General features: G+C 42.0%; 3 protein-coding genes across 4 annotated transcripts in view; 2 read left to right on the plus strand and 1 right to left on the minus strand.

Moving 5' to 3' along the window:
• Positions 1-2,876, plus strand: part of rheb (Ras homolog, mTORC1 binding) — a 21,718-nt gene extending 18,842 nt beyond the window's left edge. The window contains exons 2-3 of the mRNA XM_061714045.1: positions 2,650-2,717; positions 2,790-2,876. Coding sequence (XP_061570029.1) covers positions 2,650-2,717; positions 2,790-2,876 — 155 coding nt within the window. The remainder of the gene's footprint in view (positions 1-2,649; positions 2,718-2,789) is intronic.
• A 7,998-nt stretch (positions 2,877-10,874) lies between these two features.
• On the plus strand, positions 10,875-19,908 carry crygn2 (crystallin, gamma N2). The gene is made up of 5 exons (XM_061713648.1): positions 10,875-10,940; positions 13,748-13,839; positions 14,888-15,044; positions 18,752-18,897; positions 19,657-19,908. The coding sequence occupies exons 1-5, from the start codon at positions 10,920-10,922 to the stop codon at positions 19,790-19,792; spliced, it is 552 nt and encodes a 183-aa protein (XP_061569632.1). The 5' UTR covers positions 10,875-10,919; the 3' UTR covers positions 19,793-19,908.
• A 9,975-nt stretch (positions 19,909-29,883) lies between these two features.
• On the minus strand, positions 29,884-60,334 carry nub1 (negative regulator of ubiquitin-like proteins 1). Of its 2 annotated transcripts, XM_061713688.1 has the most exons (16): positions 60,230-60,334; positions 55,298-55,419; positions 50,850-51,017; positions 49,493-49,557; positions 49,323-49,387; positions 49,092-49,250; positions 47,233-47,321; positions 45,703-45,809; positions 43,733-43,919; positions 41,450-41,557; positions 41,213-41,365; positions 39,745-39,891; positions 38,397-38,477; positions 37,292-37,490; positions 32,645-32,713; positions 29,884-31,135 (listed from the first exon to the last, which is right to left on the minus strand). In XM_061713688.1, the coding sequence occupies exons 2-16, from the start codon at positions 55,412-55,414 to the stop codon at positions 30,993-30,995; spliced, it is 1,857 nt and encodes a 618-aa protein (XP_061569672.1). In that variant the 5' UTR covers positions 55,415-55,419; positions 60,230-60,334; the 3' UTR covers positions 29,884-30,992. The 2 variants fall into 2 exon arrangements, with proteins under 2 accessions (XP_061569672.1, XP_061569673.1); XM_061713689.1 differs by lacking the exon at positions 32,645-32,713.
• Between the last annotated feature and the right edge of the window lie 11,755 nt (positions 60,335-72,089).

Genomic DNA, 72,089 nt, shown 5'->3' on the forward strand with positions numbered 1-72,089 from the left:
AACCTAACCCTAACACTCATGAACACATGAACCTAACCCTAACACTCATGAACACATGAACCTAACCCTAACCCACTCATGAACACATGAACCTAACCCTAACACTCATGAACACATGAACCTAACCCTAACACTCATGAACACATGAACCTAACCCTAACACTCATGAACACATGAACCTAACCCTAACCCACTCATGAACACATGAACCTAACCCTAACACTCATGAACACATGAACCTAACCCTAACACTCATGAACACATGAACCTAACCCTAACACTCATGAACACATGAACCTAACCCTAACCCACTCATGAACACATGAACCTAACCCTAACACTCATGAACACATGAACCTAACCCTAACCCACTCATGAACACATGAACCTAACCCTAACACTCATGAACACATGAACCTAACCCTAACACTCATGAACACATGAACCTAACCCTAACACTCATGAACACATGAACCTAACCCTAACCCACTCATGAACACATGAACCTAACCCTAACACTCATGAACACATGAACCTAACCCTAACACTCATGAACACATGAACCTAACCCTAACACTCATGAACACATGAACCTAACCCTAACCCACTCATGAACACATGAACCTAACCCTAACACTCATGAACACATGAACCTAACCCTAACCCACTCATGAACACATGAACCTAACCCTAACACTCATGAACACATGAACCTAACCCTAACCCACTCATGAACACATGAACCTAACCCTAACACTCATGAACACATGAACCTAACCCTAACACTCATGAACACATGAACCTAACCCTAACACTCATGAACACATGAACCTAACCCTAACCCACTCATGAACACATGAACCTAACCCTAACCCACTCATGAACACATGAACCTAACCCTAACACTCATGAACACATGAACCTAACCCTAACCCACTCATGAACACATGAACCTAACCCTAACCCTAACACTCATGAACACATGAACCTAACCCTAACCCACTCATGAACACATGAACCTAACCCTAACACTCATGAACACATGAACCTAACCCTAACACTCATGAACACATGAACCTAACCCTAACACTCATGAACACATGAACCTAACCCTAACACTCATGAACACATGAACCTAACCCTAACACTCATGAACACATGAACCACAAGGGGAAAACAACGTTTAAAGGGAAAGAAAAGGAAACTGAAATGTACAAGTTTCAGTGTTTCCTGCAAAGGTCCAAACATTTGGAATGAGATTGATATAAAATGCTATAAAAGAGTCTGGATCTCTCTCAATTAAAAAAAAAGACTAAAACAAAAATTGTTATTAAATTATGTCTCTTATTACATTTTTTATGTACCAATATCTGATGTATTGTTTTTATAAGAATATATTTGTATCTAGGAAATTTGAGGAGGTCTCAGGGTTTTTTTTTTGTTTTTTTTGTGTTTTTTTCTTATTTAGGTTATAAGGTTATTATACTGTATGGGCCTGATTTACTAAAGGTTTGCGTGCGTAAAAACGTGTGCAAACTTGACATCACCTGCAAACCAATGTGCAAGCTGATCTACTAACAGTGTGCAAAGAGGACTGCGTCTCTCAAATGAGCAAAATAGCACACGCTGTTCATTTAGTACTTTTGCCCTGATGAATAATCAATATGGGGCGTACCCGCCAGAAAGCGCTAAATACTGGGAGGAGAAAATGCAAATAGGTTCATTTACCACACGCTATGAGATTTACCAAGCCCGAAAGTAATTGCGGGGATTGTGATTGCGTCTGTATTTAATAAGTTCTAAAGGAAGGTGCTAATCTGCCCAGCATTACGCACCGATGGCTGCTGTTATTGTGGTGTTGTGCCGTATTCAGCACCCCTGCCGTGAAAAGCACCCCCTCGTATATTCAATGATAAGTAGACCAAGAAAAAAAACAACACACTGACACTTCAATATATTTATATATACACACTCACACAAACACATACTTAGGAGTTTATATTATATATATTTACAAATATTATGGAAGACAACACAGTAAGCAGGCTATTAATTAATGACATCAATAACCATTTACCCGATTTTTGTTATGTGTGACCCTGATTGTGGGAAAGTATGACTATTGTGGAATCCATGAGCGCATTTAAACATGAATCATTAACACAAAACTGGACGCTAAACAGAACATGACACGGAATGAGAATATCATTTTTGTCATTGTGTGTACGTTGTCATTTGGAGTAAATTAAACATGAGCATTTAGTCCTTTTTGACATTTAACCTCATTTAAATACTGAGGTTTGCACCTGTTATCAATTGCGCAAGCATTCTTAGTTGATCACCCGCAAAACACACAACAACAGCACGTGCAAATTTTTTCAGTGCACACGCAATTTAGTACTCTTTATTTAGGATCTTAGTAAATCAGGCCCTATGTCTATGTATTATATGTGTAATTTACAGTTGTTTTGCTGTGTGACTGGACCCATATTCATAAGCTACAGTAGCTTCTGGGGAGTCCCATTTTACAAACCTCAATTGATTGATTATCTGTATTTGTGTTTTTTTTAATTATTTGTAAATAAACTCTAAACTAAAAAAAAAAAAACTGACCGTGCACACTGACGTATCCGCCTCTGTGTCTGGCAGCCTTTACCAAGACCGTGACGGTCAACGGTCAGGAGTACAGCCTGCAGCTGGTCCACACGGCCGGCCAGGTGAGACTATCTCCAGACATTTATCCTCTTCTGAACTCTTCTAATCACTCTGTCCATGTGTCTGTCTCACAGGACGAGTACTCAATCTTTCCTCAGACTTACACCATTGATGGTGATGGTTACATCCTCATCTACTCTGTTACATCCTACAAAAGGTAAAGACCATGTTTTTCTCTTTTACTTCCTGTATGTTCAGCATCAGTTTAACGCCAGCAGGGTGACTAAATACAAGAATGAAAATGACCAGCAGTTTCCCCTTGTGGACCAGGTGCTATGATATGTTGTGTTTGGTTTTCCTAAACATGGTTCTGAACATTAAGACCAAACATCTCCACTTTGGGCTCATGTAGTCAGAATATGTCCAGAAGTCTGCTGGTTTGTTCAGATGCAGGTTTGTGAACTTCAGTCGTGCTTCCATGTTGTTAAACAAAAGCGTTTTTTCTCCTGGAAACTCTTCCAGACACACTTGTGCTGTCATGGACTTTAGCATCTAAGCCATGGGTTCCCAAACTTTTTTGCCAGGCCCCCCTTTTGTACGTAACAGAATTTTCGAGAACCCCCCACCCCTCACCCCAACACGGACACATCTTTTGCATTCAAATGCGACTGCAATTTATTTCATATATTGAACATATGTGTGAAAAAACTGTCCATCTGTGTAAAAATAGATTTTCAACCTGACCAGCTCACAGAGATTGAAACAACAACAATACAAACAGGAGCCAAAATCTGAACATTTGCTCTACAAAAATGACACCTTTAATCCCCACATCTTTCCAGTGATGTGAGTGGGCTTGCTTCATGTGTGCAACACATTTATTTAAGTTCCTTTTCACTGTACAATACAGTATGCATTACTTTCAACATATTTTTTTCCAAAAATAACCAGCTCCCTGAGGAAAAAAACAGCAGCAACAGCTAAACAAATAATCAAAATTTTAACAATTGATCTGCAAAAATGTCAGTTTTAATCCCCACACCTTTTCAGTGAGTGGGGTGGGCTTGTTCATGTTACAGATCCTCTCAAACCGGTTGCAGGTGAGAGATTACCACATGCATCTTCCTTAGCACCGGGTAGTTGTGGGACCTGAAGCAGCAGGTCCTGGTTAGATTCTTGAAGCAGCAGGTCCTGGTTAGATTCCTGAAGCAGCAGGTCCTGGTTAGATTCCCGCCGGCCAGACCATTACCGTATTTTTGCGACCATTAGGCGCATATAAACGTCTTATTTAAAAAATAAAATGTGCCGCGCGCCCAATGACGCAACGCGCCTACTGTATTATTGTAAAGGATGATTTATGGTTCCGCGTTACACCGACGCAGAGCCTACGGCCTCGGTCTGCGTTGACTTAACACGGATCCATAAGGCGGACGTAATTGAGGCCACCATGAGATGTTAAAGGAGGAAGGGGGGCGCGTGAATTGCCAGTGATTGCCCGGCGGCGGCTCCGTGGCGGACGGGGAGACTCGGCCTCGCTACCGAGAAAGAGACGCGGCTCCCTGCGCCGCAGAGGCCGACACGCAGAGGCCGACGCGCACCGCTCCGCGCACCGCTCACCGCTCACCGCTCCGCGCTCCGCTCACCGCTCACCGCTCCGCGCACCGCTCACCGCTCCGCTCACCGCTCCGCGCACCGCTCACCGCTCCGCTCCGCGCACCGCTCCGCTCCGCGCACCGCTCACCGCTCCGCTCACCGCTCCAAAAATGTTTGCATGCATATAAAATGCACATGTTTACCTGAAGCCTTAGATCTAACCAGAGGTGGATGAGAGAGAGAGAGAGAGAGAGAGAGAGAGAGAGAGAGAGAGAGAGAGAGAAGAGAAAGAGAAGAGAGAGAGAGAGAGAGAGAGAGAGAGAGAGAGAGAGAGAGAGAGAGAGAGAGAGAGAGAGAGAGAGAGACTGACTCAGCAAAGTTACGTTCCTGTCAGCTAGTCACGGAGCCGAGAGAGGAACAATTAAGCAGAGCCGACATACGTTTTAAAGTCCAAAAAATTGACATTTACTGACAAGAAAAAATAAGAAAATAATTTCACCTAACGGAATTAGCTGGTTTAATACACTTTTGTTTATTAACCTTTCCCGAAACAATTTTTCATTCACTGTTCTCCTATTTTTATACTTTCAATGTCTAAAAGAACTAAAGAAGAACAACAATATTTTCAGAATATAAAATATTTATTTGAAACAACACTTTGATAAAAGATCTTAAGGTGCAAAACACTCAAATTAAACGAATATGGCATAAATGAACGTTCTGTTTGCAGGCTTAGTAAGGCTAAAAACTGAACAAAACGTGCCTTTTAAAGTGCCTAAATCAAAGCCTGCATTAACTGAGCTGGATCAGGACATTTTTCTTAAAGTTCTTTTGAGAAAGTCGGGGCTTCAGACTTATGCGGTGGTTTGTGGAGAGGAGACCAGCAGCAGAAAACACCCTCTCCACACTGGCAGAGCCACTTGGGATGCTGAACACAGTGCGTGCTACTTTTGCCAGGCGGGGGAAAGATTTGGTGTTTTCTTTCCAAAACCGAATAACATCTGCGTGGGGGTTCTGCCGGGGGGATGAGAGGTACATTTCCACTTCAGCTTTTGCATCTCCAGGTGTGCGCTGCTGCTCACTGAAATATGAACCAAATAGGCGAGCCTTTTTCACTTGGGTTTCAGGATGGGGGAAGGCTGTAGTCAGGGTGTCGGCCTCAGGTGTGTCCCGTTTACTGGTTTCTTCGATAAGGAGCACACTGACTCATCTCTGATGATCCATTCTGCCTTGAAACGGGGATCTAACACTGATGCTAAAACTAAATGTTTATCAGTGTAGTATCCTCCGTAGCGAGTTGACAGTTTGTTGGCCAGTGTTTCAGCGAAAGCAGCGATGCCAATGGGATGTGTACTATCACTGGTGAGGAGGGACTTAATTTCTGTCACAGCAGGAAGAATCATTCCAAGACTTCCCATTTCCTTCTGCAGTTTTTCTGTTAGGTCTGCCAGCGGTGCCAGCACACTGGCAAGATGTGTCAGCTGACGCACCTCATTTAATGTTAGCTGAGCAACATTAGTCTTTAATTTGTTTTGCCACAGCGGATGCTTCTGAAACAAACGGAGAACAGACTGAATCATCCGCAGTTGGCTGCTCCATCGGGTGGCACAAGCAACGGTAGGGCGCACACCCTAACTGGTCGGTTTCCTCCGTGTTCAGGGTGCTTTTGCGCACACTTTTAACCAGGTTTCCTACTTTCAGTAGGATCCTGTTGATGCTGTCATGCTCGTTGATTGCATCTTTGATCGCCAGCTGAAGCATGTGAATGGGGCATCTCAGATGTAGCTTTGGCACGGTGAAGTAGCTATTTATCATTGTTTCCACATTTTTTGTTATTTCCTCAATTTCGACCTGCGCAAATGCAGGTGCGCTTTCATCCTCCTCTTCCCGTTCTACGCTGCTGTCGTCGGTGGCACCGGTCACCTCAACCCCCTCGGCCTCCTCAGTGGCAGGGAGAAGGTTGAATGCCTTAACCATGTTGCTGGCACTGTCAGTAACCACTCTGATGACACGTTGGTCCACTTTCCAGTGTTTCAGCACATCTTTATATGTTTCATATATGTGATCTGCTGTATGGTGCCCCTGGATGTGTTCACAGCCCAACAAAACTGTGTGTCCCTGGAAAGTTTCATCAATGAAATTGGCCACGATACCAAGAAAGCTATGCCCTCTTCTGCTGGTCCAAATGTCCGTCGATATGACGAACCCCTGGCCTTTGCGTAGTAGGTCGGTAAGCTTCGTCTCCATGTCTTCTAAGGCATCTGGCATCAGTGTGTCCCGCACCGTATTGTAGCAGGGGGGGCTGTAGCCGGGTTGAGCTGCACTGGCAAACTGTTGCATCCCTTTACATTCTCCCTTACTTAAGGGCTCATAGTCCATGTAAATCATTTAAAAAAAGGCTTCGTCCAGTTCTCTTTTTCTACTGCGGGATATGGTTTGGACTTTGCCGGCGGTGAAGAAACCTTTGAACGCAGCGCTGCTTTTCTCTTGCTGCTGTTGCTGTGTCTCTCTGTCTGTCAAATACAGATTTACAGACAGCCCGAGTTAGTCTAGATATAGTGATTTGCTCATTTGAACGACAGTACGAACCAGACACAATTTCGTTACATTCTCTTTCTTTCTCCGTACCATCATCATCTTTTATTTTGACAGGAATTGTGCACCTGTATGACCTATCGGCCTCATTCTTGAAATATTTTGCGAACTCCATCTTAGGCAACTCTCTGTAGTGTAACTGAAGTAAACACGATGCATTCTGGGATATGTTTGGACACGCATCGGGGCCGTGATATGAGGGGTAACGGAGCGAAACTGGAGCGGGATGACGCCCCGCTCCACCCGAATCATCCTAGAAAAAAAAACTCCCGCTCTGCGCTCCTTTCAAAATTTGCCGCTCACGCTCAGCTCCGCTCACGCTCAGCTCCGCTCGCGCTCAGCTCCGCTCACATGCTCTGGTGTGTGTTTAACAAACTTGGCAATAAACCCTTTTCTGGTTCTGATTCTGAAAAGTAGTAGATTTTACAAGTACTAGACTACATGAGTACAAGAGTACACATGTCAAGAGTATGAGTACAAGAGTCCACAAGTACACATGTACTAGAGTACACAAATACACAAGTACAAGAATACAAGTGTACAAGAGTACATGGTTTAAATCATATCATATCTATCTGACAGATTCCAGTTTGTTCATGTACATGAGGTTTCTTCAGAACAGTCGAGGGTCTGCTATGGTGTTCCGCAGGGTTCAGTGCTAGGGCCAATCTTGTTCAGTTTATACATGCAGCCATTGGGAAGTATAATCCAGAATCACGGCATACACTTTCATTGCTATGCTGATGATACGCAGCTCTATTTGTCTATGAAGCCGGATGAGACAGAACCGTTAGTTATACTTCAGGCATGTCTTAGGGACATCAAGGACTGGATGTCCAGAAATTTCTTGCTTCTAAATTCAGATAAAACAGAGGTTATCATTCTTGGTCCAGAGCATCTTAGGAAGGGATTAGATGGTGTTGCGATGGCTTCCAGTGCAACTGTGAGAAACCTTGGTGTTGTTTTCGATCAGGATATGTCGTTTAAACCAGGGGTTCTTAACCTTTCTGACCTTGGGGCCCAATTTTTTCAGTACAGAGTGGCCCGGGGCCCATTAAATATTAACACTGTATAGCAGGGGTATTCAACTAAAACTTTAAGAGGTCCATTTAGAGAAAATTTACTCAAGCGAAGGTCCAGAACATCATAATATATATATATATATATATATATATATATATATATATATATATATATATATATATATATATATATATATATATATATATATATATATATATATATGTGTGTGTGTGTGTGTGTGTATATTCAAGTAGCCTCATAGTTGTATCAACATCTGCATCTGACTGTTATATTAAAAAAAGTACATATTTGCCAATTAACATGTTTAACTTGAATTAAACATTTTTTTCTCTTAAAAATAAAGTAGATTTTATTTTATTTTTCAAATGCTATCTTATTTTATTTCTCTACCAGCAGTTTGAATTTTCCCTTTTCTTTGTTAATTGTCTCAACACATTTTTATACTAAATTAATATAAACACATCTTAACAATTTAACAGTTTTGCAGTTTTTCTTTCTTCCCCTCTTATAATCTTATGCCCCCACTTTCTGTCGTTCAGTGAGAGAACTGAGCTCTAACTTCTCCTGTCAGGACTTTAAATCTGGGCTGGATGGTGTCAGGTTCTCATATGCATGTGAAGGTGCTCATTGTTGAGCCTGAAACGATATTTAGTTTTAATTATGTTCACTGTGGAGAAAGCTGCTTCACAGCTGTATCTGGACCCAAATATGGGCAGGATGTTTTAAGATGGTCAGTTTATTTTTCTGTGACTTCAGTTCAGACTTGAGTGGATATGTTTGATGAAAAACTTTGTGTTTTGTTTCAGTGGCCTTTCACTTTCGCACTTTGAACGCCACGGTCTCTGAACGTATGAGACACTGGTTTTGTCCCAGTGGGAAGACTGAACAGGATGAATTTGTCCATTCCGGGTTGTATATTTAAAAATACAGCGAGGAGGACAAAACTTAGTTTGATTTTACTTTAAGTTATTTACATTAATAAGTTGTCAGGACTCAGTGTGTCGGGTTCATCCGAGCCTGATCAGCTGCGACGGGCACAGCCCGCACCGCAGCTCTCTGGTCGCGCTGCAGCAGTTACTTTCCGATGCTTTTTCGAAAGCCCGAACAGTCCAGTCCAGCAGACACGTCAGCCCACGCATCTACCATCCTTCAGCAGTAACGACGGAGCCCACCGCCCGAGCGGCAGCCTCAGCCGACCTCCCCGGCCGCGGGGACGCGCCGGGATAAATGATCACGCCGCGCTCGCTCGCTCTGGGCGCAGACCCAATTAATCGATCCCTAATCCTGGCGGATCTAAACCTACTCTGTGCAAAATTAAGGATTTTCTCTGTAAAAGATACACCATTTCTCTTACTATTACACCTACAGCTAGCTGAGTGTCTTCTTCTCCTCATTTGGTTGGGAGTTGCTATGCAGTCCCGCGGCCCTCGCGGCCCACACGTACAAAACTGAATTTTTTTTGGCGGCCCACTAGATGGCGCTATGGTTAAGAATCACTGGTTTAAACCATATGTTAATCAGGTTTGTAAAATTTTTCCATCTCCGTAATATTGCAAAAATTAGGAAAATCCTCTCGCAGAGTGATGCAGAAAAACTAGTTCATGCGTTTGTATCTTCTAGACTGGATTACTGTAATGTGTTGTTAGCAGGATGTCCAAGTAATTTGCTGAATAGGCTCCAGCTGATCCAGAATGCAGCAGCACGAGTGCTGACAGGAATCAGCAGGAGAGACCACATCTCTCCAGTGTTAGCGTCGCTCCATTGGCTACCTGTAAAATTCAGAATCCAATTTAAAATGTTCTTACTTGCATATAAAGCCCAAAACGGCTTAGCTCCGCAGTATTTACAAGATTTGATAGTGCCTTATGTTCCTGGCAGAGCTCTCCGCTCCCAGGGTGCAGGTTTACTCGTAGTTCCTAGAGTATCTAAATGTAGATTTGGAGGGCGGGCGTTCTGCTATCAGGTACCATTACTATCTATGTATCTTATGTTTTCAGCAGCGGAGGCCGAACCTCTGCGCCTCGGGTGACGTCACCCTAGGCGCAGATTGTAATCGGCTCAAAAAAAATCACGTGACACTGGGGGATTCTGTACAGCGGGGGTCAAAGACCTTTCAGAAATTCATGGTATTTTGTCTCCTCTGTGCTGGCAGGGTGAGGGGAGACCACTTTATATATGTTAAAACAAGAAAAAACCTGTTTTTCATAATAGGTCCCCTTTAAGGCTTTTCTCCCACTATGGGAGTTTTTACCTGCCATTGTTTATGTAATAATTGCTCGGGGGTTTATGTTCATGTTCTGGGTCTCTGGAAAGCGTCTAGAGACAACATCTGTTGTATTAGACGCTATATAAATAAAATTGAATTGAATTGAATTGAACATGACTACAAGAGTAATAAAGTACACGAGTTCAAGAGTATACAAATACATGAGTACAAGAGTACATGAGTACTAGAGTACAAGAGTACAAGAGTACACGCGTACTAGAGCAAACAAGTGCAAGAGTACACAAGTACTAGAGTACACTAATACTAGAGTACTAGAATACTAGAGTACTAGAGTGCTAGAATACTAGAGTGCTAGAATACTAGAGTACTAGAATACTAGAATACTAGAGTACTAGAATACTAGGGTACACATACAGATGGGTCTTCATAGTGGAGCTGCGGTCTTTGACCTCAGAAACGTGGGATGAGCATTATCATTGAGAGCAAAGCTGGGCCCAGCACTTTCTATTGAACACACACACACACACACACACACACACACACACACACACACACACACACACACACACACACACACACACACACACACACACACACACACACACACGTGCAGCAGAATCAGCAGACACATCAGGATGAAGGGAAAGTGCCGAGGCAGCAGAAACCTTTCTGGCCTTTCTTTTGTGGCCCCGGCCCCCCCGGCCCCCCCACGCCCCCCTGCAGTATAAATTGGGGTGTCCAACTTTTTCTCTGTTACACTGTGTGTGTGGTTGTGGGCCAGGTTGGACGACATCCAGTGGGCGACATGTCTCAGTACTCTGGGAAGGTGAGTAGGAGGCGAGCGGCTTTGGCTCGGCGTAGCCGCTGGAATTAGACCATGGTTGGGAAAACATTTGGCGCTTTTCCACCAGCACCTACTCAGCTCTACTCAACTCAGCTCGGCCTGGTTTCTCTTCCATAACAATTCACCTGGAGCAGAAGTAGGAGGTTGGAGTGAAGCTGCTGTGACGTATTTGATTGTGTCTAAACGAAGAACCTGGAGGAGATGATATACAGGACTGTCTCAGAAAATTACAATATTGTCATTTTCTGTAATACAATTACATAAACAAAAATGTCATACACTCTGGATTCATTACAAATCAACTGAAATATTGCAAGCCTTTTATTATTTTAATATTACTGATCATGGCTTACAGCTTAAGAAAACTCAAATATCCTATCTCAAAAAATTAGAATATTCTGGGAATCTTAATCTTAAACTGTAAACCATAATCAGCAATATTAAAATAATAAAAGGCTTGAAATATTTCAGTTGATTTGTAATGAATCCAGAATGTATGACATTTTTGTTTTTTTAATTGCATTACAGAAAATAAAGAACCTTATCACAATATTCTAATTTTCTGAGACAGTCCAGGATATGTGCTGCTGGGTCTGTGGCTTGTGTTTGATATCAAGTTAAAAAATGAGAGTGAGAGAAACTTCAAGCGGCGACTCTTTTTAATTAATTTAGTTTGTCTCTGTGCTGCTGAAAAGTCAGCTGGAGCCGTGAGCAGCTATGAAGAGACAGAGCTCCTGGTAGATCTGGTCGTTCCTTATCTCCGTCTACATCCCTTAGGATCACCAAACACACTTTTGCTGCCATTGCCTGTTGAATAAAATGAAAGAAGCTGTCAGAGTCTCTCTTTCTCTGATGTCACATCCTGACTCAGACGTCTGACTCCAACCCCCCGACCAATCGGTGGCCTGTAGTGTGATGATGTCAGATACAGCCGACTCAGCAGCTTAGAACCTCTGCAGAATAGATACAGAAAAGTATCTACTCTGCACGTTAGACCCCTGGTGGAAAAGAACCAAACCGAGTGAAGGAGAGTCGGGCTGAGTAGGTTCTAGTGGAAAAGTACTTAAAGACTCATCAGTGAAGAGACGGGCTGGCAGACTTCTGCACAGGATTTAGCTTCTTCTTCTTCTCTCTACTTCTACATTTATTCCTTGAAGCCATCACGATGTCAAAGTCAACATTTCAGTGATTTGAGTTTATTTGCACTCGTCCATGTTTCTGATTCAAGCGTTAGCAATGTAGTTGAATTTATTTTATTTTAAGTTTTTGAACTTCCTACAAAACACTTGCGGCTCATCCTGGACTCAGGAGCAGGTATTGATGATCTGATCTTATTGATAATGAAGTGATTATTTTTATTTTTTTAATTTTAATTCACAACATGTTAAAGGGAACAGCCAGAATGCGTTGAGGTGAAGATGTGGAAACTTTGAAGATTTCTCTGGAATCATCCATTCTCTCCTTTTAAAATCACAAACCATATGTTAAGAATCCAGGCTTTGAAGCAGCAGTACACTGGATGTTCAAATCCATCAATCAATCAATCAATCAATACATGACAGGGCTGATTCATTCTTGATGAATAACTAGTCATTAAACTCATTATTCAGGCTCAAAATATGTTTTAAAAAAAACCTTTAACTTGTTTCATTTGTAAAAAATGTTTTAATTTGACAACAATTTGGACAAAAACTAATTCAGTATTAGTATCATCAATAATGAATACACAAGCAGCGATCCAGCTGATACTTCTTTGTTGGTGTTTTCATTTATAAAACAGCAGGGCTTCTCTTTAGTTCACATGTGAACACACAGGTTGATGCTTCACAAACTCCTGATACTTGTGTTTGATGCTGCAGTGAGTGCGTTTATAGGGAAGTTTAATTCCTCTTTGATTCAGAATTAAAATTAAATCTGATTTAAAATGAGTAAAAATGACCATGTAAAAACCTAATTCTGAATGAAAATGGCCATTCCGAATTAAACTTAATTCTGAAGTAAGTGGCTGGTTTATTCAGATTTTAAATCCCAATAGAATAATTCCAGATCATGTATCTCATTCCTCTTTAAATGAATTCCGGTCTTTCTTTCTGCTCGTTCCCTCCCCGTCTGTCTCCATGATCTTATATTCCACTGGGCTGGTTTTCCTAACAAAGTTTCAAGATGCAGCAGCAGTAAACGCTGGTCAAGAGCAGAGAACATTTATTTAATAAATAGAAATCATTAAAAGAACACATGGAAACAGGAAACATCAAAATTATGAGCTTTTCAAAGTTGTAGCGGCTAAGTTAGTTTTTCTTCCGGTAGTTTAACTTCCGGTCCCCCCCCTATCCAATCAGAACCTTCAACCCCCAGACCTGGAGAGGAATTGGAGAAAGACCAGCAAACATGTTTCCATGGAAACCTCAATTCAGAATTACTATTTCCATGTAAACTGGAAGGAAAATAGTTTAATTCTGAATGATTTAATTCAGAATAATTAATTCAGAATTAAAAAACATCGTGTAACCGTGGCCAGTGATGCTTCATTGATGCTTTCTTTATTGCTTCATTGATCACTGAAGCTGTCTCTAGGAGATCAATAAGATGTTCCCTCACCAGAAGTTAGAAGATAGTCAAACTGAAAGACAAAGAAAATAAAAACGCTCGAGTCCAAACGGCAGAAATGAGGCCTTGAGTTGTTGTGTCGAACATGTCTGAGATCTTTGTTGAATTTTCTGCTGATTCTACATTTAATCGGCTCCCTTTGAAGGATTATTGATTGATTGATGATTATCATCCTCCTGCAGATCACCTTCTACGAAGGGAAATGTTTCACCGGCAGGATGCTGGAGGTCAGAGGGGACTGTGATAACTTCCAGGACCGTGGCTTCATGAACAGGTACTGCTCACCACAGCTCTGGCATGTTTCACATCAACTTATAGCAGATCCAGGACTTTAGTTAAGACCAGTCTGGGGGATTTGATTAGATTTTTTGATTTGAAGATTTTATTTCGAACATGCATGATAAAAAGAGTACAAAAAAGTAAAAAAACAGAATACAAATATATATATATATATATATATATATATATATATATATATATATATATATATATATATATATATATATATATATATATATATATATATATTTGGGCAGACCTCACGGATCCACCAACATGCTGGAAACGGAGTAGGAATGAAGTAAACACTTATCCAGTCCTACCCCTGAATCTACATACATTCTTACATATAACAAGAGTTTCAATAAGCTTACTTATAAAACACACATACCTACTTTAATAACTGTTCTATACAGTGATATAATACTCAATTATATATAAATATAAATATAGTCAAAATCAAACAAATCAAGGCAAACAAAAGAAAACAAAACAAACGCCCAGCATTTAGTTGTTACTACTATGTATGTATGTAATAATAGAATTATGTTAGTATTACATTATCATTACTTTACTATAATACTACAATATAATAGAGAACAATAGACAGCAATGCTACTTGACAATCTACTTGAATAACTATATAAGAGTAGATATGCTATATATACACTGGTTCATATATTTACCTCCAATTATATACATAAAAATTACTATAAATCTATATATCAACATATCTACATATAACTATAAATCAATATATATTAATCGAGATATAGATACACAAATACTGTACGTATAATATAACTCAATATATCCATATACATACCTACATCTAACATATCTATATCCATAATAAACATCTATATAGATATAGATGTTTTTCTTTTGGACTGTTGCACGGACACATCTGACCAGTTTCACCTCAAACAACAGAGCATTTAAGACACTTTGGTGCCCAAAACTCTTCTACTCAACAGGATCTTTAAGGAAACCCGTTCCTTTCAGCTCATAACAGTGTTGAATGTTTGCTGAATTTCCTCCAGGGTGAACTCCATCCGTGTGGAGAGCGGCGCCTGGATCTGCTTCGACCACCCCGACTTCAAGGGCCAGCAGTACATCCTGGAGCACGGAGAGTACCCAGAATTCCAGAGGTGGAACTCCCACAACGACCACATGGGATCCTGCAAGCCCATCCGCATGGTAAACACCGGCACAGGGGTTTTAATCTTCTTCTTCGTGTCTGGCCGTCCTCTATATCATGTCCTTCCAATGGGTGGCGCATGCGAGTGCAGCAGCGTTGGGTTCGGCCAGGTCATCTCCAGTACATTGTGGGGCAGATATGCATCTCATGATGTGGTCCATTGTTTGTGGTTCCCCACACACGCATGCATCAGAGAATGTTAATTTCCATTTTTTCATGGATGCCTTGCAGCGTCCTTAACCGACCCGCAAACGGTTTAGGGTTTTCCAGATAGCCCATGGTTGGTCATGACCAGTTGCAAGACATTCATCTGGGATGATGCCTCTCTCTGTCCATTGGGTTGTCTGGCTGCCCAGGCTGTTCCACTGGTTTTGCCACTCCGTTGGTCCTGGTGACAGATGGTCCCCAGTTCTGGAGTGGTATCCAGGAAGCTGCTTCTGGACGTGAGCCGTTTCTGGGGGGCCAGGTGTTCGTGCAGTGAGTGCCGGTTGTCATGGACCTGCTTGCTGCGCTCTGCTTTGGCGGTGACTGCTCTGCGGATGTCAGGGGGTGCGGTGCCTGAGAGGGGGTAGAGGCAGAGGTAGAGGTGTGTGGGGGTTGTTTTGATGCACCCAGTCACTATCCTGCAGGTCTCGTTGAGGACAGGGTCCAGTTTGCGTGCGTGACTTGGTTTATGCCATGCTGGGCGGTTGAGAAGCATAGGGCTAGTGCTGTGGTACGCAGCGTGCTTGGCTGGGCTCCCCACTTTGAGTTGGTGAGTTGGCGCAGGAGGTTGTTCCTGGTGGACACCGTGGCTCTGGTCTTCTGGACGTGCTCTTTGTAGCTCAGGGTACGGTCCAAGGTTACACCCAGGTAGACCGGGTGCTGGTGGTTCTCAAGTCTTATTCCGTCCCAAGTTACGTTGAGCTCCCGTTTGGCCTCCTTGTTTTTGAGGAGGAAGCTACAAATTTGGGTCTTCCCAGGGTTTGGACGCAGGTGGTTTTCCACATCGTGTGTGGGGTTTTAATCATCCACTAACACTCAGTATGTTTACATACACTAAGAGAAAGTTGAATTATTGCCTTAGTCCAACTGATATCAACGTTTTAAAAGCCATGTAAACACTATAGTCGGGCTGTAGTCGAACCCAACTGGAGCTCTTGAAATCCAGCTATTAGAGCCAGAGCGGTGATCAAGCGATATATCATGCGCTTCTAAATTGAGATATTTGCATGTATACGCAAACTGCGGTTAGCCGAGTTATTGACTCCCCGTTCTGGCAGTGATGAGACTGCGGAAGCACGAATAACAACAACAGAATAGGATCATGATTGAATCATGAGTGGATCATGATTGGATCATGAGTGGATCATGAGTGGATCATGATTGGATCATGAGTGGATCATGATTGAATCATGATTGGATCTTGAGTGGATCGTGAGTGGATCACGATTGGATCATGATTGGATCATGAGTGGATCATGATTGGATCATGATTGGATCATGAGTGGATCATGATTGAATCATGATTGAATCATGATTGGATCATGAGTGGATCATGAGTGGATCATGATTGAATCATGATTGAATCATGATTGAATCATGATTGGATCATGAGTGGATCATGAGTGGATCATGATTGAATCATGATTGAATCATGATTGAATCATGATTGGATCATGAGTGGATCATGAGTGGATCATGATTGAATCATGATTGAATCATGATTGGATCATGAGTGGATCATGATTGAATCATGATTGGATCTTGAGTGGATCGTGAGTGGATCACGATTGGATCATGATTGGATCATGAGTGGATCATGATTGGATCATGATTGGATCATGAGTGGATCATGATTGAATCATGATTGAATCATGATTGGATCATGAGTGGATCATGAGTGGATCATGATTGAATCATGATTGAATCATGATTGAATCATGATTGGATCATGAGTGGATCATGAGTGGATCATGATTGAATCATGATTGGATCATGAGTGGATCATGATTGAATCATGAGTGGATCATGAGTGGATCATGATTGAATCATGATTGAATCATGATTGGATCATGAGTGGATCATGAGTGGATCATGATTGAATCATGATTGAATCATGAGTGGATCATGAGTGGATCATGATTGAATCATGATTGAATCATGATTGGATCATGAGTGGATCATGAGTGGATCATGATTGAATCATGATTGAATCATGAGTGGATCATGAGTGGATCATGATTGAATCATGATTGAATCATGAGTGGATCATGATTGAATCATGAGTGGATCATGATAGAATCATGAGTGGATCATGATTGGATCATGATTGGATCATGAGTGGATCATGAGTGGATCATGATTGGATCGTGACTGGATCATGATTGGATCACGAGTGGATCATGAGTGGATCATGAGTGGATCTTGACGGGATAGTCAGGGTCTCCTGGCAGGAAGAGGTTGAAGAGATGTGTTTACTAATTGTTCTAACTAACCAGAGGAACGCCAACAAGAAAGGGCGTGTAGCACCACCTAGCATCACAGAGTTGTGTTGTCGCAGGATGGAGACGCACATTTTGATGTATAACACACCTGGGTGCACGTTACGGTTCGGGCCGTATTAACTGTCGAAGGAATGGCATAAATTGCGCCAAAGTGACACGATTAATTCAAAATGGCCGACATCCTGTTCGGTTTGGGCCATGGCGCCAAGAGACTTTTCTTTAAGTTGCGACATGATACAGGTGTGTACCGATTTTCGTGCATGTAAGTCAAACCGTATTGTGGGGCTTGAGGCACAAAGTTTTCCGGGGGGCGCTGTTGAGCCATTTTGCCACGCCCATTAATGCAAACCATTAAATATCACATTTTTCGCCAGGCCTGACTTGCGTGCAAATTTTGATGACTTTTTGGGGCACGTTTAGGGGGAAAAAAGGCCTTCCTTTCGTCAGAAGAATAAAGAAAGAAAGAAAAAATAAATAAATAAAAAATTCCTACAGATACAAAAGGGCCTTTGCACTGTAAGTGCTCGGCCCCTAAAAATGTCATACATTCTGGATTCATTACAAATCAATTGAAATATTGCAAACCTTTTATTATTTTAATATTGCTGATCATGGTTTACAGCTTAAGAAAACTCAAATATCCTATCTCAAAAAATTAGAATATTCTGGGAATCTTAATCTTAAACTGTAAGCTTATAATCAGCAATATTAAAATAATAAAAGGCTTGAAATATTTCAGTTGATTTGTAATGAATCCAGAATGTATGACATTTTAGTTTTTTTAATTGCATTACAGAAAATAAAGAACTTTATCACAATATTCTAATTTTCTGAGACAGTCCTGTAAATATGTTTGCACTCCTAAAAAAGAAGCTTTAACCTTGATCACTGAACTTGAAAATGCCAATGATAAACTTGAGGGTTTGACTTTTAATGTACCATAAACAAAGTCAAACACACACCAGTCTCATTACAGGGATTCATGTGGAGATAAATGAACAAAAGTGGATAACAGGCAGTAATCCAGCACATTACTGTGAAGGTTGAAACGCTGCTGGCATTTCAAGTGTAAAAATGACTGTGCTCAATCTCACAAGGCCTGGTGGAGCAGAACCACTCGTATTTGAACTGGTCTCCACCTCCACTTGTAGATTGTATTGATGAAATCACAGTTCAAATTGGTCCATAACTTGACTTGTGTCTCTGCATCTGTCCCCCAGCACGGAGAGCACTACCGCATTGAGCTGTTCGAGGGCTGCAACTTCTCCGGTCAGTGCATGGAGATCTGCGACGACGTTCCCTTCCTGCAGAGCCGCGGCTTCTCCAAGAACTGCATCAACTCTGTCCGGGTCTACGGAGACGGCGCGTGAGTGCAGCACCAACACCTGCACTTTCTGAACCAACACTTCCCAAATACTCGTGGTTGAATATCACATTTCAGTTTAATGTATTTGTATTTTAAAGACACCTATGAATCTGGGCTGGGGGGTGAGACAACAGGACAGGGGTAGCTGCTGTGAGACAACAAGAGACAAACGATAGATCAGCGTGTTAGAGTCTGAGAATATAAAACAGGTAAAATACAAGAAAATATTGACGGTGGCCAAAGAAATTGTAAACCCAGGTCGCACACATGAAGTGGTGACGTTTCTGTCTCATAATGTGACGTTCTGAAGCCTAAATGTCCGTTTACCTCGGTTTACAAGCAAACGCGAAGGCAGAGTTTTTGAAAATCTCCACTTTGGCCAGAGTTTTCAGAAATGATTGTTTTTGGAGACTTTGAGCTTCGTTTTCGTGTAAACGAACGGCCAAAACGCATGAAAACACCAGCGTTTTTTCTCCGTGTAAACGGGGCCTGAGGCTGCAGCAGCATAACTCGTTGAATGGGTTGAGATCAGCCACTACGAAACTAAAGGGCGGCCATCGGCCTCATCTCAGAGGTAGAGGGCGTCAGCCTCCTGGACACAAGCTGGTTGGTTCCAACAAAGAGGATCCCCGTATCTGAGGTTCTACCTGCTTCATTTACAAACTCCAGGAACCAGTTGCTCTGTCAGGCTGATCAGTGAGAACCGATGAGATCAGTGCTGCCTGTCTTTAACCCGCTGTCTTTTCCCTCCCACTCCAGCTGGGTGATGTACGAGGAGCCCAACTTCCGCGGACGCATGTACATCGTGGAGCGCCGGAACTACGCCAGCCACAACGAGTGGCAGGCCCAGAACCCCAACATCCAGTCCGTCCGCAGAGTCGTCAACTACTTCTAAAGGTCCAGCGGAGTCCAGCGGAGTCCAGCGGCGTCCCTCGCTACCACTCTGAGCAGCGCTGTAATCATGTACAATAAATAAACCCAGACTGATGAGAAAACAGCTTTTTTATCAAACACTGAGCGTGTTGTTTTGTGTGGCCGCACCTCACCGACAGATTATTATTATTGATCTGACCACGTACGGAAGAGTATTAGGGCCAGGCAGGAGAAAAATAAAAATAATATTGGAGAGGAGGAAGATTTTTTTTTCGTTATGCACTTCGAGAAAAAAGTCGAAATGTCGATAAAAAAGTTGAAATGTTGAGAAAACAGGCGAAATTTCGACTTTTTTCTCGACATTTCGACTTTTTTCTCGAAGTGCACAATAAAAAATCTTCCCCTCTCAAATATTTTTTCTCCTGCATGGCCCTAATACTCTTCCGTAGACCAACCGCGATTGTGATCGCGGTTGAAAAAAGGTTTTGTTTTTTTTTGGTGATCAACATTTTTTATTTTCAAATACAGACAAGGACAATAACAACAACATCGCAGCTCATTAACAGTGAGGCCAGTGACAAAAAATAAGAAATAAAAGATAAAACAGGATAACAACTTGGATAACAACGTGGATATCAATGTGGATTCTTACGAATCAATAATCATGTCAGTAATCAGTAATAAGATAAAGGACATGTTCTCGAAGAAAAACAAAACAAAAACAGTAGTGGACTAGGGAAGAAAGATTCAATTCAATTCAAATCAATTTTATTTATATAGCGTCTAATACAACAGATGTTGTCTCTAGACGCTTTCCAGAGATCCAGAACATGAACATAAACATAAATATAAACATAAACATAAACCCCCGAGCAATTATTATATAAACAATGGCAGGTAAAAACCTTAGGTAAAAAAGCCCGGGAACACAGGCCAGAACGCAGCTCCCGAGGCTCCAGCCTGCAAACATGCACAAAAGAGAAAAAAGGGGGGCCGGCACAAGAAACTACAGGAACAATGGACAAAAATGATAGCTATGAGATATTTATAATAAATAAAAATGGTAATGGAGAAGAGAGGCAGGGAAAAGGAGAGGAGAAGAAGGGTGAGAGGCACCGCCCAGTGGATCATGTCGGTGCCCCCCTGCAGCATAAGCCTATAGCAGCATATCTACCACCAAGCTATATTTGAGACTAACTATTATAGTCTTGTTCTATAGCTGCAACTATGACTACTGACTCTAACACACTAGAGTTTACACTACCTAGAGATTTACCAACACCAGCTAGAGGTTTACTAAACACTAACTATAGGCTTTACTAAACAGAAATGTTTTAAGTTTAGTTTTAAAGGTGGAGGTGGTGTCAGCCTCCTTAACCCAGATTGGAAGTTGGTTCCATAGTAGTGGTGCCTGATAGCAGAACGCCCGCCCTCCAAATCTACATTTAGATACTCTAGGAACTACGAGTAAACCTGCACCCTGGGAGCGGAGAGCTCTGCCAGGAACATAAGGCACTATCAAATCTTGTAAATACTGCGGAGCTAAGCCGTTTTGGGCTTTATATGCAAGTAATAAAATTTTAAATTGGATTCTGAATTTTACGGGTAGCCAATGGAGCGACGCTAACACTGGAGAGACGTGGTCTCTCCTGCTAATTCCTGTCAGTACTCGTGCTGCTGCATTTTGGATCAGCTGGAGCCTATTCAGCAAATTACTTGGACATCCTGCTAACAACACATTACAGTAATCTAGTCTAGAAGATACAAACGCATGAACTAGTTTTTCTGCATCACTCTGCGAGAGGATTTTCCTAATTTTTGCAATATTACGGAGATGGAAAAACGCTATTTTACAAACCTGATTAACATATGGTTTAAACGACAAATCCTGATCGAAAATAACACCAAGGTTTCTCACAGTTGCACTGGAAGCCATCGCAACACCATCTAATCCCTTCCTACGATGCTCTGGACCAAGAATGATAACCTCTGTTTTATCTGAATTTAGAAGCAAGAAATTTCTGGACATCCAGTCCTTGATGTCCCTAAGACATGCCTGAAGTTTAACTAACGGTTCTGTTTCATCCGGCTTCATAGACAAATAGAGCTGCGTATCATCAGCATAGCAATGAAAGTGTATGCCGTGATTCTGGATTATACTTCCCAACGGCTGCATGTATAAACTGAACAAGATTGGCCCTAGCACTGAACCCTGCGGAACACCATAACAGACCCTTGACTGTTGAAAGAAAGTTAGATACCTAGACAAACTGTATTCAATTCAATTCAATTCAATTTTATTTATATAGCGTCTAATACAACAGATGTTGTCTCTAGACGCTTTCCAGAGATAGTCATTTTAACGTTCAACAACATCATCCTACCCATCAAACAACATTTATTCTCACTTTTATTGAGCCAAGCCTATAGGCCTATGCTGCAGAAAGCAGAGTAAAGTCACAAACTTGTTCAGAAGAACACACACACACACACACACACACAGACACACACACACACACACACACACACACACACACACACACACACACACACACACACACACACACACACACACACACACACACACAGGCCTGACAGCTGTCAATATCATGGCGCTGAAAACTCAGATAGTCATGGACTGACTCAGTTCCATCTTTGATTCAGCTTAAATAGAAAAAAACAACATAACTGGTCTAAAATTACACAATCTATTTAGACACAGCGGTCTATAACATCATTTCTGAGCTCTATAATAGAGAATAGACTCGGCGGTCTCGTTCACAACAACACAAGCACATTCAAATAGGCAGGTGGTCAAAGCTAGCACAACATTCTGATAAAGAAATTATTAAAGAAGGTTACACTGACTCACCATAGTTGACTCTTCCATAACCCAAAATAATCCAGGTAACGTGGAAAACGGGGTAACATTCAAAACTTTGTACATGCTTAGTCCTCTTTTAAAGTTTAGCGCTAATCTCCTTCATGGCCGCAAACTTGCCGAGTTGGCAAATTGCTGCAACTTTTAAGGCTGATTTATGGTCCCGCGTTACACCTACGCAGCGGCTACGGCGTAGTGTAAGCGGCGATGCGCACGCACGGTGCGCGTCGCTGCGTACCCTGCGGCGTAGGCTCTGCGTCGATTTAACGCAGAACCATAATTCAGGCTTTACAGACAATCAGCGTTGGCTCACAGCTCTGATGCATTCAGGACAGTTGTAAAGTAAGAATCAGCCTACACTGCACATTTTATCATTATTATAGCCTACAATTTACGATGGAACGTGACTGTTGATATTTATAAGGGGAAAAAAAAAAAGAAAAAAAAAAAAAAAAAACGGCCCACAGCGCGAGGCCCCTTGCGGTCGCACGGTTCGCACATCCCTTGCGGCGGCTCTGTGGGTATAGACGCACGACTAACTGATGGGTCATGTGTGGAATCAGTCCCAAAACAAACAGGTGGGTCATGTGCAGTGGCGGCTGGTGATAAAAATTTTTGGGGGGGCGCACTAGCGAGTGGGGATTACAACACAACTATAAACTCTACTTGAACAATAAATGTTTTTGTTATTTTTTATTACACATCACTACATATACTACATATACATATACATATACATATACATATACACTACATGTACAAGTAACAAAATAACATATTTGAATCCATTTTTTCCAGATTTTTTCAGTTATTATATAGAGATATTGACAGATATTGTCTGAAAAATGGTTCAAATATATTATTTTGTTAATTGAAACATTCTAAATTTGTTTTGTTGATGAGGAAATATGTTTCTCTATTTTTCTTATTTTTGTGAGGGGGATATATATTGTTTTTCGGCCCTACCTTGTTCTCTATAGCTGATATAACATGAATTACTCCTATGTGGGATCAATAAAGTTCTTATTTTTGCTGTCTGAGAAAATTAAATATATTATATTTGGTACCTAACTGTTTCCCAAGTATATTAGTGCGTGTGTGAATGAATAAATGAGACGTAAAACGTACATTTCTTTGTAGAAAGGCGCTTTATGAAAATAAGTCCATTTACTTGTATTAGTTTACAGCGCAGTCTTGAACATCCAATATGGCGGCGTCGTTGTCGTATCGCAGCAGCTCCATGGGGCGGATACGGATACATGTCTATGGCTGTGACTCCGTTTGTAGCGAGTGACAGATACAGTCGTGCGTCTACACTGTCAGGGTGTGACTTTGATTGACAGCTCATGAATCAATCAGATTGGATGAAGAATGACAGAAAACATGCTGATTGGCCACGGAGGAGAATCTTTGAGTAACCAATTAGAGACCAGAATGAAGTCACATGGAAGAAAAGTTTAAGAACATACAATACACACTCATTTGGCCATTGAAACCTGTGTATTTCAGTCTGCACAAAAAACAACTCTGAATAAACCCAGTATGGGATGGAAAGGCTTGAAAAATTAAAAGTCAGACACATTTTATGAGTGCACAGATGTGATAATTACTTTTTATTACGTAATTCATGTGTACTGTGTCTATATATATATTTTTTTTTTCCCCTGTAATTTTAACGGGGGCGGCGCCCTAGCGCTTTATTTGGATATGAGTTCATATTTTTGAAAAAATAGAGTGACAGATTTCTCCAGACACCATGTGTTACAGTGTATGTTTTTTTTGTCCTGTTGAAAGGCATCTCATTCTGCAATTTCACTGTCCTAGGACAAACCAGTGATTTTTAATGATTCTTTTAATATGTAAGTACCAGAAATCCAGAGTTCCAATTCAATGACGTAGGATGGTGGCTACGTTCAAGTTATAACCATGATACGCGACACAGTCAATAAGGACCGTTATGACAATAATATGTGCAGATTTCATTGTGATTGGATAAACGAAACAGGAAATACAGCGCATAATTTGATGAAAAATGTATACCTGACCAAAAGGTGGCGCTATGGAGTTCATCCAAGATTGTCATATCCACTTGTTCAGAATGGAAGCCTGATTAAATGCACAGATTTTGTGTCAGATTGGACAAGGTATGTGCAAGTTAGAACAACTTTTATGTTCATAGCGAGACCCCGAACTTTGCCTCCCTCTAACGGCGACGCCCTCTGATAAAAAGTTACAGTTTTCACTGTCAGTCATCGTCAATGTCTTACCTACTGTTTGACCAGGTTTGAGATGCATCAGCCCATCTCGTACGGATGCATAGTAGAAGACAATTAGACAATTCCTGGTGCCAACAGGTGGCGCTACAACGGATCCTGAATATTCCACCATAGATGTCTTCAGGCTCAGACTACAATCATACACATTAGTTTTCGACCAGATCAAATAATGTATTGCTGAGTTACAGCCAATCGGTGTTTCATGGTCAGTCTTCAAAATTACCTCAAACTTCGCTACATCATTACGGTCAAGCCCTCTGAATGTTTGAAAAGTATACATGACTGTTCTGTGAATGTCAGGCACTGTCTTATACAGTTTAAGACGTTACATAGACTGTATTATTTTAGAAAAAAGCTGTACAGTTTCTTCCCCAACGTTTCACCCATTTGTAACAGATGCAAGTCTGCGACTGGTAATTTAGTACATTCTTTTTGGTTATGCAGTAAACTTTATACATACTGGAAAGGTATTTTCCATTGCTTCTCTATGGCTTATGGGAGATGTTGGGAGCCGGGTCCGCTTGTAGACATTCCCTGGGCAACTACCGCTTTGTCTTGTCTTGTCAACAAATATCAGAAAAAGGCTGTTCTGTTTGGAACAGTGATTGCATAAAAGCTTATCCTCCAGACTTGGAGGGCAGACAGACCCACATATGATTTGTGGCTGAGAGAAATTGCAGCTATGCTTCACCTGGAGAGACTGAGACTTTGTAACCAAGACAGGGAAGACATGTTTAAGAAAATGTGGGACCCTGTACAGGGTCCCACCTGTTCCACTGGGGCTTGCTGATTGGGCCGGAGCTTCGGGAGCTGCGTGCTGGCCTGCGGTCCCCACCCCTGGTCATCTCGCTGCTGCTTCCACCTGCCTGCAGTCCCCACCCCCGGTCATCCCGCTGCTGCTTCCACCTGCCTGCTGTGCTGCTGACGTCCCCGACCCCCAATCTTGCCTTCGGCCGGAGGGTCCCCCCTTATGATCCAGGTCCTGGTCCAGGTTTCTTCCTCCTAAAGGGGAGTTGTTCTTGCCACTGTTTGGCTTAAGGCTTTTCACCCACTATGGGAGTTTTTACCTGCCATTGTTTGTGTAATAATTGCTCAGGGGTTTATGTTCATGTTCTGGGTCTCTGGAAAGCGTCTAGAGTCAACTTTTGTTGTATTAGATGCTATATAAATAAAATTGAATTGAATTGAATTGAAAAGACTAATTTATCAAAGGGAACCTCCTGTGTTTACTACTCATTTTACTTGTACAGTTGTACAGTTTTCTTTAATTATAATTAGTTTATTGTAGTGATTGTGACCTTTACTATTTTCTTACGAGATGTGCTGAATCTGTTCAAGTTTTGTTTGTTTTGAGGGTGGGGGCAGGGTTTTTTATTTATCTTTTTTCATTTGTCTGTTCTGTATCTTTAAAATTCTGAAAAGCAATAAACATATATTTAAAATAAAAAAACTCTAGGAGGAGTACGAGGCCTGGAAATGCCATTTTCTGTTCAAAATGATGGACTTCCGTGTGACTTAGAGCATGGGTCCAAGACACTTTTTTGTAGGGCTTTGTCTGATACAATAGACACATAAACGTCATTGCTGTATTTCAAAGCATATTTGTGGGGCTTGTTGAAAAACATAAAATAGGTGGCGTTATTCTTGTCGACCCATGCCCCACGCCCATAAAATACAGAATTTTTTTTGCGACACCTGAAGCTTGTGCAAAAGTTTTCAATACTACAATAATAATAATGAATCAAAGCTGCAAGCAGTGATGAACAGGCCCTCGCGCGTGCAATTTTCACCAATAAAGGTCAAGGCCTCAAAACTGAGTCCGATGACACCACCCACGACTCTCTATGTCAAACCATTCAAAAGTTATGGCAGAAAATAGGGACTATCAAATATGGACCAATCAGAAGAAGGGGCGGGGCTAATTTGTACCAATTATGTTCAAGGACTCAAAACCGAATCCGATGACACCACACACGACTCTTTCTGTCAAACCATTCAAAGGTTATGGCAGAAAATAAGATCTATCAAATATGGACCAATCAGAAGAAGGGTGGGCGCGCTTTTCGGCGTCTATCGTCGCCACGGTAACGCTTTTGACTCAGAAAAGTAATGCGCATCATCGCAGGATCTAGACGCACATTACGGTTCGGGCCGTATTAACTGCTGAAGGAATGGCATAAATTGCGCCAAAATTACACAATTAATTCAAAATGGGCGACTTCCTGTTGGGTTTCGGCCATGGCTCCAAGAGACTTTTCTTTAAGTTGTGACATGATACAGGTGTGTACCGATTTTCGTGCATGTACGTCAAACCGTAATGTGGGGCTTGAGGCACAAAGTTTTCTAGGGGGCGCTGTTGAGCCATTAGGCCACGCCCATTAATGCAAACCATTACATGTCTTCAAGGGCTTTCACATAGAGGGCGCACAGCGGCGGCCGCCACCGGCTTTCCCATTCATTGTGTATGTGCTGCCGCCGAGCTCGGCGGCGCGCAAGAGGTTGCAGGCTGCTGCAGCGAATTGAACATTTTTTTATTTCACCGTGCTCCCTGTGACGGCATCTCGGCGGTGTCCAATAGGAGAGAAGGTGGTGGAGAGTGAAAAAAACTTGCAGGTTGTAGATCAGAGACGATCAAGATGGAAGAAAGAATGATCTTGGCTGTGAGTCTGTGAGGAGCTGTGGGATGAGACTGCAGCCTATCGGGACATCAAAAAGGGACAAAAGTGGAGAGAAATCTCCCAGAATTTGGGCATACCAGGTGTGTTTAAAAGTGGTAGAAATGTGATATTCTTTTGCTCTTTTAACAATAAAATGTTAGTTTAAAATAAAATATAGCATTTCCATGCTTCATATCAGGATCACTTGAATCATTTATCAATATATGGTTATGAAAAGACCATGTGTCAATACTTTTGTAAACTGAAGCAGATACTTTACTACATGTACACTCAGTATATCTAAAAATCTAGATGACTGACATGAGCTAAAAAACAACATAGTTCAGAAAGGTTTTTTAATAAAATATGTTTTTAACTATTTACAGTGGATGACTTGAAGAAAAAATGGAAGAACTTGAGGGACAGATATATAAAGGAGAGGAAGGGAGGCCAGGCGTTCAGCCTGAAGTTGGTTGATCCTGCTGAGGCTCCAACTCTCCCCAACAGGCTGTAACTGCTCCCTGTTCAGCCTGAAGTAGAAGCTCATCATGGAGCTGGAGCTCCAACGAGCCTGTATTCCCCCCAATCCTGTCTTCATGAGGATCTCATGGACCCTCCTTCCTGCTGCTGCTCGTCTCCTCCTCCTCAGAAGAAGAAACTAAAGCCAGGGCTTTTCTTTGAACCAGGGACAGATGCATTTTGCAAACCGAGCTGTAGCTACTCTACGTACAAATGAGTGGGAAAACGGCGCCAGACCGGAAAAACTTTTTTCACACTGAAACCATTAAACTCTCTCTGTCCACACTGAAACTGTTAAACTCTCTCTCTCTGTCCACACTGAAACTGTTAAACTCTCTCTGTCCACACTGAAACTGTTAAACTCTCTCTGTCCACACTGAAACTGTTAAACTCTCTCTGTCCACACTGAAACCGTTAAACTCTCTCTGTCCACACTGAAACAGTTAAACTCTCTCTGTCCACACTGAAACCATTAAACTCTCTCTGTCCACACTGAAACCATTAAACTCTCTCTGTCCACACTGAAACTGTTAAACTCTCTCTGTCCACACCGAAACTGTTAAACTCTCTCTGTCCACACTGAAACTGTTAAACTCTCTCTGTCCACACTGAAACTGTTAAACTCTCTCTGTCCACACTGAAACTGTTAAACTCTCTCTGTCCACACTGAAACCATTAAACTCTCTCTGTCCACACTGAAACCGTTAAACTCTCTCTGTCCACACTGAAACCGTTAAACTCTCTCTGTCCACACTGAAACCATTAAACTCTCTCTGTCCACACTGAAACCGTTAAACTCTCTGTCCACACTGAAACCCTTAAACTCTCTCTGTCCACACTGAAACCATTAAACTCTCTCTGTCCACACTGAAACCGTTAAACTCTCTCTGTCCACACTGAAACCATTAAACTCTCTCTGTCCACACTGAAACCGTTAAACTCTCTCTGTCCACACTGAAACCGTTAAACTCTCTCTGTCCACACTGAAACCGTTAAACTCTCTCTGTCCACACTGAAACCGTTAAACTCTCTCTGTCCACACTGAAACCGTTAAACTCTCTCTGTCCACACTGAAACCGTTAAACTCTCTCTGTCCACACTGAAACCATTAAACTCTCTCTGTCCACACTGAAACCGTTAAACTCTCTGTCCACACTGAAACCCTTAAACTCTCTCTGTCCACACTGAAACCGTTAAACTCTCTGTCCACACTGAAACCCTTAAACTCTCTCTGTCCACACTGAAACCGTTAAACTCTCTGTCCACACTGAAACTGTTAAACTCGCGGTCAGTTAGGACAGTCCAATACAAAAGAATAAAGCAATGGAATTTATTTTGTCGCAGAAGCTTCTCGCATGGGACAGCTTTGTGTACGCAGCCGGCTCTTCTGCCCGGAGCGAGGCTTTGTTCCCTCCCCTGCTACACGTCATTCAGGCAGCCAATCAGCACAGAGCCTCATTATCATAGCCCCGCCCCTCAGAATCACTCATGGAGAAGGAGGTTAGAAGCGGTAAAACTAGAGACATGGCCCACAGGCTGAATTTCTGATTTATGTAGAAAAAAAAACAAGCTTTAGATTGTTTTTAAGACTTTCAGGCCTGTTTAAAATATACATTAAATGCCATAATAGGTCCCCTTTAAGCTGAATTGGATAAAGCCGATCAAATGTGTTTTCCATGTAAACCTCAATTCGGAATTACTATTTCCATGTAAACTCGTGGCCATTGTCTGCTGTGGACTCCAAGAAGCCCTGAAATGACCACACTGAACCAACGTCATGTCTTACACAAACAAACGGTTTTTATTGGCTCCACTAGCATCAGTTGATACAAAAGAAACAACTATTTTGGTTCATCAGGAACTGGCCAGTCAAAGGCTCAGCTCAAAGGAAAGCTGTTGCCTTGGAAACGCAGAGAAAAACGGCTTCTGTCAGACTGGAGAAGCTGAACAAGGGCCTTTTTTACTTTAAATTCAAACGAACCACGGCTGCGGAGTTCCACACCAACATGTTGGTGAAGAGACCTCTTCTGAGGCATCGTAATGTTCCGTTTGGCACTTCACCTGGAGTCCACCTGCAGACTCCTCGTCCACTGCTGCTATCATGTTCTTACGGAAGAGTATCAGGGCCAGGCAGGAGAAAAATAAAAATAATATTTTAGAGGAGGAAGGTTTTTTTTTCCTTATGCACTTCGAGAAAAAAGTCGAAATGTTGAGAAAAAAGTCGAAATGTCGAGAAAAAAGTCGAAATGTTGAGATCAATGTCGAAGTACAATTTCGAGAAATAAGTCGAAATGTTGAGAAAAAGTCGAAATGTTTTGAAAAAAGTCAAAATGTTGAGATTAATGTCGAAGTACAATTTCGAGAAAAAAGTCTAAATGTTGAGAAAAAAGTCGAAATGTCAAGAATAATGTTGAAATACAATTTCGAGAAAAAGTCGAAATGTATTTCAACTTTATTCTGGAAATTCCGACTTTATTCACGAAATTTCGACTTTATACACGAAATTTTGACTTTATTCTTGAAATTGTATTTCAACATTAACCTCAACATTTCGTCTTTTTTCTCGACATTTTGACTTTTTTCTCAAAGTGCATGGCCCTAATACTCTTCCGTATGTTCTTGATCCATCTTTAGTTAGATTAAATTTGCTGGGTCATGTTTGTGGGCTTCTGTGTGGGACTACTCTTCCTTCTGCACACACTCTGCATCTAAATCTCCAGTTCAGAAATGCAGATTCTTGCTATTTCTGAACTGGTCTTAAGATTTTGGTGAGGAGTGTGTGTGAGGATGATGCAGCGCTTCAGGAGACTCAGTCCTGAGCTGTAGTTTCAGGGTCTAAAGTGCAGAGCGTGGTGGAGCTGCTGGTCTTCTCAGAGAGCTCACAGGTGACTAGCCCGTGTGCGTGGGCCTTCGTTCCAGGTAGGTCTTCAGCGTGGAGATGAGCTCGCTCTCCTCCTCCAGCGTCAGGTCCAGATAGTCCTCCTCGTGGCGGGGGATGTCTTCCAGCACCTCGTTCACCAGCTCGTTGTCCTCTGAGGACAAAGCGGAGACATTCTGTTAAAGACCGGAGCTCATGAACAGATCAGCGTACCAGGACGGGCGGAGGAGTCTGGTCTCCAGCAGGGCTGGAACAATATATCGTGCCACGAAATTTTGCGGTACAAAAACTCCACGATACGTGTTGTGGAGGTGACAAACTGTATCTGATATTGTGTTATTAATATTAATCTATTGTGTTTACTAGTAACGCGTATCCGACCACACCTCGACCCACGGACCAAAATCTCCCTCCGCTCAGAAGAAACTAGTCCCGTTTTGGTCCCGATCACGGGACTCCTGCAGGGTTTTGAGCTCTGAACTTTTACTTATGTAAGTCTGGTGTAGAGTTAAGCCTTACCTTATTAAATTAAACCTTTTTGGGGTGGTGAGTAGGATAAACACGGGGAAACTTCTGCTGAGTTCCAGTGTACTTTAATGTCCCTCAACAGTGTAGGATTTTAGAACATCAACACAGCACCTAGTGCCGTACTGTGGCGTATCACTCCACCCAATCTAAACCAGACTAATCACTACAGATAAACTGACTAGTGTCATTATAGTCCCTGATTTACACCAGAATATAAAGAATAGATTTATAAAATAATCAACCCTGAATTACCAAAATAACCTTCTTAACAAAAATAAATCTCTTACACTTATAAGGTGAGCATGAATCAATCTGTTTTATGATGTAAAATTGTTTGTATCTATTTACTTTTATTTATTTATTAAATTTTACTTGTTACATTTCTGGAAAAGAAAAAAGTCAAATCATACATGAGAGAAACTATTCAGTTTGTGTCTAAATATTTGTACTTGTATGAAACTGAAGATCATAATGCAAACCTGACATTTACTTTTAGTTCAGTTTGTGGAAAATGGTTGTCCTGGCTTTCTCTTTAAAACTTAAACAGTTATAAAGCATTACAAACTGGAACAATAGGGCAAACGCACAGCATTGTTTTGTATTTTGTGTCTTTCAAATAAAAGACAATTTTTTCCAGTCATATGTTCCTCATGCAAGGTTGTTAAAAAAATACTGCTATAATATCATATTGTATCGTTATCGTAACCTCAATATCGTGTATCATACCGTATCGTGAGATTAGTGTATCGTTATACCCCTAATATCTGGTAACTGATTCCTCCAGCTCAGCGTTTGTCATGTGCTCCATTTTAGTGATGGATTTAAATTTCTCAGACACAAGCTGAAGATTGGAAAACCTGTCAGACAACTCTTGCAGAACTGTGTCCACAATGACATTAAAAACCATGCACCTAAAGTTCCTCTCGGGTTCCTTTTGATGATAAAGGACACAGGTTGGTCAGCAGAAATTCAAACCATACTGGGCATCTAGGTCTTTGTGCAACAAGAATTTTTAATAGCTTTGAATAAATTGCACATCTTGTTTCTGCCATTTTTCCAATATAAGTCATATTTAGATATGAATCACTTAGTATCAAGTGGCTGTTCCTACACTTCCACCTAATATTAGACCAACCTGTTGGCTTCCCCTGTCTGTCCTGATTCTCTCTCTCTCTTCCTCTCTTCTTTCTTTCCATCCTCACACCTGAATGACATGAACTTTGTGTTAAGGTGGTTTCAAAATACAGCAGTCAAACCACATAAAAGCATTACATTTTAATTTTAAATGATATCCCTGTAGGATATCAGTTACTGATTACACTGCATCTTATCAACTCATCAGACTGAGACACATCACAGCAGCGCTGTATGTTATATCCCAGTGAAGACAATTAAACTCAAGTGCAGCAGCTTCAGGCCGGTGGCTCTGACATCCCACCTGATGAAGGCCCTGGAGCGGCTGCTCCTCCGACATCTCCGCCCCATGGTGAGCCCAGCGATGGACCCACTACAGTTTGCTTACCAACCTGGCATTGGGGTGGATGATGCCGTCATCTTCATGTTACATCGTGCCCTGTCTCACCTGGAGAAACCTGGGAGCACTGTGAGGATCATGTTCTTTGATTTCTCCAGTGCGTTCAATACCATCCAGCCGGCACTTCTGGGAGACAAGCTGGAGAATGCAGGGGTTGACAGTCACCTCACATCCTGGATTCTGGACTACCTCACCAACCGCCCACAGTATGTGAGGACACGGGACCACACATCGGACATGGTCGTCTGCAGTGTGGGGGCCCCGCAGGGAACGGTCCTGGCACCGTTCCTCTTCACCCTCTACACTGCTGACTTCTCCTACAACTCACCAACCTGTCACCTTCAAAAGTTCTCTGATGACTCTGCTATCATCGGCCTCATCACTGATGAAGATGATAGCGAGTACAGAGAACTGTCCCAGGACTTTGTGGACTGGTGCCTGCAGAACCACCTCCAGATCAACGCGGGGAAAACCAAAGAACTGGTGGTGGATTTCCGCAGGTGTAATAAATCCCCCTCGACACCGGTGAACATCCAGGGAAAGGACATTGAGATGGTGACATCTTATAAGTACCTGGGTGTTCACCTCAACAATAAACTGGACTGGACTACTAATTCCTCTGCACTCCACAAAAAAGGCCAGAGCAGACTCTATCTGCTCAGGAGGCTGAGGGCTTTTGGTGTGCAGGAAACACTCCTGAAAACATTCTATAACACTGTGGTGGCATCAGCCATTTTTTACGGAGTGGTCTGCTGGGGCAGCAACATCACAGCTGCAGACAGAAGGAGGCTGGACAAAACCATCAAAAGGGCCGGCACTGTCGTGGGCTGCTCTCTGGACACAGTGCAGGTGGTGGGAGAGAGGAGGATGATGGCTAAGCTGTCATCCATGATGGAGAAGGACTCCCACCCCATGAAGGACCTTCAGAGCGCTGGAGAGCTCCTTCAGCTACAGGCTCCTTCACCCTAGGTGTGTGAAGGAACGCTACAGAAGGTCCTTCCTCCCTGCAGCTGTGAGACTACACAACCAGCACCAGCACAGTAGACCACATACAAACCTGACAATAAATGTACATAAGGGAAATAATGTGCAATATCTTTCATTCACTGCAACGTGCAATTATGTATATATATATCCATCTGTAAATATCCGTCTGTTATCTTTTTCATATACTAATATCTTATTATTTATCTTTATTCTTCTTCTTATTATTATTATTATTATTGTATACCAGTTTACTGTTTATAGTGTTTATAGTGTGTTATTATTATTACTGTGTTACTACTTTTTTCTATTGTTGCCTCTTGTTTTTGCACTATCCCCTTTGCTGCTGTAAACTGCAAATTTCCCCTCTGTGGGACTATTAAAGGTTTATCTTATCTTATCTTATTTTATCTTATCACTCCCGAGTTCTGATAACAGTCTGTACCCTCCAAATAATAATGCACACTCCAAATAATTTCCCCCCGTCACTTAGTGCATAGTACCCACTTTTTGCGCCACTGCATACACAGTAATAGATGAATGGGATATCACATGCGTGCCCAGACTCCCGTCAACACATCCAGTTTTCCTTGGGGGGGCAGAGCGTGTCCATGGGGGGGCACTGCCCACCCCTGACCCCCCCCGCCCCCCTGGTAACGCCCCTGGTTTAAACGACAAATCCTGATCGAAAACAACACCAAGGTTTCTCACAGTTGCACTGGAAGCCATTGCAACACCATCTAATCCCTTCCTAAGATGCTCTGGACCAAGAATGATAACCTCTGTTTTATCTGAATTTAGGAGGAAAAATCGAGGACCGTAACGTCGCCCAGATTGGCGTCACCGGGGCCCCTCCCTGGAGCCAGGCCTGGGGTTGGGGCTCGTAGGTGAGCGCCTGGTGGCCGTGTCTTTGCCCGTGGGACCCGGCCGGGCTCAGCCCGAAACGCCAACGTGGCCCCAGCCGGTGCCATGTGGGCTGGGTAGCAGTCGTGGCAGGGCCTCGACGACCCAATCCCTGGACCAAAACCCTTGCAGTGGGGACATGGAATGTCACCTCGCTGGGGGGGAAGGAGCCGGAGCTTGTGCGTGAGGTTGAGAGATACCGGCTAGAGATAGACGGGCTCACCTCCACACATAGTTGGGCTCTGGAACCCAGCTCCTTGAAAGGGGCTGGACCCTCCACTACTCTGGAGTTGCCCAGGGTGAGAGGCGGCGGGCTGGTGTGGGCTTGGTTATAGCCCCTCAGCTCAGCCGCCATGTGTTGGAGTTCACCCCGGTGAACGAGAGGGTCGCTTCCCTGCGCCTTCGGGTCGGGAAAAGGTCTCTCACTGTTGTTTGTGCCTACGGGCCGAACAGCAGTGGGGAGTACCCGGCCTTCTTGGAGTCCCTGGGAGGAGTACTTGATAGTGCTCCAACTGGGGACTCCATTGTTCTACTGGGGGACTTCAACGCTCACGTGGGCAATGACAGTGATACCTGGAGAGGCGTGATTGGGAGGAACGGCCTCCCCGATCTGAACCTGAGCGGTGTTTTGTTGTTGGACTTCTGTGCTAGTCACAGTTTGTCCATCACGAACACCATGTTCAGGCATAAGGGTGTCCATCAGTGCACGTGGCACCAGGACACCCGTGGACCATTTTCTCTGCCTCCATTGTCGACGCGGCGGCTCAAAGTTGTGGACGCAAGGTCTCCGGTGCCTGTCGTGGCAGCAATCCTAGAACCCGGTGGTGGACACCGGAAGTACAGGATGCCGTCAGACTGAAGAAGGAGTCCTACCGGGCTATGTTGGCCTGTGGGACTCCTGACGCAGTAGATAGGTACCGGCAGGCCAAGCGAGCCGCGGCTCGGGCAGTCCTGGAGGCAAAAACTCGGGTCTGGGAGGAGTTCGGGGAGGCCATGGAGGAAGACTTTCGGTCGGCCTCAAGGAAATTCTGGAGGACTGTTCGGCGCCTCAGAAGGGGGAAGCAGTACTCTGCCGGCACCATTTATGGTGCTGGTGGGGAGCTGTTGACCTTGACTGGGGACATCGTCGGACGGTGGAAGGAATACTTCGAGGATCTCCTCAACCCGACTGACATGCCTTCCACTATGGAAGCAGAGAGTGGGGACTCTGGGGCGTGCTCATCCATCACCCAAACTGAGGTCACTGAGGTGGTTCGTAAGCTCCTCAGAGGTGTTCCAGGCATGTCACTCCTCCCTAGGGAGGTGTTCCAGGCATGTCACTCCTCCCTAGGGAGGTGTTCCAGGCATGTCCCTCCTCCCTAGGGAGGAGTTCCAGGCATGTCCCTCCTCCCTAGGGAGGAGTTCCAGCCATGTCCCTCCGGGAGGAGACCCCGGGGAAGACCCAGGACACGCTGGAGAGACTATGTCTCTCAGCTGGCCAGGGAACGTCTCGGACTCCCCCCTGAAGAGCTGGAGGAAGTGTCTGGGGTGAAGGAAGTCTGGGCATCTCTGCTGAGACTGCTGCCCCCGACCCGGTTTCCGGATAAGCGGCGGAAAATGGATGGATGGATGGATGGATGGATGGATGGATGGATGGATGGATGGATGGATGGATGGATGGATGGATGGATGGATGGATGGATGGATGGATGGATACATCAGCAAAGCAATGAAAGTGTATGCCGTGATTCTTGATTATACTTCCCAACGGCTGCATGTATAAACTGAACAAGATTGGCCCTAGCACTGAACCCTGCGGAACACCAAAACAGACCCTTGACTGTTCTGAAGAAACTTCATGTACATGAACAAACTGGAACCTGTCAGATAGATATGATTTAAACCAACGTAGAGCTGTCCCTTTAATCCCAACAACATGCTCTAACCTGTGCAGTAAAATGCCATGATCTATAGTGTCAAAAGCAGCACTGAGGTCCAGTAGAACCAGTATGGACACTAATACCTTATCTGAGGTCCAGTAGAACCAGTATGGACACGAATCCCTTATCTGAGGTCCAGTAGAACCAGTATGGACACTAATCCCTTATCTGAGGCCATAAGGAGGTCATTCGTGACTGGAACCAGTGCTGTCTCTGTGCTATGATGCATTCTGAACCCTGACTGAAAGACTTCAAACAGATAATTTCTATACAAATAGTCACATAACTGGCTTGAAACTGCCTTTTCCAGAATTTTAGATACAAATGGAAGGTTGTAAATGGGTCTTTAATTAGCTAAGATGTGGAGAGAGCTGGAGGTGGAGCTGAACCTCAGATACTCAGATTCCACTCCTGACAGCTGCAGAGCAATCAGAAACGTTACCTGCTGAGGCCGAGGAGGAGGTGCTGGGCTCCTCGGAGGAGGGGGAGGAGGACGTGGAGGAGGTGGACGGGGGGGACAGCAGCTCCGGGGAGAGGACGCCCTGGTTGTCCAGCAGCAGCTGAGTGGCAGACTGGACGTCTCCATCGGTCAGCTGGAGGGCGGCTTCAGCCGAGGCCTGGTCGAAGCCCAGATACAGCAGCTGCACACACACACACACACACACACACACACACACACCCTCAGAACAGGTGGACTGTATGGAGCCAACTCAAGGCCAAAAGTTTTGCTAATTTGAAAATTTAAATTGTAATTGAAAAACTAAGATTTGAACCTGAAAATTCAAGTTTTGATCATGAACTTATTTTTTACAGTTTAAATTTTTTTTTTTCAGTTTCACATCTTTTTTTTTCAGTTTTAGATCTTTTTTTCAGTTTCACATCTTTTTTTTCAGTTTCAGACTTTTGGCCCTGATCTGGTGTAGGGGGAGTGGCATCAACGGAGAGGGGCGTGGCATCAACTGAGAGGGGCGTGGCATCAACTGAGAGGGGCGTGGCATCATGAGTGACAGCATAACAGAGAAGGCTGAGGACCTTTCTCAGTCATGTTGCCTTCAGGAAAAGTAGGTTGCAGAAGTTATCAGTAGAAGTATGATTCAACACTGTATATACACCATATTCACGTGGTTGGCAGTGGAAAAAACTGACACTAGTGACACATTTCTGTTTACAAAGCTGTTTTAGACCGTACTACATTTCCCACTTCCACATACTACCATGAACGCATCGCAGTATCGTTTGCGATGGCATCCGCATCGCAAACGATACTGCGATGCGTTCATGGTAGTATGTGGAAGTGGGAAATGTCAAACTTTAAAGTGTGGCTGTTGAACTGTACAGTCTGGCATAGTTTATTGCTTTTATACTGCAATTGGTGCCAAGATCTGAAACTGAAAAAAAGATGTGAAACTGAAAAAAAGATGTGAAACTGAAAAAAAGATCTGAAACTGAAAAAAAAATAATTTTAACTGTAAAAAAATAAGTTCCTGATCAAAACTTGAATTTTCAGGTTCAAATGTTATTTTTCCAATTAGCAGCGTGACAGGTACCTGCTCCACCATCTCCGGGGCGACGGCCCCGTCTCCGAGGCTGCTGGAGGTCTGAGCCGCCTGGCTGGAGTCCAGGAGGATCTGAACACAGAGAGAACAGAAGAGAGGACCAATAGATGCAGCCGGAAGCTCAGAAAACACTTCTAACAAAACATGAGAGCAGATCAGATCAGATCAGAAACACTCAGGATCCACCAGTGTCACCAGCTGGAACCGTATAGAGGGAATGCTCATGATGTCACGGACTGTGTTTCCATGCATCAATAACCCTTTTAAAACCCGACTATTGGCAATAACCCGAATTTGCACATCCATGTAAACACCAATAACCCCTTTGAATAACCCGAATTTGCTCATATTCAGGTTTTTAAAAACCCCAATATGAGCCCTGGGTTACTCCTTTTAAAACCTGAATATTGGGTCATGTAAACACCAAACGGAATATCCCCATCAAACGGAACAGGAATTAGTTTTCTGCACATGCTCTGTTCACAAGGAATCCTGGTCTTTTGAGTCCAGGAAGTTCTTATAAACACGGAGAAACCAAGACCAGGAGGAGACTAATCACTTCATAAATGTAATGAAGGATATGAACATTTCTGCATTTGTAGACAGTAGAAAGTACCGGATAGAAGATTTACAAGAAGGTGAGAGAAAAGCTGCGCGAAGCAGCATTTGTTTAGAATTTGGATACAGGAAGAAGAAGCAGAAATGACGGGAATTGCGTCATGATGTTCTCCGTGCGTCGCTGGTTTGATCCAGATATCCTGAATGATTAATTACCATGTAAACGGAATATTCTGAATGTTTCAGTAACCGGAATATTAGCAATAATCCGAATTTTGACTGCATGTAAACGTAGTAACAGATGCGACTTCACAGCGGGTTACGCCCACTGAGTGTCAGAAAGACTGAGTGGCAGAAAGACTGAGTGGCAGAAAGACTGAGTGTCAGTGTAAACTTTCAGTTTGAGCAACTGGAAAACATCTAAAATGGGAAAGAGCTGTTGTGCGATCGACTGTACTCATAGATTTAGCAAGAAATCAGAGTTATCGTTTCACAGACTGATGAAAAATAAGCTTAAGAGAGACAAATGGATCGCTGCAATTCACAGAAACAACTGGATTCCAGACACCAAAATGTGGATTTGTGGTTCCTATTTTATATGCAGCTGGTAGCTCAGAAAAGCCTTCTAACAAAGACGTGAGAGCAGATCAGATCAGTAACTCTCAGGATCCGTGTCACGGCTGGAACCGTATTCTTAGATTTTTACGACTCAACTTTCTTTGTGGTAAAACAGAATGTATCAACTTGAAAGTGAGACCCAGGGAAAAGCAAGAGGACTGACGTGGTAAGCCTTGTCCACATCTCCGCCAGCGTGGTGCAGAGCTGCAGCTGCCTCTCTCCTGGAGAATCCCAGCTCCATCAGGGTGGAGATGGCCTCCATCCTGGTCCTCTTCTTCTGCCTCTCCCTCTGGGTCAGCTCCTGCCGCTCCTGAACCCAACACAGGAAACAAGGTCAGGACGACACTTTCTCAACCTTAAAGCAGCACAATGCTAACTTTCAGTTTTTGTTGAGTTTGGCGGCTCCTTTGGACAAAAGCGGTAGTGCTTTACCAGAAAGAACAGTACATTTCCCATGAGCACCAGCCGGAAAAACTCCCGTCCCCGTCACTGCATTTGTTTTATTTTGAATGCAAGTTCATTTTGAAACCATGCATTGTGCAAACTTAATGAAATTGATATTGACCTACTTTTAATAAAACATGCCATAATGACAAAGCACCACTTTCCACCAAGATTTCCTTATTTGAATATTATATTAAGCATTGAGCACAAGCATTTCAGTCCATAGTAGCCAGTTTGATGTTATAAATAAGCAACCAAAATATTAACCATAAGCTCCTTTATTAATAACATCTGTGCATAATATCAGCAAAACAAAACAATCACGAATTATAGGAGGCTTAGAAGTTCCATCTGAAAAGCAAAGTCCTCACTTATTCAAATGAAAAAAATGTCAGACCAATAGAAGCCTAATGATGTAAACAAGTCATCTGTACAACGGAGGTTAATAATAATGTGACAAACATTAACACTGTGCAACACTGGCAAAAAATCCAAAGTAAAAAACATCTCCAACAGAGATTAACATGTACAAACACTATGCATCGTTAACCAACTAAAACAAGGCTACCAAGCATCTTAAACTTAAATGCGATATGCATTCTCTGCACACATTACAAATAAAAATCGCACCTTGTGTGAACGCATTCCTGGCATGTCTGTCTGTGTGTCTGCCTGTATCTGTTAGCTGTTATTAACTGTTCCGTTTTTTCCCCACTTATTCCACCGAACACCGAAAGTGTTTTTTTTGCTATTTTCGGCCGAACATTCGGTGCTTCACTATTATTAAAAAAAAAAAAAAAAAAAAAAAAAAATTCAACAAACACCCCCTTTTTTTAAATATGACAAGGGGCCACATAAAAGCTCCTGGCGGGCTGCTGTAAACCATGATCAGCAATATTAAAATAATAAAAGGCTTGCAATATTTCAGTTGATTTGTAATGAATCCAGAATGTATGACATTTTTGCATTACAGAAAATAAAGGACTTTATCACAATATTCTAATTTTCTGAGACAGTCCTGTAATGTTTTCTTTTTGATTATGTGAAAAGTGGTGTTGTTAACCTTTTTTTTTTTTTTTCTTTAATCATTGTTTCTGTGTTCATTTTGAAAAAATAAAAATTATAAATAATAATTAAAAAAAAAAAAAATGTTTGGGAAGAGTTTGAATCCCAGCTCCAGCGGTCACCTGTCGGCGGTTGCTGATGTGCATGGCGGCCTCCTGCAGGTCTCCCTGACACGCCCGGAGCCCCAGCCGAGCTTCTCTCTCCGTGAAGCCCAGAGCCATCAGCTGAGACATCTTCTCTGAGTCCGGACAGAGCCGGCCGTACAGCGTCTCCACCTGACAGAGGGACAGAAGCTCGGCTCACGGAAACACCCAACAGACTCGCTGCTGGGGAAGCTGAACCGACGGAGCCGGACCTACTTTGGACAGCTGCAGGCGCGCCTGAGAGTCGTTTCCTTCGATGTAGGAGAGCAGGGTCTGGAGGAGGTACAGACGGAGGAACAGAGCATCCTCCCTGCCCGTGTTACCCTGGCAACACAGGAAACAAATACCAGCAAACAGCATCAACATTAGGGGTGGGTAAATTTAAAAATAAAATAAAACTTGCTTCTTTGCTTAATTATACTGTTATTGTTATTATTGAAGTCTTTTTGGAAGGGAAAAAAAGAATAATAGACTGATCCGATGATCTTTTACTGGGTTGATATCAGACATTAAAGGAGCATGAGGCTCCTTTTAAGAAATGAGACTCTAGCGCCACCCTTCACCACGACGGCCGTCGGGGGTACTGCAGCCAACAGTGAAGCCGGCGCGGGAGAACGGGGAGAACGCACATGCAGCGTCATTTGACGTCACATCCGCAGGACAGCGCGGGAAATTCCGGTCACAATTGCAGCACATTTTGCAGCACACAGCCTGTTCAAGGCAACGGAGAGATACACTAGAGGGATCATTCTTTTTGGTTTGGAACGCTTCATCTGACATTATTACTAGAAAACTTAAAAGGTATAAGAATTTTTTTCATAAATCCTGCCTCAATCCTGCCTCATGCTCCTTTAAGGTAGCAGATAAAAAAAAAAAAACGAGCGGCAAAATAAGGCGCAAATATTTAAGTTGTACTGTATCTAGTGTTGTATGATGATGCATGATCCATCCACACACGTTCACAACACTTCCACAACGATGTGGGGAGAGGGGCGATCACGCCCACTTAGGAGACAGGAAGTGGAGACCATTTCATACCATTGGCAGAAACGGTAATGCATGATCTTCTGTATAGAGGATCTTTGGCGCGGCGCAAACCGCGCTCTATGTGAAAGCAGCTTAAGTTGTGCCAGGCAGAACTAAAATACAACAGCAACACGACAAACCTGCGGATCATGTTGACACAGAACTGTCATGTGTTTTTTTTATATTAACTTTTGTACTACAGTAAAATGCACAAGTGAGCCATTACGGTGCTGCTAAGTTTAATTGCTCAGTTCATTTCTATGTGAAGTAATATGCCACGTGTTATAGGCATGAAAATAAAAATAATGAAAAATTGCCAACAGGTATTTGTGTATTTCTACGTCTTACTGAATCGATATCGAAGCTTTTAAATCAATATCTAATCGAAATCTAATCGAAACCTAAAGAATCGAATCGTGAGGTTCTTAACAATACCCAGCCCTAACATGTGCAATTTCTTGGTTCCTGGTTGCTCTTAACCTCTTCTTTTTATGTGTTATACAGTACAGAGTTTTTGTAGTAACATTTTAATATGGGCATTTTAATATCCTTAACCTGCTTCTCCACTTTTAGAACCAGTGCAACATCTGATCTAGTGTGTGACCCCAATACTGTCCAGACAGAGGGGGTTCCTACATGTCTGTGGGGACTAGAGGGCTGCATGGGGATCGGGTCCCGCCAGGTCCCGCGGGACCCAACGCAGATCTGGCGGGAGCGGGAGGTTTGGACTTTGCAGGAGCGGGTGACTAAAAAGAACACTGCAGGATCAGGATGTAGCCTAGCAACAAGATGGAAATCAATGACGTGGAAAATAAACCTCAAACAAGGTCTTTACAAAACAAAGACAAAGCAAGTCGGATATTTGGAGAAACTGTGTTTAGTGTCTGTGGAGCATCTTGGAAGAGAGACGGGGGATTGGAACCTCAGTCAGTCGGTAGCATTCTCTTCCTCTACAGATATGTAATGTCCAAGTGGTTCATTTGTTAAATTAATTCGTTAACTTTGTTTATTTTATGTTATGTATTAGTGTTATTTGAGCCGCTCACAGCTGCTCTCGTTGCTATAACCTCAACCACATAACTGATGCGCGAAAGACAAAATAGCTTGTGCGATGACGACAATGATGCATCTAACTTTGTGTCAGGTGACCTATGAACTGTCAATTATCCATCAAGCTCCACAATGATCATGTTAACATTAAATCAGATAGATTTGTCCAGGACAACATTTCTCTTGCGGGACGGGAGAAGACACTAAATCAATGCATCTCTATTATTGTGCGGCATCAATTCTCAGAGTTCTGCGGGAGCTGGCGGGAGTGGAACACACACAGCGCGGGCGGTAATGGTCAGAAATGCAGTGGGAGCGGGATGAAAACAGTGCCGCTATAGCAGCGCTCTAGTGGGGACCACCTTGTCCGTGTCAGGTGCACGGTGTGCAGTGTTGGTGGAGGTTTGTGAAGCCTCTTCTCACCTTGATCATGAGCAGCCGCTGCTGATGTTCTCCATAACACTGCAGGAAACCTTCCTCGGCTCTCTGCAGCCGGGTCCTGCTGTCCTCCAGGCAGGACAGCGCCTCCAGGGATCTGTAACACCACACCACGTCCAGCTGAAGGACGGCGTAGTTGTCCACGGAGCTGAGCAGAGCCGAGCCGCACTGACTGGTCAGGAGAGAAGTGTGTAAGAACAAGCCCTCGCTGCTGCTCTGGAGCTGAGCAGAGGGAAGCAAGCACGCATGGCATAGCTCAATATGGGAGGTACATGTGAGAGACAGGTTCATGGTTTCAGGTCTTCCAAGCACCTGAAGCTTCAACGACACCTTGAGAAGACGCACGGTCCTTCTTGAGCCAGCAATAGTGCATAAATGTTATTTATATACAACTTATGTTATTTTTTTTTTTTTTAACAATAAAGTTGCCATTTGTGAACATTCAGTATTTCTTTACAGTTAACATGATCCATTTGTCTTGTAACATAAGAAATGAAATGATGAGGAATCGGAGTAAATAACTGTGGTGTAACTGTTTAGAATTCAATTAAATCTTCCTGTGTGATTAGTGTGAAGACGAGTTGACCCGGTCCCTCTTCAGGGAACTAAAGGCTGATTTATGGTTCCGGCGTGTGCTCCAACTTTCTAATTGCGGGGTAAAGGGGAGGTAATTATCAGACCTTTTGCCAATTGTTCAAATCTTTATAATTATAATCTACAATTAAGGTAATATTATGGAAACAACACACGCTTTCTTTTACAGTCCAGTTTCACTTAAATTACTGAGTAAAACCCAGGTAAACATTCCTGTACTTATTGGGTAAATACTTAGGAAATAGAATTACTGGGCAAGTAACTACAAGGTAAGTACCTGGATTACCAGGTAAAACATGGTAACTATCAGGTTAATTACAAGGTCAATAGAGTTATTTACACCCTCGGGGGTACATGCACCAATCCATTGATAATACATAAATCAATAATGAATGGGTAAATACCCGGTAGTTATCCATGAAATGTATAGTAAATACAAGGTAACTACATGGTCATTGAAGTGTAATTAGCTGCTAACTACCTCAAATATAGGTTATAATTTCCTGGTAGTTTGCAGAAAAATACTTAATAATTAGCCGGTACTTACTTAGAAATAATTCATGTAATTTCACAGTAATTACATGGTAAATTGACTGGTAGTTACCAATATTAACCTAGTAAATACCTGTAATTTCCCTCATAGTTCCCATCTAATGTCTTTGTAATTACCTAGTAATGTTTAGTTTAAACAACCAGGTATTTACCATGTAATTACATGGTAAATACACATAATTACATGGTACAAGAAAATACGTAATAATTACCTAGTACTTACTGGGTAAATTACCCGGTAGTTACCATGTAATTACCTTGTAAATACAAGGTACTACTAGGTAATTACAGTGTAATTACCATGGTATTACCTGGTTATTGCTGTACTGTAAAAGAAAGGGTTACCGAAAATTGTTGTTTTTTCCAGTGATGAGTCTTGTTTTAAGTGTAATGAGATTTTTTTTTACTAAAATGAGACATTTTAACTAGAAATAAGACAAATATTCTTGTTAAGATTGTGAGTTTTTGCAGTGATCCATGTTACTTATCCTGTGAAGGACAGAGTCATATTGATAAGTTCAGAAAAGTGTTTTTTATTGTTGTGTTTTGATGTATTTGATGTAAGCCCAGTGGATATTTAAAGCTTACAGAAGGCTGCATTTAACTGCTGCTATGTCATTCCTGCAGTATTTCTGCAGCTGTTTTGGTCACTGCTATTATTTGTAATATATTATATTATTTGTAATCAGCACAAATTATCTGTCCCCATATGATTAAATCCACCCTGATTTTTTTTTACAACTCCAGTACTGTGTGCCCCCCCCCATTAAAGCCAGTCCCTCCAGGTGTGGGCGAGCAGCCCCACGTACCTGAACTGCTGGTCGGCCTGCAGCAGGTGACTCAGCGCGTTGTCGTACTGCCTCCTCTTCATCAGAGAGCGGCCTTTCTCGTGGAAGCCCATGGCCAGGATCAGAGCCTGAACACACACATGACAGTGCTGGGAGCGGCCGGCAGCGCCCCCTGCTGCTGGGGGGCTGTTTGTGTCTGAAGGCTGATTATATTCATGTACACTAATCCCTGGCTAGAACGCCGTTCACCTTTCACGTCTCGCTGCTTCACGGATTTGCATTGTGCATCGTGTTCTGCATTCTGATTGGCTAAACAGTCTCCCCGCTTCTTCACTTCCTGTGTCAATAACGTTGGTTGCTTAGCAACAAGCTGAGAACGGCCAATGAGCTTCAGCAGCAGCTCAAGAACGGGACCTTTGATGAATCCTTCATTACAGTCTCAGATATAATCCATGGTGTATGTCGGTTTATTACGACGGAGTATTAGGGCCAAACTAAGACAAAAAAAAATGGAAATTACAAGAATAAAGTCATAATTTAATGAGAATAAAGTCGTACAATTAGGAGAATAAAGTCATAATGTTGCGAGAATAAAGTCGTAATATTACGAGAATAAAGTCGTAATTTATGAGAATAAAGTCGTAATATTACGAGAATATAATTTATGAGAACTCTAACAGGAAAAGCTTCTTCTCCCTATGTTAAAATGAGGAATATTGAGCATCTTGTGAAGTTATATTAATATATTTAATATTACGACTTTATTCTCGTAATTTCCTTTTTTTTTTTTTTTTATCTTAGTTTGGCCCTGATACTCCGTCGTAGTTTATAACAATCTTTTTGCCCAGAAGAAAAAAGAGCGACAACAACGACCCATAACCATGTTCTTCTCTGGAAAAAACACATTTAGAAGAAAAAGATGCTACAGAGCGAGTCAGGATGGAGCGGCAGTCCAATCTGTCCTACTGTACTTATTGTATTTTTTTTTTAATAATCATTTTTCATTTTCTCCCGTTTAAATCCAATTACTGGGATCACGGTGGGCGGGGCTGATCTCCGCAATTTGAAGCTTTGTATAATAATTGTAAAAAAAAAAAAAATGGTCGCTACTTCGCGGATTTCACTCATCATGGGTTCTTTTTGGAACGAAACCCCCGCCAAAAACCAGGGATTACTGTACAGGACTGTCTCAGAAAATATGAATATTGTGGATTTTCTGTGATGCAATTACAAAAACAAAAACGTCATACATTCTGGATTCATTACAAATCAACTGAAAAGCCTTTTATTATTTTAATATTGCTGATCATGGCTTACAGTTTAAGAAAACTCAAATATCCTATCTCAAAAAATTAGAATATTCTGGGAATCTTAATCTTAAACTGTAAACCATAATCAGCAATATTAAAATAATAAAAAGGCTTACAAGGCTTGAATCTAGAATGTATGACATTTAAATAAATAAATCTAAATCTAAAAAAGAAAATTTTAAAAATCTAGTTTTAAATCCACAAACCTGTCAACCAGAGATGAGACATGACAGACACACACCTTCTTCTCCGTGTGGGGGATCCTCAGCGGGTTCCCCTTCTGGTCTGCTATCTCCAGGTAGGGGCTGGAGTCCGGGTCCTCGCTGCCGTCTGACGGACACACGGACACACGGACAGACCATCACTTTATCAGGACTAACAAACGTGCAGCAGTCGGGACTTGAGCGGTGAAAGGAGGATTTCAAGAATTCTACTGCAAAAACTAGAGATGCACCAAACCACCGCCAGGGCGTGTGTTCCCACTCACACCCAGGTAAGTCGTCTCTAATGCACTTTTCCACTAGCACCTACTCAGCCCGACTCCACTCGCCTCGGTTTGGTTCTTCTCCACTAGGGGTCTAAGTACCGAGTTGATACTTTTCTGTATCTATTCTGCCGAGGTTCTAAGCTGCTGAGTCGGCTGTATCTGACATCATCACACTACAGGCCACCGATTGGTCGGGGGGTTGGAGTCAGACGTCTGAGTCAGGAGGAGGAAATCAGAGAAAGAGACTCTGACGGATTCTGGTTCATTTTATTCAACCATAATGATGATCCAACTCTGAGGGTCAGATGTTCATAAACCTGGTGCTGAGGAGAGAATTAAAAAGGGATCTAGACGGAGATAAGGAACGACCAGATCTACCAGGAACTCTGTCTCTTCATAGCTGCTCACGGCTCCAGCTGACTTTTCAGCAGCACAGAGACAAACTACATTTTTAAAAAAGCGTTGCCGCTTGAAGTTTCTCTCACTCTCATTTTTTAACTTGATATCAAACACAAGCCACAGACCCAGCAGCACATCTATCATCTCCTCCAGGTTCTACATCTTTAGTGTTGTTGTCTTCTCCGTTTAGATACACAATCAAATACGTCACAGCAGCTTCTCCAACCTCCTACTTCTGCTCCAGGAGCTGAATTGTAGTGGAAAAGAAACCAGGCCGAGTCGAGCCGAGTAGGTGCTGGTGGAAAAGCACCATTAGAATCTCTAGAGTGAAATATTGCACTTTGCCTCAGCCTGCAATAAAACAGTGGTCAATTCATGATACTTTCTCATCTCCTTATTTTTATACCTAATAATACAATGTCAGTGATGTGTAAATGAGACAACAATATTCAGTGCGTTTACGTGGGAAGTTTAATTCCTCTTTAATTCAGAATTATAATTAAATCCAATTTAAAATGAGTAAAAATGACCATGTAAGCACCTAATTCTGAATGAAAATGGCCATTCTGAATTAAACTTAATTCTGAAGTAAGTGTCTGGTTTATTCTGATTTTAAATCTGAATATAATAATTCCAGATCATGTTTACACTCATTCCTCTTTAAATTAATCCCGGTCTTTCTTTCTGCTCGTTCCCTCGCCCGTCTGTCTCCATGATCTTATATTCCACTGGGCTGGTTTTCCAAACAAAGTTTCCAGATGCAGCAGCAGTAAACGCTGGTCAAGAGCAGAGAACATTTATTTAAGAAATAGAAATCATTAAAAGAACACATGGAAACAGGAAACATCAAACTAGTGAGCTTTTCAAAGTTGTAGCTGCTAAGTTAGTTTTTCTTCCGGTAGTTTAACTTCCGGTCCCCCCCCTATCCAATCAGAACCTTCCCAACCCCCAGACCTGGAGAGGATTTGGAGAAAGACCATCAAACGTGTTTCCATGGAAACCTCCATTCAGAATTACTATTTCCATGTGAAGTCTAAGGAAAATAGTTTAATTCTGAATGATTGAATTCAGAATAATTAATTCAGAATTAAAAACACCATGTAACCGAGGCCAGTGAAGAATTGATAGATTTCAGGCTGTGATGGGCAGATACTGCATCTCTAGCCTGGACCGTGGCCAGCGTAGTTCATGTTCGGGGGGGGGGGGGGGGTTACCTCTCTCTGACAGGATCTGGAAGCCCTTCTGGGTCCTCTGCAGGCTCTCGCTCTGGTTCCTCCTCTCCTCCTCCTCCCGGGCCAGCAGCTCGGCGTCGCTCCCCTTCAGCACCATGATCTTACTGTGGTTCTTCACCCCCTGCTGGTCCAGGGGCCGGTCTGAAACACAGGCATGGGGTTGAGCGGGGCCCGGCCGTAAAGGTCTGGTCCTGGGGGGGGGGTGACACTAGCCTGCAGTCAGAGTCCTGCCGTTCAGGATCAGCTTGATGTGTCTGTAGCCCAGCTGCTCCCCGATCCTGCAGCACAAGCACACACTCAGCACACACTCAGCACACACTCAGCACACACTCAGCACACACCAGGCAGGTGGAGGCAGGAGGGGGGGGGTCACCGTCACCCACCTGTCCAGCACCTGCTGCACCGCCACGTCCAGCCGGGTCTCCAGGGAGCTCCTCAGCCTCTTCCCCTGCAGGCACACACAGTCACTGCTAGGGCTGCAACCATTCGTCCACGTTGTCGACAAAAATTGATAATCAAAATTGTCGACAATTAATTCCATTGTCGCCAGACGTGTTTTTCCAACGGAGTGAGGCGTCTCACTTCAATACAATCTCTGCCGAGAGTCGCGCATGCACGACAGCGTCTCTGCAGCTGCGGCTAATAAAACTTCAGAAGTTTGGGAGCATTTTAGCCTTGATACGGCGAATAAAAAGATGACTTGCAGGGTTTGCAAAAAGCCGACGTTGCTTTTCACCGGAGCACGTCGGTAATGCATTTGAAAATGCACGTCGGAGTGTTAAACGAAAAGGACCCCCCTTGGTAAGATATTAAGCGTATTTTGGCTTTAAAATAGAGCTTTAATGTTATGCCTGACTGTGTCTGACAAAAGTATTTTAAATTAAATTAAGTCAGATATCTGGAGAAACTGCGTTTAGTGTCTGTGGAGCATCTTGGATGAGAGACGAGGGATTTGGGACGCAGTCGGTCAGCAACATTCTCTCCCTCCACAGCAATAATGGCCAAGCCATTCATTTGTTAAATGAATTCGTTTAATTCTTAACTTTGTTTGTTTTATGTTATTTATTAGTGTTATTTGAGCCACTCACAGCCTACTCGTTTATATAACCTCAATCACATAATGCAGCGCGAAAAATGAAAAAAAGCTTGTGCGCTGATGACAATGATGGATTTGCATCAGTCAGGTGCTTATGAACTGTCAATTATCCATCAAGCTCCACAATGATCATGTTAACATTAGATCAGATAGATTTGTCTGGACTTTTCTCTTGCGGGACGGGAGAAGACACTAAATCAATGCATCTCTATTATTGTGCGCCGTGCGGGCATGAATTCTCAGAGTTTTTGCGGGAGGGGCGGGAGTGGAACACACGTTGCAGGCGGTAATGGTCAGAAATGCAGCGGGAGCAGGATGAAGAAAACAGTCCCGCTATAGCAGGGCTCTAGTGCCATCTTTCTTGTGTTTATTATCATTTGCCACATAATTAAATCAAACTCATACTAAATTTAAAAAAAATGACTAATTATCCGATTAGTCGACTAATCGTTTCAATAGTCGGTGACTAGTCGACTATTAGAATAGTCGTTAGTTGCAGCCCTGCTCACTGCTTTATCCTCCGATACACTCCCTCTGACTTCCTCTGACCCCCCCCACCCCCACCACCTCTGCTTGTTTAGCTCCATGTGTTCCTTGAGGACCCAGCCCTGGCTAGGGCAGAGACACGGGCGTGTCAGCTTCACCTGGTTTCCGTCTCGGGGCAGCAGCAGCTCCAGCGTGGCCACACCGGTCTCCCTGAACACCCTGTTCCGGTTCCCCCTCTTCACCGCCTGGGCTCGGATGGTCTCCAGGGCGACGCCCACCTCCTCCACCGGCAGCCCCACCAGGGGGGCGTAACGCAGCGCCAGCTCCTGGTGGGAGGACAGGAAGAGCGGGGATCTATCAGAAACACTGATGCCCTTCAAACCTGCTCCCCGTTTCTTTAATCCAGCATCACTAAGACTGAAATAAAACTGATGTTCCCCCACGGATCAGGAAATAAAGACATGTTTGGTTATTTCTGGGCACATAAAAGTTTTAGTTTTTCGCTCTTCCAAGATTCGTCTTTAATTCATGGCGTTTGTTTCTAGATTACCATATTGGTGTTTTTTGCATTGAAATAAGACTGAAAAAGTGGGGGTCGTCTTCCATTCAGGGTGTTGACATTATACCCATCACAACGCTAGATGGAGCCAGATATCTTTAAAGCCAATGCTGAACTTTACTCCCCAGGACAAAGTGAACTAGTCACGAAGAAGAAAAATAAAAACAGCGGTAAGAAAGAAAAGAGAAGAAAATAAGAGAAGACATAACAGAAAATGGAGAAACGTAGCGACAATCAGGAGAAAAGTGGGTGGAAGTTCGGCAGGTTAACCGGCAGCTGAGGAGAAGTTATGATGCAAACTTCAAGATGATGATTTGAATGAGGCAAAATATCAGGCTTTTTCTCTCGAATATATTGTTATAATCATTGGTTTCAGATGTACTGTAATTATTTTCTGTATAAAAATTGAATATGGTGTTCAAAAAGTCTTTTTTCAAAGTTGAGTCTTGAAAAAGAGGGTCGTCTTATAATCAGGGTCGTCTTATATTCGGGCCAATACGGTACTAAGACTGAAATAAAACGGATGTTTCTCCACGGATCCCCCCCAAAGGAAATAAAGACATGTTTGGTTATTTCTGGGCACATAAAAGGGTTCGTTTTTAGCTCTTCCAGATTGGCCTTTAATTCGTGGCGTTTGTTTCTAGATTACTTTGAGAGTTTCAGAACATGTGGAACCAATCTTCGTGGTTTCCCAGTAGGGATGCCCCGATACCGATACCGGTATCGGCCCCGATATCAATACTGGTATCGGCCCAGATATCGATACTGGTATCGGCATCAGGGCCGATACTGCTCTCAGATACTCGTACTCGTAATTCTCCGATACCACGCACCGATACTTCATTGTTGTTGTAGTTACTAGTTAGTGACTCTAGGGGGAGATGTTGAGCTGCAGTCAGTGGTGATGAGAAGAGAGTGATACATGAGTGAGAAGAGAGTGATACATGAGTGAGAAGAGAGTGATACATGAGTGAGTAGAGAGTGATACGTGAGTGAGAAGAGAGTGATACATGAGTGAGAAGAGAGTGATACATGAGTGAGAAGAGAGTGATACATGAGTGAGAAGAGAGTGATACATGAGTGAGAAGAGAGTGATACATGAGTGAGAAGAGAGTGATACATGAGTGAGAAGAGAGTGATACATGAGTGAGACTGGCAGCACCGTTTCAGGCAAGATAGCAACAATTAATGCAGTGGGACGTCAGCAGTTGGACATATTTCAGAATAAGAGACGATGACAGAAGCAAGACAGACTGAAGCTACTGCTGCTAAGGTGTCAAGAGGAGGAAAGGAGAATACGTGGTTTAATACCAGCAACTTGATAAAACATCTCAAGACGCATCATAAAGCTGAGGATACAGAGTTTGCTATTAATACTGCAAGACCACAACAGCAACATTAGCTCAGGTTCTGAGAAAGAGACAGACAATGGTAAAAGACAAGTTAAAATAACAGAGGCTCTAAGCTGTTATCTAGCGCTGGATGAGCAGCCACTGTCAGCTGGAGAAGACCAAGGATTTCACAGTCTTCTCCACGCACTCCAGCCGCGATATGATATTTCATTGATATGTTATATGTTTGATATTTTCTTAAATGGGAAGACAGTGCCATGGTGGAGACTTTTTATTTACACAGAATGATTATTTTTTTTGTCTAAAATAGTTCTACTCATTCTCCTCATTATAACACAGGGAGAAGATGCTCTTCCTGTTAAGAGTTCTCATAAATTATATTCTCATAAATTATATTCTCATAAATTATATACTCATAAATTATATACTCATAAATTATATTCTCATAAATTACGACTTTATTCTCATAATATTACGACTTTATTCTATTACGAGTTTATTCTCGCAACATTATGACTTTATTCTCGTAATTTTACGACTTTATTCTCATAATATTATGACTTTATTCTCGTAATTTTACGACTTTATTCTCGTAATTTTACAACTTTATTCTCATTATATTATGACTTTATTCTCGTAATTTCCAATTTTCTTTGTCTTAGTTTGGCCCTAATACTCCATCGTAGTACTCTGTATCGGCAAGTACACAAATTAAAATACTCGTACTCGGTGTGAAAAAACTGGTATCGGGGCCTCCCTATTTCCCAGTGTATTTCCCAAGTCCAGGCTTAACTCTCCAGCCGGACGGCTTCCTCCGGGTGTTTCTGCAGCGCTGCTTTCCTGACCTGCATGTGTTTCTGCAGCACTGCTTTCCTGACCTGAATGTGTTTGTGCAGCGCTGCTTTCCTGACCTGCATGTGTTTCTTGCAGCGCTGCTTTCCTGACCTGCATGTGTTTGTGCAGCGCTTCTTTCCTGACCTGCATGTGTTTCTGCAGCGCTGCTTTCCTGACCTGCATGTGTTTCTGCAGCGCTGCTTTCCTGACCTGCATGTGTTTCTGCAGCGCTGCTTTCCTGACCTGCATGTGTTTCTGCAGCGCTGCTTTCCTGACCTGCATGTGTTTCTGCAGCGCTGCTTTCCTGACCTGCATGTGTTTCTGCAGCGCTGCTTTCCTGACCTGCATGTGTTTCTGCAGCGCTGCTTTCCTGACCTGCATGTGTTTCTGCAGCGCTGCTTTCCTGACCTGCATGTGTTTCTGCAGCGCTGCTTTCCTGACCCGCATGTGTTTCTGCAGCACTGGTTTCCTGACCTGCATGTGTTTGTGCAGCGCTGCTTTCCTGACCTGCATGTGTTTCTGCAGCGCTGCTTTCCTGACCTGCATGTGTTTCTGCAGCGCTGCTTTCCTGACCTGCATGTGTTTCTGCAGCGCTGCTTTCCTGACCTGCATGTGTTTGTGCAGCGCTGCTTTCCTGACCTGCATGTGTTTGTGCAGCGTTGGTTTCCTGACCTGCATGTGTTTCTGCAGCGCTGCTTTCCTGACCTGCATGTGTTTGTGCAGCGCTGCTTTCCTGACCTGCATGTGTTTCTGCAGCGCTGCTTTCCTGACCTGCATGTGTTTCTGCAGTGCTGCTTTCCTGACCTGCATGTGTTTGTGCAGCGCTTCTTTCCTGACCTGCATGTGTTTCTGCAGCGCTGCTTTCCTGACCTGCATGTGTTTCTGCAGCGCTGCTTTCCTGACCTGCATGTGTTTCTGCAGCGCTGCTTTCCTGACCTGCATGTGTTTCTGCAGCGCTGCTTTCCTGACCTGCATGTGTTTGTGCAGCGCTGCTTTCCTGACCTGCATGTGTTTGTGCAGCGCTGCTTTCCTGACCTGCATGTGTTTCTGCAGCACTGCTTTCCTGACCTGAATGTGTTTGTGCAGCGCTGCTTTCCTGACCTGCATGTGTTTCTTGCAGCGCTGCTTTCCTGACCTGCATGTGTTTGTGCAGCGCTTCTTTCCTGACCTGCATGTGTTTCTGCAGCGCTGCTTTCCTGACCTGCATGTGTTTCTGCAGCGCTGCTTTCCTGACCTGCATGTGTTTCTGCAGCGCTGCTTTCCTGACCTGCATGTGTTTCTGCAGCGCTGCTTTCCTGACCTGCATGTGTTTCTGCAGCGCTGCTTTCCTGACCTGCATGTGTTTCTGCAGCGCTGCTTTCCTGACCTGCATGTGTTTCTGCAGCGCTGCTTTCCTGACCTGCATGTGTTTCTGCAGCGCTGCTTTCCTGACCTGCATGTGTTTCTGCAGCGCTGCTTTCCTGACCTGCATGTGTTTCTGCAGCGCTGCTTTCCTGACCTGCATGTGTTTCTGCAGCGCTTCTTTCCTGACCTGCATGTGTTTCTGCAGCGCTGCTTTCCTGACCTGCATGTGTTTCTGCAGCGCTGCTTTCCTGACCTGCTTGTGTTTCTGCAGCGCTGCTTTCCTGACCTGCATGTGTTTGTGCAGCGTTGGTTTCCTGACCTGCATGTGTTTCTGCAGCGCTGCTTTCCTGACCTGCATGTGTTTGTGCAGCGCTGCTTTCCTGACCTGCATGTGTTTGTGCAGCGCTGGTTTCCTGACCTGTATGTGTTTCTGCAGCGCTGCTTTCCTGACCTGCATGTGTTTGTGCAGCGCTGCTTTCCTGACCTGCATGTGTTTGTGCAGCGCTGCTTTCCTGACCTGCATGTGCTCCTGTCCCGGCTGCTCATCGTCGGCCGTGTACGGACGGTTCCACAGCTGCACCTTCTGCTGCTTCAGCAGCGTCTTCAGCTTGGCCTCCGTGTTCTGCTCCGCCATCGGCTCTGAAACACAACACATGGCCACAGCTGCTCAGCAGTGTGAGGAGAACCGGCTCTGGACGGGCTCACGTCACCTCCACCAGGACTGGGGATCCAGTCAAATGTCAAGAACCCATTCCATTCCCATTCTTAAGATTCAGAATCCATTATCAAGATTTGATTCGATTCGATTCCGATATTGATTTGGGTTAGTGTTATTAAAACTGTTTTTTGAGCTGTTGCATGAATGATATGACTGTAGTTCTACAACATATTAATACTAGTATTATATTGAGATTCAACAGCAAGTATTGCAGCTAATGATGCTGTAAGGACCAATCAGCTCCCAGAATGCTGATAGAACTGCAAACAGAAACATCATGTGGGTCAGAATTATCAAACAGATCCAGGGAGGAAACAGAGACGGAGGAAATCACTTTTATTTTTAAGTTTTTATTTTTTCCATTTTCTGTCTTTTTCCGTTTTTATCATTTATGCAAACTTATATATACAGGACTGTCTCAGAAAATTAGAATATTGTGATTTTCTGTAATGCAATTAAAAAAACAAAAATGTCATACATTCTGGATTCATTACAAATCAACTGAAATATTGCAAGCCTTTTATTATTTTAATATTGCTGATTATGGTTTACAGTTTAAGAAAACTCAAATATCCTATCTCAAAAAATTAGAATGTTCTGGGAATCTTAATCTTAAACTGTCTCAGAAACTAATTTTCTGAGACAGTCCTGTGTGTGTGTATATATATATACATATACATACATACATATATATATATATATATATATATATATATATATATATATATATATATATATATATATATATATATATATATATATATATATATATATATATATATCTACAGTATATAATGTAATGAAATATGGACAATTTATGCAATTATAACTGAAAACTTTAATGTTTTCATACCTTTAAACATATTTAAAGGCAAAAACATGGCACCAGTTATTCTGGTGTCCAACAAAACATTCCTTTTTTGGGCATAAACAATAAAATACCAAAAGTTGTAATGATGAGGAAAAAATCGATCTTTAGACACAAATCGATTTTTAGGAATTTATATGAGAATCAATTTAGAATCGGGAAATCGGGCTTTTGGAACTCTATCCACTCATTCACAAAAACTGCATTGACGACACAATTTGATTTATCCCCAGGTGCCTATTTATTAAATGAACTGCCAGAAATACAAATGGACTCAAAAAAATACAGACTGCTAATTACGATAACATACTACGCAAAAAAATGTATTCTTTTATTTTGGAAAGGAGAACAGCTGCCCACTTTTAAATGTTCAAAGAACAAATTATACAATTCCTCCCATTGGAGAGGTTAACTCTTAAAGGACATGGACGAGAGCAAATGTTCCGTGAACTGTGGTCTCCACTCCTAAAACAAGTAGGGGGAGAAAACATGGACTGACATGACTCACTAATTGAGTTGACCATTTGTCAAAAGTGTAGCTGCTATTTCATGTATTCACTGTATTTATTAACCATTGTCTGCGTTTATTTATTTATTTTTTTTATTTTTTTTTTTCCTTTGGGTTTTTAATTTAAAAATTTTTTTTTTTTTAATAATTTTTTTTTTTTTTTCTTCTTCTCTCATGTTTTGTTTTGCCAACGCTTGTCGGGGCTTCTACTATAAAACAACAAAAAAGACATTTAAAGAGAAAGGGGAAAAAGGAAGGGGGGGTTAGTCGTACTGTTTTTTTTTTTTTTTTTACTTTATTTTTATTTATTTATTTTTTTTTTCTTTCCTTTGGGTTTTTAATTTAATTTAATTTAATTTTATTTATTTATTTATTTATTTATTTATTTTTTTTTTTTTTCTTTTTCTCTTTTCTCATGTTTTGTTTTGCCAACGCTTGTCGGGGCTCCTACTATAAAACAACAAAAAAGACATTTAAAGAGAAAGGGGGAAAAAGGAAGGGGGGGTTAGTCTTACTGTTTTGTTTTTTTTTTTTTCTTTTTTCCCAAATCTTAATATGTTCATTAGGGAAGGAGAGGAATTTTCTTGGGAAGCATGGCCCTGGATTTTCCCCCCAGGATCTGATGTGCTATAAAATGGGCCGCTAACCCACGAATGTCTATGAAGTCTGACAAAATCTCTGATATTTCCCAGCAAGGCCTTTGATCATCTGTAGGCTCACAGTCAGACTGCTAGCATTAAAAATAAAATGAGTAGCATCATTATTATTATTTTTATTTATTTTATTTTTTTTCCTTTTTTTTTTTTTTTTCTTTTTTTTTCTCTTCTTTTCTTTCTTTATATTGTATTTGGTTGTTTTTTCTTGTCTCTGGGTCTCTTGTAAGTGCTGGGTTGGGGATGGGAATGTGGGAGGGATATAAAAAGATGGGAAAAATGAATGGATGGAAGTATTCCCAGTTATTTTGCTTTACTACTGTTGTATAATGTGAATCTATTTCCAATAAAAAAATCATTAAAAAAAAAAAAAGAAAGTGGCATCACGCAGGAGGGGTCACCTTGCAGCTGGATGCTACTGAGCACCGACCTGTTGAAGAACTTCCATACAACAGAGCCTTCGAGCTGTTTTATCAAAAAAGAAAAAAAAGAAAAATCCAGTGTTCTGAGCCTGGGTGCAAACTTTGCCACTGATACTCTGTAAAGGAATATTTTTTTTATTTATTTAGTTTTTAGTTTTACATTCAGCCTTGAAAATGCCACTTTCAACTGGCCACTCAATAAATAGTTTGTGACAGTAAAAAAAAAAAAAAAAAAAAAAAAAAAAGAATCGGGAAATCGATTTTTTTCCACACAGGCCTAATCTCCACCATGTTTTGGGCGAGCTACAGGCGTGTTGGAGATGCTGAGGAAGTTCTCAGGTGCTCGTCAAACATTCACACCAACAGCAGGATCTGAGCACTTATTAACTCCTTTCAGCACATTCACCCTCTTTATTGGCTTTATAAGGTCAAAGTGCGTGTGTACTGTACGTCTGCGGTTTCCTGCAGAATTAACTCCAGTTTGTTGCTGTAATAGTTATATGACAATTTCATGGTTCAACTATTTCCCCTAAAGCTCTTGTGAGGGTTAAATTCACAGATCATCTCAGTGTTACACTTTTAAAACGGCATTTCTTCTGACAAACTGACAATTTCTTTGAAAATGTGTCACCTGAGCTGATGAAAACACGTAAACACCAACTAATCGGCTTGTCTGTCGGCTTCATAATTCTAATTTTAAAGAGATGATATCCCAAAGACTCCGGGACAGGGTCGTGTCCCAGACACACAATCACAATCAGCAGACTGCTGAGACAGTGAGGACAACTATTACTGAGTGTGAGACAAGGAAGCTGTTTGTAAATGACTGCTCTGATCTGCAGGACGACGAGCTTCAGAGGGAAGAAACTGAAACAGAACTATCTCAACATACAGTTTCCAGAATCACCCTAGAGATGTTTATTTTATTTTTACATACAGGACTGTCTCAGACAATTAGAATATTGTGATTTTCTGTAATGCAATTACAAAAACAAAAATGTCATACATTCTGGATTCATTACAAATCAACTGAAATATTGCAAGCCTTTTATTATTTTAATATTGCTGATCATGGTTTACAGCTTAAGAAAACTCAAATATCCTATCTAAAAAAATTAGAATATTCTGGGAATCTTAATCTTAAACTGTAAGCCATAATCAGCAATATTAAAATAATAAAAGGCTTGCAATATTTCAGTTGATTTGTAATGAATCCAGAATGTATGACATTTTAGTTTTTTTAATTGCATTACAGAAAATAAAGAACTTTATCACAATATTCTAATTTTCTGAGACAGTCCTGTAAGCTACAACATCCTGATGTTTTTTTAGAAACATCATATTCAATCAGACACCTGAATATTTTTTCAACCAATTACTAAATACTAGAGACAGACATAACCATGACACCAGAAATACCTGATACCTCCAACCCCGAGAACTAATCTACTGAAACTACTCAGTTATCTATCCTTCAATAATGTCCTGGAACTCTTTACCTCCTCACATATCTCGCTCACAAAACAGATTAACTTTTAAAAAAACGACTTTAGGCTCAGCTAATACTGTAGACCATATGACTGGAAATTTATTACTGATATTGAAATTAGTAAAATTATAATGATAGCAGTGACTGAAAATATATTACTAAAGTATGGTATTATTAGTGCTATTATAGTGTATTAGTGTCATTATAGTGTTATTAATATATATTGATATTATTCTTCTTGAGACTATTCTTGTTGTTTTTATTCTAAGTGTAGTTATGCTAGGAATGCATGACTGTATGTATTTATGTCTTAGATGTTATCATTTATGTAATATTTTATGTACTTTATGGACCCCGGGAAGATTAGTGGTCGCCAAAGCGGCAGCTAATGGGGATCCATCCAATAAACAATAACCAAAACAATAAAAAATGACATATTTATAAAAAACATTTTCGATTTTATTTTGAAGGTTCCAAAACAGAAAGAGCGTTGCATTGTGGGAGATGTAGTCTCCAGTGTTTAAGGGGTTGGAACCGGTGGGACACATAAACAAACAACAAGCTGAAGCTTTTAATAAGGTTTACTGAGGCCGCTGCGACTTTAGATGACTTTAAACTTGATATAACTTCTAAACATGCTTCAGATGAGGGTCATACTTTTAGATCAGATGTGATTCAACACTGATGCTGAACGGCAGTAGCAAACGCAGCTAAGAGCTTGTAGCTCGGCGACGTCTGATCAGGGGGGTCAGGTTTAGCTGCTGAATATTGAAATAAAAGGTGTGAATTACCTGCACGGTGTTACAGGAACAGCGACGTTACAGCTCGGTCAATATTATCGTCTACTAACGACTCGTCTCTGCAGCGACGGTGACGGATGACGCGGGGGTGAGGTCTCACTCTGGTGCAGTTTCACTCTCGGGTCGACAGAGACGCTCCATGGAGCTGCTGCGATACGTCAACGTCGCCGCCATATTGGATGAGGCAAGACTGCGCTGTAAACTTATACAAGTGAATGGACTTATTTTAATAAAGCGCCTTTTTACAAAGAAATTTACGTTTCACGTCTCATTTATTCATTCATGCACGCATTAATATACTTGGGAAACTACGACGGAGTATTAGGGCCAAATTAAGACAAAAAAAATGGAAATTACGAGAATAAAGTCATAATATTATGAGAATAAAGTCATAAAATTACGAAAATAAAGTCATAATATTACGAGAATAAAGTCATAATAATATGAGAATAAAGTCGTAATATTTTCAGAATATAGTCGTAATATTTTGAGAATATAGTCGTAATATTACGAGAATAAAGTCGTAATATTAAATATATTATAAATATATAAATATAACTTCATAAGATGCTCAATATTCCTCATTTTAACACAGGTAAGATGCTCTTCTTGTTAGAGTTCTCATAAATTATATTCTCATAATATTACGACTTTATTCTCATAAATTACGACTTTATTCTCGTAATGTTACGACTTTATTCTCGTAATGTTACGACTTTATTCTCGTAATTTTACGACTTTATTCTCATAATATTATGACTTATTCACATAATTTCCAATTTTTTTTTTGTCTTAGCTTGGCCCTAATTCTCCGTCGTAGGAAACAGTTAGGTACCAAATATAATATATTTAATTTTCTCAGATGGCAAAAATAAGAACTTTATTGATCCCACATAGGAGTAATTCATGTTATATCAGCTATAGAGAACAAGGTAGTGCAAAAAAACAATATATATCCCCCCTCACAAAAATAAAAAAAAATAGAGAAACATATTTTCTCATCAACAAAACATATTTTACATAAATATATTTAAAAATTTTCAAGTAACAAAATAACATATTTGAACCATTTTTCAGATTTTTCAAGTTATTTTATTTTCTGAAAAATGGTTCAAATGTTATTTTATTGTCTGAAAAATGGTTCAAATATGTTATTTTGTTATTTGAAAAATTTTAAATATGTTTTGTTGATGAGAAAATATGTTTCTCTATTTTTCTTATTTTTGTGAGGGGGATATATATTGTTTTTCGGCACTACCTTGTTCTCTATAGCTGATATAACATGAATTACTCCTATGTGGGATCAATAAAGTTCTTATTTTTGCCGTCTGAGAAAATTAAATATATTATATTTGGTGCCTAAACTGTTTCCCAAGTATATTAGTGCGTGTGTGAATGAATAAATGAGACGTAAAACGTACATTTCTTTGTTGAAAGGCGCTTTATGAAAATAAGTCAATTTACTTGTATTAGTTTACAGCGCAGTCTTGAACATCCAATATGGCGGCGACGTTGACGTATCGCAGCAGCTCCATGGGAGGAGGAGGAGACATGGATATGGACAACCCAGTCCTGCCTGAACGAGGTCTCAACCACGGCTAGAAAAGAGTGTGAGTGTTCATCTTCAGAGACAATCTTTGTTCGTCTGCGGCGGGTTTATTACTAAGGCCTTAACAAAATAAAATATCTCAGCAATAAGACAAGCAAAATAAAATATAAATAAATATTAAATTACTTAATGAGGTTTTACATAACCCCTGTTAAACTTCACCATTTTCCCCCTAACATTCCAGATGTTTGTGTCAAATGCCTGACTGAAAAGGGAACTTTGATGCACTGCTTATGGGAATGCCCTAAGATTCTGGTATTCTGGGAAAAGGTCGTCAACTTCCAATCTGGGTTAAGGAGGCTGACACCACCTCCACCTTTAAAACTAAACTTAAAACCTTTCTGTTTAGTAAAGCCTATAGTTAGTGTTTAGTAAACCTCTAGCTGGTGTTGGTAAATCTCTAGGTAGTGTAAACTCTAGTGTGTTAGAGTCAGTAGTCATAGTTGCAGCTATAGAACAAAACTATAATAGTTAGTCTCAAATATAGCTTCGCGGTAGATATGCTGCTATAGGCTTATGCTGCAGGGGGGACCGACATGATCCACTGGGCGGTGAACATCACCCTTCTTCTCCTCTCCTTTTCCCTTCCTCTCTTCTCCATTACCATTTTTATTTATTATAAATATCTCATAGCTATCATTTTTGTCCATCGTTCCTGTAGTTTCTTGTGCCGGCCCCCCTTTTTTCTCTTTTGTGTATGTTTGCAGGCCGGAGCCTCAGGAGCTGCGTTCTGGCCTGTGTAAATGGATAACACAGAATAACAAAACTTACGCTGGCGATGTGAATGTACCGATCCTGCCTTTTTAATTTTACGGCACTTTATTAGTTTGATGTCTATAGTTATTCTTTTATTTTTTTTTTTACTGTCTGTGAGTATGTGTGATTGTCTGAGGGGATATATATATATATATATACATAATTAATTAAAAATTACAACCATAATTCTACATTGTAAACTGTCAAATACATATGTTATAAACCTGAAAATATTAAACATATGTTTACACTCAGCATCCCCCTATCTTTCCATTTAGAGGCGTTCAGTAGCCCACAATCTCGCTATTATTTTATACTTTTCTCACTTAAGTTGTATGCTTAGCAATGATTATTTTTATTTAGAAACATCCATCTTCTATATAAGTGTCAGATGTGATTTCAACTGTGGAAAACCTGTTTATTTTGCAGGAATGTCTTTATTCCACTGAAATTACACGATTACATGATTATCTGAGACCTTTGGAAAACCAAAAACCAATTTGTTTTATTGTACTTTATCGTTATAAGTTGTAGATCATCAGGAAACACAAAATCCTGCTCACAAATAATATTTAATGTTTAAAAAGAAACAACAGAAAAACAAGAGAATTTCATGTCTGACCTCTGAACTCCTCAAGCAAGACTTCTCTTTTTCTGAAAACGAATAGATCATGACTACAAAGACCAAAGTCCGTTATAAATACCACTAATACAATCACAGGTATTTATTTCCAACATTTATAGTCTCTGGCCATTGAGGGTACGGACACAAAATACATTTGAATGGTTGATAATTACAGACCCACAAACAAACTAATATGTTCTTTTTAACAAAACCTTTATCACCAAAGTAAGAAGCCCCTCCCCGTTTTGCAGTTTTAACCACCCACAACACCACTTTACAGGACTGTCTCAGAAAATTAGAATATTCTGATAAAGTTCTTTATTTTCTGTAATGCAATTAAAAAAACAAAAATATCATACATTCTGGATTCATTACAAATCAACTGACTTTTATTATTTTAATATTGCTGATTATGGCTTACAGTTTAAGATTAAGATTCCCAGAATATTCTAATTTTTTGAGATAGGATATTTGAGTTTTCTTAAGCTGTAAACCATGATCAGCAATATTAAAATAATAAAAGGCTTGCAATATTTCAGTTGATTTGTAATGAATCCAGAATGTATGACATTTTTGTTTTTGTAATTGCATTACAGAAAAACACAATATTCTAATTTTCTGAGACAGTCCTGTATATGTGGAGTTTGCATCGTCAAGGTGGTTTTGACCCTTACAGGATCATAGCAGACAAACATCCCCAGTACATCCCCAGCCTCCTGGCTGCTTTACAAATCCTTGGCGTTGGGGAATGGCTAGTGCGGGGGTCGGCAACCCAAAATGTTGAGTCATATTGGACCAAAAACACAAAAAACAAATATCTCAAAAAATAAAAGTCTTGTATAAGCCTTATAATGAAGGCAACACATGTTGCATGTTTCTATATTAGTTATATTAGCCTACTATCAAAATGACTAAGTTGGCTACTAATACATAAGCGTTCACATTCCTGCATAACAGCACAGTCTGCTCAATATCCATCACGTCACACGACTCAACACTTGATTGATGCTGGCGCTGAATTTATGTCCTTGATTTGCTGATCAGTGATGCTGCTGCCATTTTAACGGCCCTTTCCATCACTGTGTTAGCGGAGAGAGTCTGTATTATCTCGGTTTTGTTTTTGAAGTCTGCAAATAGGTATGCAAACGGTTTTCCACGCTTTATTATTTCCCCGATTGCAACAAAACTTGCAGCAGTAGTGGAGTTTGGAGATGCAATCCACTTCTTAAATCTATTTTTGCTTTCCTCTAATTTCTCCAGAAGTAATGCCATCACACTTTTACTCTCACTCCCAACTGGGGACTCGGCTGCAAATGTAGCCTGCCTTCCCTGGAAATGTCTTTCCACATGACTCTTTTTGTTATTGGACAACTTCTCGCTGCAGAGCAAACATTCAGGCAATGAATGCAAATGAATTGGTCCTAGAAACGTTGAATCCTCTTTTCCCCTCAGTTATTTTTCTCTTTTTCCCTTTGGGATCCATGGTTTAAAAACGTGTGTCGCAGGCTCTGATGCAAATCTTTAACAGAAATGTTGAAATGTAATATTTATTCTACACATTTTTACAGCATTGGAAAACGTTTAGAATGTTTGTGTCATGTTTGTCTTCCTAGAGCAACCATATTAAAACAAAAAATATATTATATATATTTATATTTATATCTATTTCCATTTTCAAACTTTTTTGAAAAAGCTCCAGGAAGCCACTAGAGCGGCGCTAAAGAGCTGTGGGTGCCGACCCCCGGGGTAGGGCTCTCACAACAGCGGGCTTCATCACTTCAAATATATATATATTTTTTTTACTTATTTTTTTTTAATGAAAATTCCATCAACAATTACAGTGTCAGGTTTTACATACTTCACAAAGCAATCATTCTCATATCAATGTCCTTTTTGTCCAGTGGTGATGGTGGTGTCCTCTTGCTGTGCTCTATAATCTGTCCATTTTTCCCATTTTTCCTGAAATTGTGTCTCTTGTAATCATAGTTTATGTCATTTTTTTCCATTACAAATATTTCTTCTGCACTGCTCAGCCACTGCCCCACGGTCGCTGGTTCTGCTTTATACCATAACCTTGGCCGATAGCAGAACTTTAACAAGATATTCATCCTCTTTTTTTATTATATCCTGTGTCAAATTTCAGCTTACAGTTTAAGAAAACTCAAATATCCTATCTCAAAAAATTAGAATATTCTGGGAATCTTAATCTTAAACTGTAAGCCATAATCAGCAATATTAAAATAATAAAAGGCTTGTAATATTTCAGTTGATTTGTAATGAATCCAGAATGTATGACATTTTTGTTTTTTTAAATTGCATTACAGAAAATAAAGAACTTTATCACAATATTCTAATTTTCTTAGACAGTCCTGTACATGATTTGGGAATCTCGTATCCTATTATTTTTCTTAAATCCCACCATATTTTATCCCAATATCCTATTATCTTCTGGCAAGACCAGAAAATATGCATTTGAGCCACATCCATGTGTCCAAATATTCCCCAGCATGGCTCCTGGATACATACAGTTTCCTTCCTAATGTTTGGAGTTATACAAAAATCTGACTATATTTTTTCCGAATGAATTCCCACCAGATCAAAAATACAAAAATCTCTCCACAAATGTTAGTTGGACAACAAGGCTCAGACGTTGATAACCTGTCAGATCTGGACCTCAATGAGGCTTCTACATCCTCACTTTATGTCAATAATCATCATCTAACACATGCTTGAAGATGAAACCATCACGTCAGCTGCTTCAAATACGTTAATGATGACAGGATTGAATATATGTTAATTATTTACTAGAGTAAATAAGTCACTTTTTTGGTGAATATGAATGATTTTTTTTAAACATACATTAATTCCACGTAAGCCCTACTGATGCAGCAGGGTTAGTGCTGGTTCACTGTCGTCATAAATGGAACCAAGTCAGATTTCTTTGTAAGTTTAGCAGGTGTTAGGCAGGGTGAAAATGTATCTCCGTTGTTGTTTGCACTGTTTATTAATGATTTAGAGGATTACCTGATATGCAATGGCTGCCAGTCTATTACATTTTATGATGTAATGATTGATAACTATATACAATTATTGGTACTACTGTACGCTGGTGATACTATTATTATGTCTACTTCAAAGGAGGGCCTACAGAAAGCAATAGATCTGATGTGGGTTTTGCGGGAAATTAGAAATGAATAGTGAAAAAACTACTACCCATACTCTCCATTCTTAAATCCGATTGAAGAGTTCTTTTCTGCCTGGCGCTGGAAAGTCCACGACCGCTATCCCCATCAACACGCAGCCCTTTTACAGGCAACTTGTGATCCAAGATGGCAGCTATGTCAACCCTTTGTTTGTCAGGTCTGTGGAATTGTAATGTTTTAAGTCACTTCATGTGAGATATTTTATTCATACTGGGTCTGAATTTTGGATGTTTTGCAAGATCTTCAAGATTTTCTCACTCTGAGATCTCTGTGACATTTATTTCATGACATTTTAGTATCAGTCTGCCTTAGAATTGTTTGAGGCCTAGTTTGATGCTGGACTGTTTGGAGCCTGCCTCCTCTCTTGAACTCTCTAGCTCTATAGTAGCTGGCATCCATCAGGCTATCTGCCCCCTCTAGCCCTGCATCAGCTAGCCTGGCTGCTGGCTTCCACCATCCCTGCTTCGGCTAGCTTGGCTGCTGGCTTCCACCATCCCTGCTTCGGCTAGCTTGGCTGCTGGCTTCCACCATCCCTGCTTCGGCTAGCTTGGCTGCTGGCTTCCACCATCCCTGCTTCGGCTAGCTTGGCTGCTGGCTTCCACCATCCCTGCTTCGGCTAGCTTGGCTGCTGGCTTCCAACACCCCTGCTTTGGCTAGCTTGGCTGCTGGCTTCCACCACCCTTGCATCGGCTAGCCTGGCTGCTGGCTTCCACCACCCTTGCATCGGCTAGCCTGGCTGCTGGCTTCCACCACCCCTGCTTCGGCTAGCTTGGCTGCTGGCTTCCACCATCCCTGCTTCGGCTAGCTTGGCTGCTGGCTTCCACCACCCCTGCTTTGGCTAGCTTGGCTGCTGGCTTCCACCATCCCTGCTTCGGCTAGCTTGGCTGCTGGCTTCCACCATCCCTGCTTCGGCTAGCTTGGCTGCTGGCTTCCACCATCCCTGCTTCGGCTAGCTTGGCTGCCTGGCTTCCACCATCCCTGCTTCGGCTAGCTTGGCTGCTGGCTTCCACCACCCTTGCATCGGCTAGCCTGGCTGCTGGCTTCCACCACCCTTGCATCGGCTAGCCTGGCTGCTGGCTTCCACCACCCCTGCTTCGGCTAGCTTGGCTGCTGGCTTCCACCACCCCTGCATCAGCTAGCCTGGCTGCTGGCCGCCTCCAGCCCTGCATCGGCTAGTTTCCACCTGGCTGCCGGTCTCATCCACCCCTGCATCGGCTAACCTACACCTGGCTGGAAGGACGATGTTGCTATTACTTCTTCCTGTACCGCTCTCCCTGGTTAATCAATGCAGCATAAATGGAACTCCGCATGGCCTTCACGCGATCGATAACTCCTCGACACTAGGTCAACTCTCCATTCAGGGTCCTGATGTTTGCCAGGTAACACGTGCCTATGTGTGCCTACAGGGCAACAACCTGCTACCTTTGTTTTTTTCTTCTGACTATGTGGATTTGAACAGTTTGCTCTGTATCATGACCCTACAAGACAACTTCACCATTTCGCTAGATGGTCTTTGTGACTTTGTATCAGAGCTGAATAGGTCCTCCAAGAGAGAATCCCCCTCTAGGCTTACACCACATAAGCAGAGATGTCTTATTCTTTTAATTTTGTTGATTTCAGGAAATGTGAAACCCAATCCAGGCCCTAATCTTGTTACTGATTTTAACACCCCTGCTGATTTTAAATCGAGAACTGGTCTTGGTTTTATTCACTTGAATGTACGTAGTTTATTAGCTAAAATGGATATGATCCGTATTTGGGCCCAATCAACTGCTGCTGACGTAATCGTTATTTCTGAAACTTGGCTCAGTAAATCTGTTAGTAACTCTGATATTTGCATTGAGGGATACAATGTTTTCAGAGCGGATCGACCCAAAAGGGGTGGGGGTGTAGCAATCTTCGTGCGAAAGCAGTTCCATGTGAATGTGCTTCTTACCACGTCAGTGAGCAAGCAATTTGAATTTTTAGCTCTTGATCTTGAGGTATCCAAATCTCTCCATATCACAGTTGTTGGTTGCTATAGGACACCTTCAGCTGTCAGTGATGCCCTGCCCTCTTTAATGCAGCTCATATCAGATCTGGATTTTAAGGAAATTGTTATGATTGGTGATCTCAACTGGAACTGGCTACACCCAGTATCTGATGATTTTAAAGCCTGCTGTGATTCAATGAATCTCTTTCAGATTGTCGACAGCCCCACTAGACCTAATCTGAAATGCCCTGACAAATCATCCCTGATCGATTTGATCCTAGTCAATGCACCCCATAAATACACAACTGCTTCTGTTTTTGCAAACGACATCAGTGATCACTGTGTTGTTGCCACGATCAGAAATACCAAAGTCCCTAAATCCAAGCCACGTATTATTATAAAGCGTAATGTTAAACATTTCAATGAGCAGGCGTTTCTCCAAGACCTGTCTCACGTTGACTGGGAGCGAATCAACTTCATTCCTGATGTTGAAAATGCCTGGGTTTTCTTTTCTGATGGATTTAATAAAATTGTGGACAAACATGCACCTCTCAGGAAGTATAGAGTCAAGGGGAGAAATAATGCATGGTTCTCGCCAGAGTTAGCCAGCTCCCTCCATGAGCGCAATGTTGCCTGGAATAGAGCCAGGAAATCTGGTCTTGAGTCAGACTGGCTGCTTTTCAGGCGCCTACGAAATGCCTTCACAGTTGCAGTCAGAAATGCAAAGGCAAGTCATTTTCTCGCAAAAACAACAAACAACTTGAATAACCCACTGAAATTCTGGAAGACCATCAAGTCCCTTACCAGTGACAATAAGTGCATAGAGCTCCCGCCTTGCATTATGAAGGGGTTACAGAAAATTGTGGGCAAGGAAGAAATGCTTGCCAGCTTTAATGAGCACTTCATTGCCTCTGGCAACCTGTTTGAGTCTCTTAACAGAGACTGTGGAGCCTCCCCTGATACCTCTGATGGTCATGTCGCAGTGGATCAAGCCTTTTCTTTTAGCCCATTTACAACCCCAGAGGTGTGAAAAGCCCTCAAACTTTTAGATACTAGCAAATCAGCCGGCCCTGATAAAATGGAACCTTACTTTTTAAAGCTAGCGGCGGACTGTATTGCTCCTCCTTTGACTCAACTATTTAATCTCTCGTTGGATACGGGTGAAATCCCCCACATATGGAAATCTGCTTTTGTTCTTCCCCTGTTAAAAGGCGGAGACCCTACTGTTTTAAATAACTACAGGCCGATTTCTAAGTTGTCCACCCTGGTAAAGGTTTTAGAATCTCTTGTAAGTGAACAGCTCAAGGAGTTCTTGTCTTCAAGTGACATCCTATCTGATTTCCAATCAGGGTTTCGAAAAAAGCATAGTACAGTGACAGCGGCTGTAAAGGTAGTCAATGATTTTATTGAATTTTTAGACAACAAGCAGTACTGTGCAGTCCTTTTTATTGACCTATCCAAAGCCTTTGATACAGTGGACCACACATTATTATTGCAAAGACTCACCAGTGTAGGACTATCAGGAAAGGCTGTCTGCTGGTTTGAGAATTACCTATCTGGCAGATCTCAGTGTGTACAGGCAGAAGGCATCCTGTCTAGCCCACTTGATGTATCCAAGGGTGTGCCTCAGGGATCGATTCTGGGACCTTTACTATTTATTATTTATATCAACGGTCTCAGTCAAAATGTTCCCCACGCTAGGTTTCATTTGTACGCAGATGATACAGTTCTGTACTGCTCCGCCCCTACCCCTACCCAGGCTCTCTGTTATTTACAAGAGGCTTTTAATGTTGTGCAACGCACCCTTGGTGACCTTAAACTTGTCTTGAATATTGATAAGACTAAGCTTATGATGTTCTCAAACAAAAGGTCTAAGCCTGTGAATATCCCCCGTATCACCTCGTCCCAGGGCTTTGAGATTGAGACTGTGTCCCAATACAAGTATCTGGGAATTCTGATCGATGACTCTCTCTGTTTTAAGCCACAAATTCATCAACTTGTTAGAAAACTTAAGTTGAAACTGGGTTTTTTTTTCAGAAACAGGGCATGTTTTTCTTTTGAGGCTAGGAAGAGGTTGGTTGCAGCCACTTTTATGTCTGTGCTGGATTACGGTGACATTCTGTATATGCATGCATCTTCTCAATGCCTCCATTCGCTTGACACTGTTTATCATGGTGCATTGAGATTTATTACGAATATGAGAGCTCTCGCTCACCATTGTACATTGTATGCCCGGGTGGGTTGGTCGGCCTTGTCCACTCGCAGGCTCAACCACTGGTACATTTTCGTCTACAAGGCTATACTTGGTCTGATTCCAATATATTTACAGTCATACATTGACCGTAAAGAATCAGGAGGCTACCATCTACGCTCTCAGGAGCGTCTGCTACTATCTGTCCCTAGAGTGCATACTGAGCTGGGAAAGAAGGCCTTCAGGTATGCTGCGCCTTCCTCCTGGAACCAGCTGCAAAACACTTTGAATGTCAGAGAGCTGGTCTCACTTAATGCTTTTAAATCGCTCCTGAAAGATCTTGAAATGTCCAATTCTGCCTGCAAATGCTATGAGTAATGTCTACAGTGTTTTGTGTTTTGTTATGTGTCGTGTCATATGTCATGTTACTGTGTTGCTGCCTGTCTTGGCCAGGACCCTCTTGTAAAAGAGATTTTTAATCTCAACGAGTTTTTGTTTCCTGGTGAAATAAAGGTTAAATAAAAAAAATAAATAAAATGGAGGAGGCATGTGGAGATATTGAGCAGGCATCATGTCAGGCCTGCATACGGCATGCAAGGAGGTATTTTCCCCGGTGCCTTGGACTGGAGGACATCGCATGCGATGTGGATGAGATTTTGTGGCCGGACCCAGAGAGACGGCATGATGTAGGCTGATTGTCTTTTTGTGACAGGCTCACAAGGGGGAACCCAAGAGCGAGACAGTGGTGGAGTGAAGAATGAATGTATTGTAGGGAAGGGGAAAAAGGGGGTCCGGTTAGGGCAGAGGTGGTTGCTGGCACGGGGAATGGCTGGCGTGGGGAGGAGAGGACGATGGAGGGCTGAGTGGAAGCCAGGGGTAGCTTGGAGCTGGAGGGTGGCTAGGAGAACAGGCTGGTTGGTAGCTGGCAGATGAGAATGGTCCTGGGGGAACAGCAGAAAAAGCAGTCAGTAACAAGCTCAAAAATAGCAAGAAGATTTCACGAAGGTTTTCACTGGGATCGGCCTGAAGTGCGCACCACGGAGGTTTGACAACAATCTGGTGAGGAGTGGTGGAAAAGCCGGTGTAGAAATACTGCAGTGGAGATGAGTTGATGGATGGCAGGTGTGGAGCATGGATGTATTAAATGAACTGGATGGGACATCGAAAATGGCCGCCCATTCATTTCAATGCATTTTGCTCACTCAGCGCATACACCGAAATGAGTTCCTGACTTCCGGGTTTACTTCCGCATACACGGGCCCATAGAGCATGTGCAGTTGAGTCACCTCCCATGATGCTCTGGGGCCTCCCATCATGCCCCGGGGCAATGACGCGAGTATTAATATAATATGTATTAAAGCGACACTACGTAACTTTTCCACCTTAATATCATATTTCATCATCATCATTGTGATGGTACATCAACTTCCAACAGGTTTAATGAACCTCTGTCATGGTCTGAGGGGTCTGTATCTCCTTCACTGGCACTATGTAA

Source organism: Cololabis saira, chromosome 22 (assembly GCF_033807715.1).
Source record: "Cololabis saira isolate AMF1-May2022 chromosome 22, fColSai1.1, whole genome shotgun sequence".
NCBI lineage: Eukaryota > Metazoa > Chordata > Actinopteri > Beloniformes > Belonidae > Cololabis > Cololabis saira.

What these genes read in the sequence shown, in the direction of transcription:
- crygn2 (XM_061713648.1), top strand. Translation starts at nt 10,920, where the DNA reads ATGTCTCAGTACTCTGGGAAG. An exon ending in TGTCTCAGTACTCTGGGAAG is followed by an intron (nt 10,941 to 13,747) that starts GTGAGTAGGAGG and finishes ATCCTCCTGCAG; the next exon opens with ATCACCTTCTACGAAGGGAA. An exon ending in GACCGTGGCTTCATGAACAG is followed by an intron (nt 13,840 to 14,887) that starts GTACTGCTCACC and finishes AATTTCCTCCAG; the next exon opens with GGTGAACTCCATCCGTGTGG.
- nub1 (XM_061713688.1), bottom strand. Translation starts at nt 55,414, where the DNA reads ATGGCGGAGCAGAACACGGAGGCCAAGCTGAAGACGCTGCTGAAGCAG. An exon ending in GTGCAGCAGGTGCTGGACAG is followed by an intron (nt 49,388 to 49,492) that starts GTGGGTGACGGT and finishes CTTGTGCTGCAG; the next exon opens with GATCGGGGAGCAGCTGGGCT. An exon ending in CAGACAGGGGAAGCCAACAG is followed by an intron (nt 31,136 to 32,644) that starts GTTGGTCTAATA and finishes CTTTGTCCTCAG; the next exon opens with AGGACAACGAGCTGGTGAAC.